We start from the raw sequence: 70,746 nt of genomic DNA on the forward strand, positions 1-70,746 counted from the left end.
ATCTGAGTGATTCTTGGGGATAATGACTTTGGTCTCCTGTTGCAGGATACGTAGTGCAAGGGACTTCTTGTGAGGGAAAAAGTTCTTGAGAAACCTGTGACACACCTTAATGCTCCCTGCAATAGTCACAGTGGGGTGCTAAAGACTTGTTTTCCTGTCTAGAAAAGCTCGTATAAGTTCTTGTGATGAACACAGATCAATGAATGGTGTGCTGTGATACAAGTGATTTCCCTATGAATAGGAGTAAATAAATTTCTGTGCCTAATTCCTCCTTGCTATAAATGAAGGATACCTATCCGTCCAGAGGCCCCTGAGGGAGTGCTGTATGCATGTCGGTATGAGCAGCCCCTCCAGGTACTTGGGCACTTCCTTCAAAACACCTGGGATATTTTGGCAAGATCACGATACTGAGCTTTTCATTACAAAGAGTCTTAATCTGTTCTTGCCTCTTCTCCAAAGTACTGTTTCTTAGGAAAGAAAAATCTCCATTTGAAAAACATTTCCAAGTCTGTACTGCTTTGAGCATGAAACTATACACAATAACATGTGAATAACAGTTCTTGAAGTCTTAAAATCCTGTTCAAAAGAAGCACTTGTGGTGGTACTTCACTTGCACTAGGTGAAAAAGTATTATTGATCACCATTATTGTCTTGAATAAGTGGCCATAGTGTCCATACTGTGTAATAATTGAAGTGACATTCTGCTTAGATTACGCCTGCTTATAATGGTGTCTGTCCTGCCTTTATCATTTTATATCAATATTTAACTGTTCTTGTCTCGTTATACACACAAGCTAACAGCATCTGTAGTAACGCTAAAATAGTAATCCTGTTGAACAAAACTGGTGAATAACTTATTGTGTGTTTTAGGTATTGAGGGTGATTTATCTCTTGCATCATGCGTGAATACAAGCTAGTGGTTCTTGGTTCTGGAGGTGTTGGAAAGTCTGCTCTGGTAAGTACTGTGAAGCAGTTGAAGTTTTTCTTAGATTTCTGGTGTCTTGCTTTTTCTCTAATACTCTCTACTAACCCATTATTTTTGCACGCTCACGTTAAGAAATAAGATAAATGCAAGTAATGACTGCTGAGTGGCTAGAATAGCTACACCCTTTGCTGTGTATCTGTCAGCACTTTCTGGGTGTATCTGCATCTGGGTGTATCTGCATCCACTCTCCCATGCTGGTATTTTTGGATGTGGTTGGTTGCTGGTGCTTGGTCAGATCTTTGCTTGTCCCACACAGTGAAATGCATAACCAAAGCATTATGAAGGTCTCTGGCTTCCCTGGATAACCCAGGCATGCGTAGGTTTGTGGGAAGTCAAGCTGCTTTGGGAAACCAACATGATGAACTGTGCCAGGCACATGCCTGGCCTTGGTAACTTCTGTCTCTAGCTAGAAAGTTCTCTGGTGTGCTGTTTGCCTCATGTTTGTTAGTGTCCAAAACACTAACTTTTTCAAATGCAAGTAACTTTTATCCATCTGCATATTTGTGGGAAGTTTGTCATGTTTTCTACATCTTTGTCTGCAAGTAGGTGAGTAACTGCAGCAGGTAGATGACCGTACACCAAAGAGCTTGTGAGCTTCAGCTAAATGGGTACAGAAAAGTTGCAGTCAGACTGACAGACTAGCACTAAAAAAGTTCACAGAATATGAAGTTTTCAGCTCAACTGAGAACTTATATCTTTCAGTTTAATTGCACACCTTATCATAAAGTAAGATCTAGAGGCCCATTTTATCAGGTAGAAGCTATTCTTTTACAAAGCAATTCCTAAAGGAAGACATGTGACAAATCATCATAGGTCATAAAAGAACTTTTTCCTTCACCTCTCCATTCTTACCTTACTGCAGCATGTCTGGATTTGAAACTGTCTGCTCTGACTTGGCCAGTGAGTCTTAAAGTTCCACTTATGCTAAAAAAAAAAAAAAACTCCTACGTGCTAAGTATACAGGAATATCTTAATGAGTTTAGTTAAGAGTAGTAAATGCTGGCAGTGATTTTTTGACTAATTCCTGTGCTGGCAGATCAGTAGTAAAAGATGCAGTAGTTCTAAATACAAATGTAAAAGCCATGCAGCTGTACGGTATCCTATTCAACTAAAAACTAATAATGATTCCGACAGTTAGACAAACCGTAAATCAATGCATGCTTTAGTCTTATGTGCCAAGTGAGAGTGCCTAAAAGAAAGTGTAGTATTACTTTATCTAACAGTACGTAGCCAAATAGACATATGCCTCTAACTTCCTGTAATTTCATTTAGTTTATAGTCATCGGCCACTTAGTTTGCCTTCAAAACTGTGATGGATAACTGAATATACACCTAGAACAGTAATGTGTGTCATCTTGTAAATTTTGTACAGTATACAAGAAGGATCTTACAAGAACTTTTGTGTTGCAGACTGTACAGTTTGTTCAAGGAATATTTGTTGAAAAATACGATCCTACGATAGAAGATTCCTACAGAAAGGTAAGTGCAAAGATGTTCTTGTGTTACAGGAATTTAAATACTTGCTTCAGGCTGCAGTAGATGTTGTCAAATATTTGAGGTTTTTGCTTCAAAAAGGGTATGCCTGGTAATGTCACGTAATATCTAGTAACTTAAGTTTGAAATGTAAAGATGTTCTTGAGAAGTCTGTGTAAAAGGAGTAATGCAAGATCTGCTTTTTAATAGTTAGGCATAGTACTTTACTGGCTTGTCAGTTTAAAAAAATAACTTGTCAGAAATGAACACAAATATATTTATTATATAAATATATATAAATAAATATTATTTTATATTTACATGTAAATATAGTAATGTATTTATGGTTTTGTATACAAATGCACATAGGTACATACAGCTGTATATCGAGTTAGTATCTGCAGGCAGATTTGGACCTGTGTTCCAGAGGCTCTAAATGTCTTTGCTACTACAAAAATGTACTAAAACCTAATTCAGGCTCACCTTCAGAATACAAGAGGAAACGTACTGATAGCTTGATATGCTTCCATTAGATGGACTGCTGTTTTATTAATATGTTGACACAAACATAGGATTGTTCATAAATATGTTTGTTCATAAATGAACAAACACTCTGGCCTGTTGGTTCCTCTCTTCTCATCTTCAGCATGACAGGCTGCAAGGCCTGACTCTGCTTGCATTATCTTGAAATCTCCATATTGCTCACTTCTCAGTTTCAGCTGAGGCCATGATTAATATTCCAGGCTAAGATGGCTTAACTGGACTAACACCAAAAGAGTTAACCGTTTGGTGAAGCAGATCAGTGTCCGTTTCTTAAACTCTTTCATTTTGTTAGCTGAATTACTTCCCAATCACACTGATACTCTGATGGAACTCACGACGGGGCCACAGAAATACTAGTTTCTATATAGAGGAGGCAAGGTGAACAAACCTAGCTAGGGATGGGGCTGAGACTGCAGGACGTCCTGTTTCAGCAGGGGGACTGTATTTCTGCTGGAATAAAGAGGTTCATTAACAGCCTTTGCAGCTATAGTTATCAGGAGCTCTTCTGAACAGAAGAGGAATTAAAGCAAAACAATTTCATGTTTGTTTTCTTTGACCTCATAGAAATCTGTATGCTGGAAAAACCCTAGTCTTACTTGAGCATGTAGGCTTTCAAACAGGACCAGAACTCTTATTAAAGACACGATGGCAGGAAAAAAAATATGTAGCAACTTTTTTTGTTATATTAGAGGAGCAGGAATTCTGAAACTGTGATATTCAGTGGTTCTGACACAGCAAAGGTCTTGCAATAAACAACTCCAAAGATACTCGCAACCTGTTGTGAAGTAAAATGTTTCCCTTGCTATATATTTGCATTCTTCAGGTCACATTAGATTTCTGGTGTTTATTGGATTTTTTTTTTTTTTTTTTTCAAAGAATGTTTCTGTGGAGCCTGAAAAAGTATAGCCATCTCAATAAATTTGCCTTTTGCTAATGATGTTTTTTTAGCAGAGATCTTACAGTGTTCCTTTCAGTTTTGGTCATGAAACAACTAGGAATATCTCTTTGTACACTTCTTTTCAAATCAGCCAGGTTAAGTTTTTTGCTTAAGTCAGGATGACACTTTATGCTGTTGTTTTCTTCATTCTGGGTAATATTCTAACTTGCTTCTTGACTCAGGTGGCTTTTTTATTTGTTTGGTAGTTGCAATTCTATATTCTTAATGTTAAATCTAATTTTAGAGTATGTGAAGTTGAGAGAACGTGGCTTGAAAAATTGTGTTTGTCTGGAACTAAATTTTAAAACAGAGTAAAATAATGGAGCTTGAAGTCTTGAAACTCAGCCTTGATTTACTCATCAAACATTTCTCCATGAAGGAATGGGTGCTGCTTAGTTAGCTTGAATTCTTTTGTCAGCAATACATGCTAAAATACTGACTATTAAAGGAATTTCCATTCCTGGGGGGCATGAGGGAGGTATGAGGGGAGTGGAAGTAACTTCTTCCCCCAAAGCTCTAATCTAATTACAGAAGAAAAACTTGGAAGTTAAACTAGTGATAAGGGGTGTATCAGGAATGGGGGACACAGTTCCTTTTGAGTGTTCATCTGCCAATTAGGAATTTTACATGAAGTACAACTAAGGGAAGTGTACCAACAGGTTGAAAGAAAAAAAAAAAAAACGGTCAACCTGCTTGAAACAGCTTGAGGGCACTTCCATGTCCTTTGTTGCCCTCGAAAACATTTTCTGATTTAGGGGATGCAGGGAGATGTAGAAACTAGATAGGGGAACTCAAAAATAGATGCAGAAATTGATCTGGTTTCTTAAACTTTCTATTTTTAATCTGAATCAGTATCCTAATTAGTGTCACTAAAGGCTTAATTTTGGGAAATCAGTCTCAGTGGCTTGCTTGGTGTATTGTATGCTGTGTACCACTTATTGATTTAAATGACTATTAAATGAGTATTAGTGTGCCAATTCAATTTTGTAGGTTTCACCTGTACTTTCCTGTGAATGATCCCTGGAACAAGTAGAAATGACTTGTGTTAGTTGCTGGTAACTGTTACTACAAATTTAGCAACCTTCATTTTTCATAATCAAAAATTCCTAATCACTTAGCAAAGTGGTACTTGGCTGCTGAAGCTGCTTTTGAAAATGTCTCAGGGGCTCTTTGAAAACCTTTCTCCTGCTGTTTTCAAAGTGTATCCATATAAACTTCTTAAGCCATTATGTTGCTTTATGCATTATGAATTTGCTTATAAAAATCACACAACTTGGGGTGTTTTTGGAGGGCAGTTACAAAAGGAAACAGTCTAACTCCATTTCTTTCTCTTAACAGCAAGTTGAAGTAGATGCACAACAGTGTATGCTTGAAATCTTAGATACTGCAGGAACGGTATGTAAAACCAATTTTCCCTAATGCTGATGTACTGTGTTAAAGCCATCAAAAACTGTTAGGGATGTGAATGATGACAAGTTTCCTTCCTCGCTTGCTAAAGAGTAACTGTGGTCAGTGCATTGAATAAAAGTTTTTTTTCAACAAAAGTTGAGTATTGCAACAGAAAATGAATTGCAAGTTTCCTGTGATCCGATGTTCTGTAATAGAGGAAACATCAGACTGAGCATTTTAAAAGTGATTCTGATGCTGTTTTAAGTTCACATTGCCCAGAGGCAAATTTAGACCCAATGGTTACTTGGTTTTGATTTCTGTTGCTAAAGAAAGTGTGCTTTCTTGTTCTCTCCTTTTTCTATTGTCTGTGAGATGGACTCTTACACAGGGATAAAAATAGTATCACTTTAGTCAGCTTATGTGGACTCATACAAAGGGTCAGCATAAACCATATGCTTTACTGGTCAGGTTTTTTTTCCTGTTTAGTTCCAAAATATACTGAAACCAGTCATTTCACTCGTTGAGACCAGTGAATCAAGACTCTTAGAGTATAGTATGTGTTTTCTGAACTATAATAGCAATCTGGTCCCATAATCACTTATTTAAACTCCATATTAGAGTAAGGTTGTATTAAACTACAGAAAGATCTAGTGGCTGCACTCTTGGAGTATATTCGTCTTTTAATCTGACGTAAAGTATTTGGTACAGCTGTACAGCTGTAGAAAAAAACTTATGAAAATAGAGAGCTTTTGGGTACAAACATGCAAAATCTGTGTGTGGATACTTAGTATCTAGTATAAATCTTGAACTAAAAATTCCACTCCAGCTGCAGATGTGCCACTGAAATGTCTCGTGTCATTCTGAAAATGTTTGCACTGCATTGTATTAGTTTGCCTCTAATCACAAAAGCTGAGGTATAATGAGGTCAAATTAACATGCTCAATGCACGTGACCACAGAGGAGATGGCCTTGCAAAAGAAACCATAAGTTTTAGGGGAAGTGTGTTTAAAATTAACATATATAAAACAAAGAAAAAGAAGAAAGGAACTGGATTTTACAGCTGAGGCCATATATACAAGCAGATAGAACTTTTAAACAATTCTGTTACTTAACCTCATAAATCCTGTATCCCGCTTGAGTTTCACCCCACTAGAAAGGGCTACATGACCTGGAACAGTTAAAGAGGAATGAAATTTTAGCTTGAGATCATGCACTTTTAGTTGATGAACTAGTTCCTGTAATACAATAAAGACAAGAGACCAGGTGAGCGATTGATCAGTCACAAGATAGCACAGCCACCAATGCCAGAAAGGCAGAATGCTAGCACAGTCATACTAGTGAGAGCTTTCAAACAGCAACAAGTCCTAATGCTGCTGCTGTGTGGCGCACCAGTGAATCTTCATATGCAATATCATAGTTGTCACCAAAGTCTAGGGAATGTGACAGGTCTGTTGAGGACCTCCATCCTCTATTCAATCTCCTTGAAAATGAAAGTAGGAGTTGACATAGGAAGTGCCTAGACTACAAAATGGAGACTGAAACGGATGCAATTACTTGCAGTGTGTTTTAAAGAATAAACAGGAGACAGGAAGGAGTTGGTATATAAGGAGGGATTCAGGAGGAATGTAACATCTGTGATCTACAGACTACTCTCTACCTTCTATACTCTGTTCCTGTTCTCTCTTTTGAAATTACTTCAATTTCTGTGATGACTTTTTCCAGTTTTGCAGACCTGGCAATATCTAGATGTTTATTTAGCTACCCTAGAAAATGTTCCAAGCTTGAGATTTATTTAAAAGTATCTTAATTTATGTTAATGCTTACCCTAAAACGTTAAAATATTGGTCAGTTCAAAAAAGTGGTGAGAGTACAAATGCATCATACTTGTAATCCATTGGTGACCTGAAGTATATGTCAGTTTGTGTTTTTGCAAATTGAATGCAAGATATGTATCTTTTTTTAAATTACAGGAACAGTTTACAGCAATGAGAGACCTATACATGAAAAATGGACAAGGTTTTGCATTAGTATATTCCATCACAGCACAGTCCACGTTTAATGATTTGCAGGATCTAAGAGAACAGATTCTTCGAGTCAAAGACACTGATGATGTAAGCATTGCTATAAATGCTCAAGACTTGTATTTAGAGTTCTCCTTGCGGATGTTGTGATGTATACACTTTGATCAGATAGGTTCCAAGCCTTAAATTAAGGGACAAATCAACCAGCAGGTGCATAGTACAGAAATGCAACTCTTAAGGCAAAGGAGGAAAATTGTAACTTGACATATGGTATATAAAGAGAATTGTGTATTTAATCTCTTCCTTTAAAATGTTCTGCTTTAAACTGTATATAACCTTATTCTGCAGTACTGCAGGAAACATTTCTAAAGCAACTCTATTTTTACCTCCATCACTATACAATGAAGTCTCAAACTTACAGTCATATCGTGATCCATAACTGTGCTAATAGCATATCTCATTCATAACTGTGCTCATGGAAACTTTGATCCCTTCCTCACTTCAAGTATCTTTATGTGCTTTAGCTCTTAGCAGACAGAAAATGTACTAAATCTTTCAATTTCAGTGAAGTTCACTATGACTCTTATAAAGCACCTTGCACTTTATTAAGCATATGTATCTGCAGGTCTTATCTATATTCAGTGTATTTCTTCTAGAAGTGATTTATGACCCATTACCACAAATGTATCTTGAAAGGGTAGTACTTAAGTTGCGTGTACCTTTCCCATCCAGAAGCTACCAACTTAGTCTTTTTTTAGTATCAGATTAATGTTGTACGGAGTTGAACTAAAATCAAGATAATTGTGAGCATATTTGAACCCTAATTTACATGCTTCTTTTATTCTAATTAGTATAAGCTTACTTTAGTTGTGTCTGTTGGAATTGTATTTTTTTGTAACAAGCACCCCTCAGTCTTGAAAGCTATTCCATAGTATCAAAAGAAAAATAGTGAGCTTGAAGGTGCCACTTCAGTTCTCTTCACCAAAACTGACATAAATTTTGCTGTCATAGTGGGGGAAAATTGAAGATCAAAATACTATAACTTTTTTGCAACATGTGAATTTGGGAGAAACTTTTGTATGTCCTTACGATTTTTTAAACTTTTCTTTTCTTGCTGTAAAGTCAATTTAACATTTTTTGTAGTTGGTGATTTTGATAAGCTATCGTGTTTCTTTCCTCTGTGTGCATCAGCTTAGTAATACGTACTGCGTGAGCAAACTGCTCTTGGAAGGAGTACAGATATGCTAGAAGTAGAGGAATAGTGGAAGGAGCTTTAGCATCACCTCCTTCATCACGCTGTTCAGTACAATGCACTTCTTCTAGGATTTCTGAACAAGTAGGAATCCTGTAGTAGATTTGTGAGTAGACTACTTGATGTCTTAAACTCACAGGTGGTAGCCATGCATGTAAAAATGAAATCTCATTAGGTCATTCAGAACATGAGAAACCTAATCAATTGGCAGTGTACTGAATCCTCCAACCATTCCCTCCCTCCCTCCACATCCTGCAAAATGGGAGGCAAAAAAAAAAAACGCAGACACTTCATTTGAAGCCTCTCAGAGGTCTAAACTTAAGTTTCAGTTATATGAGAACTCGAATATTCTGGAAGTCAGGATCCTCTAAGTAGTCAGATTGGGTTGTTTTATGTTGCGCTTTTCCAAAATTTTAATTTTTTTTTTTTTTTTTTTTTGCTGGTATTAAATTGCTTTTAGGTGCCTATGATTCTGGTTGGCAATAAATGTGACTTGGAAGATGAAAGAGTTGTGGGAAAGGAACAAGGTCAAAACCTAGCAAGGCAATGGAATAATTGTGCGTTCTTAGAGTCTTCTGCAAAATCAAAGATAAATGTTAATGAGGTAAGGCACAACACGTATGGGACAGGAGGGTGGCAAGGAAATGAGCACAGGACACAGTGTTTTGATAAACAAACATACCATTTGTCAAGAAAAAAATGTTATTCATAATTCTGTTTTTTATAATGGACAACTGTACAGTGAGAATCTGTGAGATATTTGTATTAGGGATGTACCAAGCTTTGACTTGAGACTTTTTCAAATTATGTTTAATTTTAGTATAATTAGTCTTTATATGAATTTGGTATAAATATTTCTGTTTGGTTCAGGCTTTTCATGCTACGTTCCCTAGTTGATACAAGCCCTATCCATTGACTTGACTATCAATTTCTCAGAAAGATCTGTAAGATCCAGGTCTTTATAAGATTTAAGCTATTTGTTATTGAATTATTTGAGATGATAGCGACAAAAACTCATGGGTTTTGTAAAAATTGGCAGCTGGTTGGAGAAGAGGCCTAAATAGGTGCTCTGCAAGAAGAAAGGAAAGCAAAGCCTCTCTAGTATCTAGCTACTTACTTATTTAGCAGGATCTAGGTGCCGTAATCAAACACACGCACTTTTAGGACTTGCCATAGTGAATGTTGTCTTATCCAGTGGGAGTGCAAGCATAAAGAAACAGATGCAAAAAATGCTTAGAAAAAGAGGCTGTGTTAATATTTACATTTCTGAAACAGCTTGAATTATTTTATGATAAACCCTGCAGTTCATTGTGTCTTCTGGAAAACGTTGGCAGTATCATTCAAGCTGAAAGGGCCTCTGTGTGAAATTTGTTTGTAATCAAATGAGTATGGTGTTTTTAAGCACAGCTGATTTTAAAAACAGGTAATGTTTGTTTAATTAGTTGAGATTTTTCTGGAAAATACTCAGCTTTTCTTAAAATTTTGTTTAACTGTATAGAAGTCATATAGTTAATAAACTGGAGTTTATTTCTATCAAACACTAAAAGCCTCTGTAGGAAAGTGTGCTGCTTTGCAACCAGTGCTCTAGGAATCCGCTCAGATGGCTTTAGTATGAGGACTTAATTTAAGAGACGCAGAAATAATTGGAACAATGTCAATTATGAACAAAACAGACGCTGTGTAATTGTACTGCTTATAAGTGTCTTAAATTAGCCTTTCCGCAAAACTATAGTCCAATTAAAATTCTAGGAGACTCCAAGTATGAGAGTCTTTATGCTTTATTTTTCTAGAAAACACTTTTTGCTTGTGTCGTTCTGTAGTCTTTTATAGAGGCTACTGACTACTTTTGTATTTATTCAAGTATCCGGAAAAGTACAATCTTACTCAAAGACCAGAGAGTATTACTGAATATACGCCTTACTTCAGTTACAATGAAAATGTGTAGTAGTTAAAACTTATCAGAACTTTCTTTAAAAGAGTGTCCTTACAGCAAGTGATTTGAGTTGAAAGAAAGCTATGTCCTGTTCCTTGACCTCAGTGTGAAAATCCAAATAGAATGTACTAGTTGATGGTGGTGCCGTATATCATGCATAAAATGCATGCAGATAAATTTGGCCTAGAGTTTAAATGTGTTCAGATTACAGCTGTCATTTCAGTTTGCTTTATTGAAACTAGAAAACCCTTGGCAGACAATTACCTTAAGAAGTGAAAAATAAACAGGTGTTAATTAAATATACAGTTTCACATTCCATCTTTGTGTTAACTAAATATTTGCAGAGGTTCATAGAGCTATAGAATGGCTCGGGTTGGAAGGGACCTTAAAGCCCACCCAGCTCCAGCCCCCTGCCACAGGCAGGGACACCTCCCACCAGACCAGGTTGCCCAAAGCCCCATCCAGCCTGGCCTTGAGCACCTCCAGGGATGGGGCATCCACAGCTGCTCTGGGCAGCCTGTGCCAGGGCCTCACCACACTTTGAGTGGAAAAAAAGGTTCTTGAGTGTCTGAAAACACTGTGAAGACTGAAGGGTTAAGGTTATGAGAGACGCTTCTGAATTCCAATAAGTAATTGACTTTTATATTCACAGATCTTTTATGACCTTGTGCGACAAATTAACAGAAAAACTCCAGTGCCTGGAAAAGCACGCAAAAAGTCGTCATGTCAGCTACTTTAATGCATAGCTGTACTGTAGCTCTGAGCCAGGTAAACCTTTTAAATGTGTGTTTTGGTTTTATTTTTTTTTAAAAAAAATGGTAACTTCTCTAGTGCGGAACTACGTTAAAAATTCCTGATTTATGTTGATATAAAAGTTCTTATCTTTATTTTGCCAATGTCAGAACTGCAAAATATATGGAAGATATCCTGTTCATACTGGTATCTATCCTTTTTCAAGCTTTAAGGTGTCAGTGAAGCTCATATTAATCATGTTTGTCCTGATGCTTCCAAAACTTAGCTTTTGGAAGCACAGGGTTTTAATTTTTTGAAGGCTGATAAATATACTGCAAGAGCTTAATTGCAGGAAAACACACTAAAATACTGTGTTTGCATACTAAAACGTCACTTCCTGCTTCAAACTGATCCTCATATTTGCATGATGTCATAAGAATTTATCTTTCTTTCTTTGGACCATATGGATATTTTATAGACTGTATTATGATTAGTACTTTTGGAAGAGAATGATGAAGTGATCATTGTAAAACTCCAAATATTTGACCTGGAGCTGTTGGTTATTAGATGAATTTCTTGTCCTGTAGCAGTTGGCTAATGATCTGCCTGACTAAAACCATGCTTTAAGAATGCTGTTGAAGACTCAAGCAAGCTCTGGCCTGCCTCTTCAGCAAGCTTTTTCAGAAGCTAAGCCACCAGGCATGAATCTATTTTCTGCAACTGTTCTTGGACAGGTTGTTTCCTTTTTTCCCCCCTCCAAACCGTAGCACAGGCAGATGTCTTTCTTGACCGACATTATGCAAGTTACCTGTTCATCTCAATTCCCTTCAATTTTAGAATTATTCAGTTGCTTCAGTGCAACAATCCATTATTTTATCATCCAATAGACATATTTCCTGCACTGGAGAATCCTGGTAGGAAATTTCACTGCTTGTGTCCTTGCAGGCTTGTATTAAAATTCAGGTAGTACAATGTTTAACTCTTTGGTATTGATTTAAAAAAAATATGAACAGCTGGGATCAATTCAAAGTAGAGCTGAGAGGGTTCCAAAAGCATTAGCTGAGGGTGGCAGAAATGATTGCTGCCTTTCCTTAACAGGGCTTTCAAAATAGGAGCTTTGATCCTCCAAATGTGTTTTTTTTAAGCCACTGGCACTGTCTTATTATAAACAAAACTAGTACCGCTCATCAAATATTGCTTCCACAGTACAACTTGGATTACCATATGTATCCCAGCTCAGTTTTACTTACTGAGATAATCTGTTATTGTTTGTGTTCACTAGAGATAACAGTAATAGAGGAGAAGTGATTAGGTGATTTTCTAAGCCTGTTTACTAAGAACTTGGTTAGTTCCTGCTCTAGTTGTAGTAACTAAAGAACAATGAGGAATAGTTGTTGTTGCTACTAACTTCTTGTTGTGTTGTTACAGGTCTGAAGAACTGTTGCCCAATTCAACAGTGCCAGCATTCCAACTTTATTAAACCTACCAACATCTTAAATGGACTTTCCTGTGGTGGTACCCTTTGAGAAATGGATGAAAGCTACTACATCAGTTTGCACATTCTAATCACTTTCCAGTGTCACGAGAGATTTTTACTTATAAATATTCTAAGTGTATGCAACTGGTAAAACCAGAGCCTACATCCAGTATTACTGATAAGAGACATTGTTCATCCACCAATGTTGTACATGTATGAAAACTGTGTACTGTATACTTCAACAATCCCCACTTTCTATTGGAGAGTACAATAATGTAAATCCTAAAAGCACCACTATTTTAGCATAATAAAAGAAAGTCCAAAGAGCTCCTATATAGACTACTCCAGATAACTTTGCTTCATCGGTATTTGTAGCTTATTGTAACTTTTTTAAAGAAATACAGGATCATCATCATTGTATTGTACAAAAGCGCTTTGATTAACACAACAGCTATATAGTTTTTTAATTTTAGGAAAAACCTGTGGAGACAGTGATCTAGTCTTTAAGAGTCCTTTCAGTATAACGTCTGACTAAAGACATGGCCTTTAATATCTGTTGGGAAGGAAATGTCCAGACTTTTCAACCTTTTATTGTATGTTTCCTTTTCCTTGTTTACATAGGGAACAATGTTTATAGTTGTGTGTACAGTGGGGGTCTACAACAAGAAGTGTATATTTTAAAACGATTTTTTAATGATTTAACAATTTTTTGTAAATCATTTTCGGGCTTCTGCAGCTGTAGATTCTCACTGTGAATTCCCTTGCTTGCTCATGCATAAGTGTATTTGCAATACCAAATATACAGGTTTAGTACTTTTGCCTGTTAGTGATTGTTTTACATGTGTAACGTTTTGGTTGAGATGTTAAATGGTGGAAGAGTACTGTGGATGTGAATGTGGGAAGTAATTTTTATCATGTGTAATTGGTCACAGGGCCTAAGTTGCAGTAATTAACTTTTGCTGATTTATTTAACAATGCCTTGTTGCTTTGTATGCATTAACGTTTGGGTGTAAAGATTGTGTGTATATCCAACAGGGAGCCACAGTATTTAAATTGACCAACCTAATGTTACAACTGCTTTGAGGTGGCCAAATGTAAACTAAAAGCCTTAATTAAAGTGGTGCAATTTTGTATGACTTAGCATCAGTAGTTCAATAAATTTGGATTGCCATGCAAGGGCTTGCATTACAGTTATATACTACTTGAATGTTTTGTGTTTTAGTAGTGCCAGTAAATACTGATTTAAATATCTTGCACAGTGCAGACTCATACATCGTAGGACCAAAAGGAACTGTTACGACTTTGTCTTCTGACAAATACATCCCATAGATACTTTTAATAGCATCATGTGATAGGGTGGATGAATTTCTGACTGAATTAAACTCCATTTACTGCTTTAGACATGGAATATTTGTTGTTCTAGTGTAGGGGATGAAGTCTTAGGTACGTCTTAAGAAAAGTATGTCTTTAAAAGTTAGTCCATCAGTGGCTGTTTTGGGAACCTGAGGATATGCTGCCCACTATTTTCCTTCTTTCCAGGAAGAATTAGTTGTTAAAAATGACTTAGAGTAGATTTAAGCAGAAAAGTGTCTTGGGAGAAAACATGATTTTTCTGGATGATTAAACTAAATTTGTTTGGTTTCAAGGAAATCTGCAGAAGAGCCTTCTTGGAGTATTAAGTGTAGTTGTGCAGACTTAACATCTGTTAACACTGTAGGACTGTGAAGTGGAATGCGTGGACTGTGGATGATCTCCTGATCCTTGGCTGTGCTTTCGAAGATTGTAATGCCCAAATACTTGGTACCTCTTATTTCTCTGGCACAGAAATATCAAAGCTTGTTCAAAGCCATTACTGCAAAATCAACCAGTAAGTTTTGAGATACTTTGTTACCCAAAGTGATTTAAGGAGCCCAGGTGATCCTTTCTACTCATAATTTTCAGTCACCACCATTGTTTAATGGAGATAATAGACTTTCACTGTGCAGAGTCACACTTAAGACTGAAATTTCTTTCCATTTATCATTGGAAAACAGAACATGTTGAGGTTCCCCCATAAAATTCGTTTGGTACACTTTAGCATCCAGTGCTCCAGCTTAGTCTACTCCAGGGACTGATCAGGATGCACAGTTCTTTTTGTTCTTTCTTCTTTTTTTTTTTTTTTTAGTGAACCTCCTTGATGATCTAATCAGGTTTTCCTCCATTCACTTTAAATCTTTGCTTATTCAGGTCTTTTTACACTTTTATGTCCCAGTTGTCAGTTTATCTGTGTTTTAGAACATATTTCTGTTCCAGGCAGCTGTACAGATGGCAGTGGGTGGGAGGCAGAGAAAAATCTTTAATAACATCAGAGGGGGCCCTGGTTTGGTCTCAGTGTCCAGCCACAGAGTACTGATCATAGGGAACATCAGGCTTTGTGCTGAAAGCTCTGTACAGAAGCATTCTTGGTTGCTCTGTGGAGCAGTAAATACACAATTTCTGAGCATTAGAGGGAGGTAGTTTTGGGAAGTACCTCAAGCTCCAGAAAGTAACATTCTTCATAAATTCTAGGCATAACCATCTAAAGATTCTGCTTTAAAAAAAAGAAAAATACACTTATTCTCCAATATTTAGAACTGAGGCCAGACCTGCAAAATTATTAAATCATAACTCAGATAACAACTAAAGAACAGTATTTCTCTCCTTGAAAACTTAATCAGGCTTTAAGGGAACGGACTCGCAGTTGTTAAAGGGAAGATGCCTAACAAAATGATGCTGAGAAGTGATGGACATGAAGTGTAAGGAAAAAAGCATGAAATAATCCTATCTGAGTAATTACAGCATAAGAAACTGTTCTCACTGAGGAAGTGAATATTCCTCACAGGAATTGAAACTATGTAAGCAGTTAATTTTAGAAAAGAATCCCGTCTGCTGAAATTTTTTTTGAAAACTTCTCCATGTCTTCAGAATAACCATTTTGTCTACCAACACTTAAGAAGATCACACTTGAACTACCTGTATAGAAACAGAACATTTCTCTTAAAGCTTTGGATGAAAACCTGCATAATTCATATTTTCAGAAAACTAATGATTTTCCAAATTCAGTGTTAATACATATGCATTCTGGCCTATAAACTTAGCTAATGCTTACAGTGCACAGAGAGGTTGACTGCTTTCTTTCCAGCCTGATCTGGAATTGTCAGTATTTAAATGTCTGAGTGTTCTACGGAAAAAGTAATGTTTATCTCCTGAAATATAAAAGTATTTAATGGAATTGCACTCTTCCTATTGGAACTTTTCAGTATAAATTTATTTCTTACAACTTGTTACTAATGCCCTTCTTCATTCTCAAATTATTCTGTGAAATGAATGTCTACTTGCCTAACTTAAGGGAATATTTTGAGACTGCAAGACGTTTTCAGATGCCCAGATGAATGCACTGTAAACTCAAACTACTGCTGTTCTTCTGCGTAAGGAAACTTAACTTCTGGAAGTGTTGTAGAGTTAGATGTTAAGTTCATTTCATAATATGTACCGATACTGCAATGCTAGAAAGGGAAAGCAGGAGGAGAATATTGATGCAGTTTTGATTAAAGCTGTGTGTTTTTCTCCTGTACTGTTGTAATTAGAATTGCTGTTTCCTCATGGGTAAACATGAGATGAGGATTTTCTTCTGTTTAAGAAAAAAAAAAGTATTGATGAATCGAGCTTTTCTTCCAAAATTTTCTAGTCTTTGCCAATGTGGGGGATAGCTTGAGGGGGGCAAACTCCCACGATAATGAACTAATTCTAGATAGGCTTCATTGTAGACTTGATAACAATATAAATTAAGTTTTAGACTTGAATTGTCAAAGACAGTAGTCTGTATACAGCTCTCTGAAGCTTTTTGAATTGTAATATCAAGATGCATCCAAACATCAGTGTAGAAAGAGAGCTTTTAATCCAAAGTTAAACTGCTATCCCAGCAGCGTTAAGCTATACTTCAATTTATAGCTATTGTTTCTTGTCTGTGTATGGGGAGAATAATGAAAGCAAGTAAACTGATCAAGCATGTAACAAAATGCAGTTGTATGTAGTTCTCAAAGGTTGCATTAGAAAAGCAGAGCTCTTAAGTTCTCATTTCTGAGTCTCAAGCACCTTCCACTTTGAAAGGTTTATGAACAACTTGAAGGTTCTTAAAACCTAATTCAATTTCTCTGTTCTATAAAGTAAAATTCGGGAATGATGCTTGTAGCAAACCTTGCATTCTGTTTTGAAGTATAAGCAAAGCTGTTCTGTTCTCAACGTTATAGTATCTGAGCTTCAAACATCAGATAAATGCAGAGTTTTTGTCTCTTTCAATACCCTCCAGAACCATTTATTTTCAGAATTTTGAATAATCAGGCAGAGGGTGGCTTCCTGTTTTCAATGAGATATTCTTTAGGGAGAGAAAAGAATGTCTTCATCGTTCCACTGCGCTCACTTCAGCCTCAAGAAATACTAGGTCTGTGTAACAAACCCCAGTTTCATTGTTTTAAGGAAGTTCATGGCCACCAGGATTTTTCTTTGAGACTGTGTTTGGTATGAACACTTTCATTTGACAAAGTGTAATTTTGAACTAATTCATACAATTTTTTTGTCTACTGTATCTTGTAGAGTGGCCAGGGGAAATGCTTCAGCAATCTTGGATTGATTGAAATTATAGTAGAAGTTATAGTTATTTCTTTGGTCAGTATATGTTACTTTTTCATGACACCTATGTGGCATCTTTACCTTCTAAATTCACCAGGGAGGATTCAATAACTTCACTGTCACACAGGACAAAAACGTAAATGTGAAATCACAATTTTCATAAAATTGTGAAATCACAATTTTACAAGCCTGCTGCTTGTAACAGGGCCAATACAGGACAGGCCTTTGGCACTAATGTCATGTTTTTCAGACACAAAATGACAGTTATGAAATTGTTAGCGTTTTCTTTTTAATAAAAATATTTAGTTCAGCTTCCTCGTAAGAGTAGGCCCAGGAATCAACATGGGTTTTGGGTGAAATACCACACCACCAAAAAAACTTAATTTGAGAGTCGTAATAGGTATTTTAATACTAAGCAAGCACACAAATACTTCATGTCATTGAGATTAATTTAAAGAAAAAGACTGCTTACATTCAAATTCTAAAAAGATGAAAAATTATACACTTCCAAGGATGCATTCTGACTAAGAAGAAAAATGAACTAAAGCATGAGACTTTTGGCTTTAAACTAGAAGAAGGGAGATTTAAATTAGATATATGGAAGAAATTCTTCATTGTGAGGGTGGTGAGGCACTGGCACAGGCTGCCCAGAGCAGCTGTGGATGCCCCATCCCTGGAGGTGCTCAAGGCCAGGCTGGATGGGGCTTTGGGCAACCTGGTCTGGGGGGAGGTGTCCCTGCCTAGGGCAGGGGGTTGGAGCTGGGTGGGCTTTAAGGTCCCTTCCAACCCAAACCACTCAACAATTCTATGACTACTTTCCTTCTCATAAAAAGAGGCGAAGTATGGTACAGGTTCCATGGTTTTCTTTGCACTGAAATCTCAACTAATAGTTGTGCTGTTGTCACACTTCATACGAGAACTTTCTCACGCTATTGCTTTTGATGGCTCTAAATTAAGACTACAGTTTTGTATATGCAGATGTCATGTTTGCAGCTTAGCAATGCATTAGGGTAATTTTTATGTTAAAACATTCTGTAAAGTGTAATTAGAGTTTTGAGTTTGTTATACAAGATTAAAATTACACAAGTAATCCTGAACCTTAATCTAATACATCCTGTAAACCCCCGTGAACTTTACTGAAAGTTAGACGGGAATTGAGGAACATCGGGCCTTAGTGACAAACCTGCAGTGTTTGTGTTGGTAGTGCTAGCTGATGAGGTCTTGGAGCACTACTGGAGCACTACTATCCTCTGATAAACTCAAGATTCTGACAATATGGTTGCAATTAGGATCAGTACTGGTGCAAATGTGAAACTTTATAAATTGTAATCGTAGTTTAAATTCAAAGTATATCATGCTAAAGATTTATTTGCATTCCATTCTGCTACTTGAAAGTGTAAGGTGCTTGCGTTAGACTTTTTTAGCTTTTTTTCCTCCTTTCTTCTTTTTCTCCTTGTCATATAAATGAAATGGGACAGTAGTCAAAAAAATGCTGCCTGAAAACACACCTCAAGATGTTTGTCCCATTCTCCTCTGTGCACACCCCTTACTTGGAGCCAGCTTGATGACTGTAAGGTGCTTCCCCAGCCTGCATTTAAATAGGTTGTATATATTCAGAAAACTTCTCCCAAGGTTCCTAAGTCTTCCATTTTCTTTTAAAGTGGTGGTGTTTTATTTATTTTTCAAAAAAGTGTGCTGCATGCTGCCCTCTTACTTTCTCTTCAGCCTTGTTTCTTTTGCCTTGTTTTCATGTTGCTGCTTTGAATAAACTTGAGTATATAAAGGAAGTATTTTCTCTCTTACTACACCTCTCACTTGCCTCCAGTTTTCTGCCCTAAGGTAGGACTAGCCCAAGAGTTTGAGCTGGCGGCAAAGAACTGAACCAGATATTCATTTGTGCATTACGCTGAACTTCTCACTACAGTACAGACAGTAATAATATGTCGTGAGGATGTGTAAGAAGTAAAATGCGTTAAGTATGTAGTATTGCATCAGGTTATAATAGTTCACTGGTATTAATGTCTGCTTTCCTGCTGTAATGAAGGTTGTTGCCTGATACACGCTCATGATAGGGCAACTTCAGGCTTACATTTTTTCATCAGAACTTCACTTCCTGAGTGAAATATCACCTAAGGGTCTTGATTGCTTGTGTGCCTGCACACCTGAGCTCCATCAGCATTCTCAGTGTCCCTCTTCACGTGAGGCCCTCCTAGGTTGGGCTCTCCAACAGCTCCAGTGAGGCGCTGTGGGTTGGTGCCACTGCTTTTCTTTAGTGTCTTAAGCAAGCTATGGCACTTGTGATAATATCTTGCAATTCTGCTTCTTGCAGCTGTTTTTTAGATGAATTCCTTTCCTGTCTATACTAAAAATGCCACGTGGACAGTTTTATGTACTGAAGCACAAGTAAATGGACTATTGGTAGCATCTGGCCCGATTATTTTCCTGTAGTTAACGAGTGTGCAAAACCTTTTCTTGAGGAGGAGGGGGAGAAGCAGCTTCATACCTTTGTTAGCTTGCCCTGAGTGCTGAGGACTGACTGACCCAGCACAGCTGCAGCTTCTCTTAACACGGGTGGCAGAAGCCCGAGGTGCTCTGGGGGAAGGCAGCGAGGCAGGTACTTGTCTGCAAGCTGCTGACCGCAGTCTTGTCCCGGATTGGCAAGGAGCAGGCGCTGGCCGGCTCTAGCTGAGGAAAAACATTCTGAGTGACAAATTAATCACGTTCACAGGATCATGGAATCACAGGATGGCTCAGGCTGGAAGGGGATGTCACCCACCAGACCAGGTTGCCCAAAGCCCCATCTAACCTGGCCTTGAACACCTCCAGGGATGGGGCATCCCCAGCTGCTCTGGGCAGCCTGTGCCAGGGCCTCACCGCGCTCTGAGGGAACAATTCCCTCCTAACCTCTAACCTCAACCTCCCCTCTTTCAGCCCCAAACCGCTCCCCCTTGTCCTGAAAAGCCGCAGGATGTCTCCCTGCAGCCTCCTCTTCTGCAGGCCGACCATCCCTAGCTCCCAGGATCAGAAACGTGTGTGCGTGCTTTATTTTTAACCTCTCTCACAAGGCTCCGCCGCCGGCGGACGACCGGAGGGACGCCCCCAGCCCGCCATGCCCGCAGCACGCAGGCGCGGGGCGGCCCCGACCCCGGCGGAAGGGCGGGCTCGGCTTCCGTGCCCAACGCCCGGGCGGGAAGGAGCCGGGACCGAGCCGGGCCATGGAGAGGTGCGGGACGGGGCCTGGGCCGCTGCTGGGGGCGTAGGGGGCTCGTGGCCGGGGGCTGCGGGTCTCCCCATCAGCTCTGTTCCCCTGAGACCCCACCTGGAGCCCTGCAGCCGGCCCTGGGGCCCCCACCATGGGAAGGAGTAACGTCGTAATCTCGTTGCATGCTTTGCTTGCCTTCGTTTGCTTACTCTGCTGCTGTGCCGCTGTTTTCTAGAAATGGTTTTGGAGACGTGCTGTCACCCCGCGACACGGAGATGGCCAGGCCTGGCCGAAAACAGAGCTCTCAGAAAAGAGTTTCTGGTATCCTTTTTCTGTGGAGGCTTTCTCTTCTGCTTAGCTGTTGCTTGCTGTGTTTGTGAAGTACCCGTGTTCCTACCGCTTCTTTCATTTTGAGCGTCTTGAGAAGGGTTTTCAAATAATGGAGCAACTTTTCTGCCGCTTAAGGTTATTATAAAAATGCTCCTTGCTTTATACCTATTTAAATTGAGTAATATTTAAAAATACTTTGAAATTACCTGATTTGTGAGGCACCCTGCAGTGTATTTTGCTATTGAGCGTTTTTTCTCCTTCCGTAGGCTGTTTTCTTTTCTACATGGTATTTTTATTCCATAAGAAGGAGGAAAGTTCAAAAACAAAATTACAGTTGCAGTATCTGAAAGCTAGAAGGGAGGGATATTAACGGCTGACAGAAATTGTGACTAGGGAAGCTGGGTGAGTTTCATCTAGAAAAACGTGTTTTCAGCCACACAACGCGTTACTTGACCCTTACAGGAAAACCTAGGAGTAAGCCAGAAGATGTGATTGCTTGCCTTTTCACTGAGTGGTGTTTCTTCTGAGTGGAAATTCTTTCTCCCTTCCTTTATCCTCCCTATTCTTTTCCTAAGTCTCAAACTGTGTCAAAGCTTCTGTAGTGATGTCTTGTATTTGCTAGACTCCAGGGAAGTACAAGGCTGTCAAAATGCTTGTGTAGTCAATTCTTAACTATATTTAGACTGATTATTTCGATTCTGGGCCAATATGATTGTTGAGATGTTTTATTACCTCCCTCCTTTCTGTAGCATGATGTTTTTGCAGTTTTTCATGGACTTACGTACTCAGGTTATTGTCAGCCTGGAGAATTATGTGAGCTGTAGCTGACTCCATACCTCAATTTTCTTCAACCTGTTATACCTTAATTTTGTGAGTATATGTTCTTTTGCATATATTTTTGTTATAATGGTATTGTTTTTATTCAGTATGTTGTAGTTTCACATCCACAGAAATAGCAAGAGATGTGCAGTACATAGAAAGTTTTTTCCCCCTCACTTATTTACAGTAAGGAGAAATACTTAATTCAGTAGCTAATATAAAGGTGCTTTTTCTTTTGATTGTGTCAGCAAAGGAATGCAGTACATGTACCCATCCTTCTGCAGTTAGTTTTTGTTTGTTTATTCTTGTAAGCTTCATAAAACTGGTGAGATAGTGGCCTTGTTTATGTTGTTGTTTAGAATTAATGTGCCTGGAGACTGATGTGAGAAAGGCTGCTGAAACTTTCACACCACTACTTCTTAAACCACACCTAGAGCACTGAAGTTGGCTGCTGACAGGAGGAGGCAAAGCAGAGTAACAGAGGCCTTTTTGCTGAAGCCATCAGCATCATGGAATGGAAAGATAGAAAACTTTCCTAAAGCATTCAGACTTGGGTTTTCTTGCTGAGGTTTATGCAGGATATAGCAGCTCCTCATAGGGCAAAAGTACTCTCTTTAATCCAGGCAGTTACAAGGACCAAGACATCCCAGACCTGTTATGCTTATGTTTCTGAATTTTGTTTTAGAGTGTCCCTTCCAGCTCTCCAGCCTTTAAGCTTTTGGTGAAACATTTTTATGACCTAATTCAGGATTATGAGTAGGGCTTTCTGCTTTAGTCTGAAAGACAGGATTTGTCATTTTTATTAGATTTCAGTCCCACCAAAACATTCTTCCTTTCCAAGCATTCACAACAGAACTGTTGTTGTTGTTGCATAGACCTGAAACTTTATGTCGAAGCGTGTTTCTTAACGTACTGGTTAATCAGTTTTTACATCCCTGGATGACAGTATTGGAAACATGACGCCCAGAAGCCATCTGATTTCCAGAACTCCCGGTTCGTTGCTTCGCCAGCCATGTAAGACTTATTTTCTTAAATATATAGTTAAAAGGAATAATGTGCTTGGACTTGATTATTAATAAGAATTCCTAATGATAAAGACACAGACGTACTGCAAGGGGTCCAGTGAAGAGCCATGAAGTTGATTAGGAGATTGAAGCATCTGATAGAAGAGGAGAGGCTGAAAAGAGCTGAGATGGTTTAGCCTGGAGACAAGAAGGCACGGGGAGATCTTGGCAATGCCATATAACCACCTGATGGGAATAAGAAAAGAGGAGTAAAAAGACAGTTGTACTCTTCTTGGTGGTGCCCAGTAAAATGAGGCAGTAGGCACAAAATGAAATACAGGGAATCTTGTTTGTACATAAGAAAAGACTTATTTACTATATGGGTGACTGGAAGCTACAACTGGTTGCCCAGACTGTGGAGAGTTACTTGGTGATTCTGAAGTTAAATACATTTATAAACAGGAGAGAAAACACGTAGTAATAGTCAACATATACCTTCGTATGTAATATGGATGCTATTGATGAATGCCAGTGGTTTTGCCTGTCAGTTTCGTTTTCTTTGTCACAAGAGTGTGTCCAGTACCCTTTCATCTTCTCTCAAGTATCGCATTGAAACTGAATGATTCTTGCCTGGCTAGTCAGTGGTCTAGTTTGTTTCCCTCTTCCTCACAACCTTCTTTTGTTTTTGCAGCAGCTTTAATTCTTCAAGATATTTTTGTCTTATAGTGTCTCTTCAGGCATTTCTTCATCCCTAAGTGGCAGGCTAGTTCTGTTGCTGACCTTTCTAACAGGTGTATTTATTGGTTGCATCTGAGTGACTTCCTTCTCCACTTCTCCAGAAGAGATGAGACAGCACACTTCACGGGAAGGGCTGTGATGCTTGTGGTGGCTGGGGTCAGGTTGCTCTGACATCTCCCAATCTCAGCCCTGTGTTCTGCATCAGTTTGCACATACTGGGAGTGTGTTGGAAGTTGTTCCCAATCTGGCACTGATACAAGACAGCAGGTTCCAGAGGGAGACTGATTCTTTGTGATTTCTCAGGTTTCCTGTCAAGTTCCGTGTGGCCCCTGTTTGTTCTTATTTAGTGTAATAGCTGGTGGCTAAGCTAGAAAATCTTAAGCAGCACCAAAGATATATGCTCTTAGCATCAGCCTTCTTCTCAAGCTACTTGTGTGTCAGCATTGACAGCTCTCACAATGAAACCGCAAGTCGTTCTTAGCGTTGCCTTGACACTAAACATACTGTGAAAAGATCTATAATCCTCTTAGAGCCTCCCTCGCTAGTTGTCACTGAAATGAAGAAACATGCCCATTCGTCCCATTCCCATGTCGTCACCAGGGCTTACCTTACTTCTTATTGTCAGTCTCTTCCTGTAGCCTTTATTTTGTCACCATTCAAGTGCTCATATAAGGGGTTCCTGGTTTTCATCGTCATGTAGCTAGGGTTTTCCAGCAATCTCTGAGGGGAGGCTTGCTTTCCTTCTCCACATCCTTCTTCCAGGACTGCTTGGACACAAGTCATATATTCCTTTTTTAGAGGTGAGCGTTGTGTGTCATGCTGTGAACATTTCACTCAGGTGGCTCTTTTTCAACTTTTCAAAACAAATTAGAACTTACATATACCATCTTGAGGATTGTTTGGTTTCAGTGAAGATCTTGACTTCACCTAACATGTTGATCTAACAACTTGCCTGGATTCTGTCACTATGAAATTTCTGCTTTGGTCGTCTTCAGAAAAGTTCAGCAATAAAGAATTTCAGTAAAAGGCAGCATACGGTTTGTGTGTGCAGCAGCTGCCCCCCAGAATACAAGCACTTGATGGCAAGTACTTGATGGCCTCTGCTCTGCTCTTGTGAGACCCCACCTGGAGCCCTGCGTTCAGCTCTGGGGCCTCCAGCACAAGAAGGATGTGGACCTGTTAGGAAGAGTTCAGAGGAGGCCACAAAGATGATCGGAGGGCTGGAGCACCTCTCCTGTGGGGACAGGCTGAGGGAGTTGGAGTTGTTCAGCGTGGAGAAGGGAAGGCTCCAGGGAGACCTTACAGCGGCCTGCCAGTGCCTAAAGGGGGCCTGCAGGAAAGCTGGGGAGGGACTCCGTCAGGGAGTGTAGTGATAGGACAAGGGGTAATGGCTTTAAAGTAAAAAAGGGTAGTTTTAGATTAGATATTAGGAAGAAATTATTGAGAGGGTGGTGAGGCACTGGCACAGGCTGCCCAGAGCAGCTGTGGATGCCCCGTCCCTGGAGGTGCTCAAGGCCAGGCTGGATGGGGCTTTGGGCAACCTGGTCTGGTGGGAGGTGTCCCTGCCCATGGTGGGGGGATGGAAAGAGGTGTTTTTTAGAGGTCGCTGCTGACCCAAGCCATTTGATGTATTTGCACTTCATCATTACAGCGTGGCACTTCTCCTTGGCATCCTTTCTTTCTTCCCTTTTACCCCTGCTGCTGCATTGTACAGATTTCTGAGAGTCACAAGTGTTGTCTGATGCCTAGGCTAGAGCTGCTTCTTTTTCAAGCAGTCTGAAGATACTGCAACAAAGCAAACATTGGCATTTTTACTCCTGTTTCTGTTCCCATTGTACAGTCTCATTCCTACAATGGAACATTTGAAGTGTTCTTGTGAACTGCATTCATTACCTCCTCTCCTGGGAACAAGATTTTTTTGTTTCCTTTGATATCAGCTGCTCACAGTCGTGCATTTGGGGGTATTGCAAGCTGTGTTTGAGAATTATTCAGTGTAGTTCTTCTCTGCCACCCTATAAATTCCTGAGCCTTGAGTGTATTGTGTCATATGGGTAGGGGAGATTTTAGCAGATACTTTCTGGAACCACGAAGGAGAGGAGAATGATGACCTGCTGACAGCTTGAATGCTTTGACCTACAAGTTCAGAGTCAGATTGGTAATGTTAGTAGCTGCAATTCTAGTTCTAAAAACTGAGAATTGATTTGCCTCTTTGATCTTCAGTATGCCTGACTTTCACATCTCAAGAGTTTAGGGAAAACTTTTTTGTGGTGATTCAAGGTATGTGCTAATACAAAGACAGAAACCTTTGGTTCTTCAGCTGACTAGGTCTGTACAAAACTGATGCGTGGAGAACCAGACATACCTATTGGTGTGAAGCCTTCTAGCCTCTGTCTGCCTGTTTCCAATGGCTTTGTCCCCTTATAATTTGAGGGTGTCAGAAAAAGTGACCAGATACATTCTTGGCCATCTTCAGGACTGGGGACGTTGTAAGAAAGTTTGTTTATCTGAGACACTAAAAAAAAAAAGCCCTACAGGCATTGGATCTTCTGCTTCCAAACTGGAGGTTAGTGCTTGAGAATGCTTCAGACTTGGCTAATGCTGCTTGTATAAGCCTAGCATAACTAGGGAGGTAGACTATTAAGTTCCATTACTGATAACTAACATCCTTACTTCCAAGTGTTCTCAGGCCTAAGACTTCCTTCTTTTCTAATTGGTATTTGTGGGTTTCATACAAGCCATCTGATGGCATGAAAATATTAATGGGCAGGAGCAAGTCACTTCTCTACCAGGTTGGTTTGTCTATTTCTTCTGTGACCAAGCAGGATTTCATAAATATTTGAGTCTGCACTGCAAGATTACTGTCCTTGGTAGAGCACGGTGGTCTTAACCAGCTTTTGTTTTTAGAAAAGGCTCTCTGTCTTTCAGTTACTTCGCTGTCTCGAAGCTCCATGAAGCAGGCAGATATGTCTGCCATCCTGGGAACAGGAGGGAGATCTCCTCTGATTCTCCAGACTTCTGGACTGCTTGGCAATATGTCAATGGTAAGATGGTTAGAGCACGTTTTTCTGTTTAGCTCCTGCGAAGCTTACAGAAAGCTTCCATGTTTGCTACTAGTATTATTTAGTAATGTGGTGTTCGAGATGATGCAGTAAGGAATGAAGAGGGTTTTATGGACTTCTTAACTACACCATATATGTTAAGCTAGTCCTTGTAACATCTGTTTGTGACTACAGAAAATTTGACGTTGCTTGTTTACAGATTCTTCAAAGATGATTGTTCTGTCAGCAAATTAAACCTTCAGAGTTTCCTTATTTTAGCACTCTCCAGCATTAAGCTTCGTTTGGATCTTAATGTTTGGACTTCAAAGAGCAAGTTGTTCTGATTACTTTTCAGGTGACGTTAATTATCTTCTACTGTAACATCTTTGGAAAAACAATGATTAGAAAAGTCATAAGTAGGGGCATCTAAAATAAATTATCTCAGTTTATTTTTAAATTGACTCAAAAAAAAAGATGCGTTTCTGCATGTGCATTTGAAGTCATTCTTCCTTTTGGTTCTTTCTATAGTTTGTAATGGCCCGCTTGTTTCTTTAAATCGTAAGGTTCTGGGGCCTACGGGCTCTTGATCAGCATTGATAAAACTCTTAGCAGTAGCACTATTGTCCTGATTCAGAGCCTCTTGATATTCTGTAAATAGCTAAAATGAACTTCACTCACAAAATGTGTAGCATTTAGTGCTCTGACTTGAATCCAGTTTAGATTAGCAAGGGGAATCTTGAGACTAAACCAAAGCTTTCACAGGAGGGTGATGGAAAAAGGACTTAAAACTATGTCTCATGGAAACTTATGTGCTGGTAGATTAGAACACTCATCAGACCCTTTTGTATTTCCCACAGAGACCTGATAAAATTTTAGTGGAGTGAGTTTCTTGTTATTTTTACTGAGTTGTCTGAATATTGCTGAGTGCAATAGCATTCTGTTCTGCCTGGCTAGAGGGCAATAAAGGCAGCGAGAAATCAGGCAAGAGAAATACAGCAGGTAGAAACTGGAGCATAAAAGGAAGAACAACAGTTATGTCCACAGTTTTTGGATACACTTAAGAGGCTTATGACAATGTCATCTGGTTTGGGTGTGACCATTTTAACAGTCAGGAAAAAGAATCAACCATTGTCATATCACGGGATCTTCATATGGCATTAATTGCTGCTGAGAAAGCAATTGCTGTCATGGAAACAGCTATGGGAAGCTGTCCTGTCAGTGCAGTGTATGTACGGTCTGTCTTCTGGTTTGGCCATTTTGCTGCCTTATCTCAGATACGTTATCAAATACCTCCCCTGAAATGCTCCCAAGAAAGTATAGCTACGTCTTTATTTCCCACTTCAATGCTCTTGTATTTTTTCTTTAAAGATGTATTGCTTCATTCAATCAGGGATTTTGAGCAATTCTCCAAGAAGGCTGGAAGATGGAATTAAATGGTTCTGATCAAATTTTAACTATTTTGTTTAATTTTTCACAGCTGCTTTACAACCTAGTCAACAAAATACTTGGTAAACATTTAACAGAATACAAAAGGATGGACTGATGCATTTGTTTTAAGGGGAAATGTGATACGCAGTGATGTAAAATGCAAGGTCTGATTACGTTATACATTTTTTATTTCCTGGTGGGGAAAAAAGAAAAACGTGAAGAATTTCCTTTTACGAGATTAAAAGTTATCTTTTCAGGGTTATTTGTTAAAGTTGTAGTTGTGCTTTATCTAAAAGCAGTTATTTCATTGTTAATTTTTTCAATTGCTCTGTACCATTCAGATAGAATGGAAAAAAAAACTTGAAGCTAAGTTTTCAGTAGTCTGAGATTGCTGTTTATTTTCTCTTATGCATTTAGTTGGATGAAAGTAACTGGACAGCAGTGCTCTCACCTCAGCAGACAGGACTGTTCACAAATCTGGACATGACAGAAGATGTCACTATGAGCGCTGTGCTGTTGCGTGAGGATGATCCTGGGGAAGCTGGTGAGGCAATCTGAAGTTTTCATCATAATTGACCACACGTATAGGTTCTTGGTTTTCTGTATCGTTTTGTTCAGATATTTCTATGCCAAGAAGAGTCTAGTTTTACAAGTTCAGAAAGTTAACTTTTCCAGTTATTGCAGTTTTGTCGATTTCTGTTTTCTGCGGAAATAGATGACACAAATGGGGCGCTGTGGTGATGCAAAACACAAACTGGATTAGCTTTGTGGAGACAGACAAACAAGTTTGTCTTTAAAACTCTCTCAGATGACAGATTTACAGGAAAAGTTTTATAATTATTTGACTTGCCTCACAGCTTTTGCATATCTTACTGTCTTGACTGGTAAATTCTTCTGACTTTATGGGATATAAATAGTTCGTATCATTGCTGCCTTTGCTTAGCTTTATTAATGATGAGATGCCTTGTCATCAGGATTTTTTTGTGTTGTTGGATTTTTTAACCACATTGTGTCTAATGTGACTTTTCTTCTTACACGTATTCTAGCTACTATGAGCATGTACTCAGATTTTCTACGTTCCTTCCTGAAGCATACATCAACTACCATTTTTGATCTAGTGGATGAATATGAAAGTATATGTAACAGTCAGGTACAGAGTTTGCTGGTTTTTTTCTTACTATTTATTTTAATTTGCAGTCCCTTCCTTAAGTTCTGTTGTTCTTTTTCTTTAAGCTGAGAAGTCACAGTGCTTAACATAGATACTTTTAAATCTTCCAGCTGGTTGCAGTCTTGAGTCACTGAACGCTAGCACTGGTTAGCATACCTCTTTGCTTTGCCACAGGAATGCCCACTGTGTAGCTTGCTAAATACTAAAAACGTCATCCAGCTGCCATTCCCCTGCAAGTGTCAAGTGACAATAAACAGGAGCAGATAAATAGATTTTTTTTGTTAGTTATAGTGAGCTGGATTAACAAGTACTTATTTGTCTCAGGTATAAATAAATATGATCATTTTACTATGATAGTATTAAGAGCTTTCTAGTGCATTTGTAACAAACTGGCAGTAGAGTTCTCAACATAAAATCTAACAGGTCTGCTTTTAGACACAATTTTTGAATTGATTGTTGATTGATAGTTTATAATCAGCAGGGATTGGCAAAACGAAAGGAAGAAGTTATGAGGCTTCCAGTAATAACCGTGTTGATCACAAAAGCAAGAAGATGGCAGAGTTTATATAGCACCTTGCAAAAGAGAGCTACATTCTTGTTTTATGGTCTCTAGGCCATGTAACATTTTTTAAACATTCTTATGGGAACTTACAGTATGGAGTACCATCTACCTATTTAGAAGAGATGGTAATTAAATTTGGTTTTTGACGGAGTATTCAGGATACTTAAAAGATTATTGTAATGGCTTAGAAAAAAATAGTGTTGGGCATTATTAACTATGTATATATTTATTTACCTCAGGTGAATATACTAGGCAAAATAGTTTACAGAGCAACTCCTGGACAGCAAAAGTTCTCAAAAACCGCCAGTGTCTTGTGGCTTCTCAAGCAGGAGATGGTAACATGGAGACTGTTGTCTGCACTTTATAGGTAATTTACTTGAAAAGTACATTACTTCTTTGCAGTGAGCTGGCTTTCTTAGATATATTATGCATAAGATTATTTATATGGAATAAGGTAATTAAGTAGCTACTTATTATCTGTTTATGGAACTACCTGCTGATAATTATACCTATTTCCTATCTGTTTATGGAAATTGAAAGTTGTTAACAGACCTATTATTACTTAGAGTATTTTTATAGAAGAACACTTTTGTAAAGGCATTTTTAAACACTTTCACTTATATGACACATTTTGCTGAATTTTTTTGTCTTTATTTTAGTTGTTAAGGTTTTGCACTTTTATTTCTAGAGACAGAATACAATCGGCACTGGAAGATGAAACTGCATTTGAAATCACAGTAAGCTGGAGGGGGAAAATTATTATTACTGTTTGTAAGGGATATGTATTAAAGCTAAATGCTTATATCTTATTCTTTACAATCCCTGTGTTGCAGCTACCTCAAAATTCAGTGATAAAAGAACATAAACAAAGATGAGACCAATTTGAACTCTAGCAAGATAAATATTAAATTTTTCCGCATTTTGGAAAATGTGAATTTAAATACTCAGTTCTAAATAGAAAAATACTATTGTAAGAATTTGTATTAACTATACTTGGTTTTGTTTCATTAAGTATTCCCCACATACTTGGAAAATCCACTGGAAGCAACTATATATTTATTTTTAAAAGTTGCATTGGTAGTGATAATGTTTCCCTGGGGCAGAGATAATTTTGCTTTGCCTAGAAGTGCATGTGGTCTCAAGCTGTGTAGTACTTTGCAGTCCTGATTCTAATTTATCTCAAAAGAAATACAAATTTTTGTATCATTCTTACTTCAGCTCTAGTCGTCTTGTCTACGTCAATACAGTCTTCCCAGCCTTTGCTGCCAGAATATGCTTAGGAAGACAAAACAATAAGCAAAGTGACTCTGCCTTTGTAAAATTTATGATTGTTGCTGTTTTTTTCTCAGTCATGAGTTAGCTTCATCTACAATTCCCACTGCAAAGTTGTCAGAACTTTTAAATTAAACACTGCTGTGCCAAAATAAAGTCTCTTCCTATCTGTATTTTTTAGGAAGATGCATATTCTGTTCTCTTTTGTTGCAAGAAAGCTAAATTAATGCAGGAGAGCAGGAAGAAGTATCAGGAGGTTGGGGTGTATTTTTTGTGTGTTTTGGCTGGGTTTGGTTTTGTTTTCTTTTTTCTCCTTGTTCATGTTTACAGTTTATGTGATCTGGGAAAATGTCCACTTTTTTGACATATACAGTAATAAGCAAAATTTGTGATAATATGAATGCAGGCAGTGGAAGTGGTGGATCTACTACGTAGAATCTTTCTGTGGCCATACATTTGAACTATGTTCAGTCTTAGTTGTACAGATTTTAGTATAACGGAATGTACACGATCATCCAAATAAAACAAATGTGTGCTGTTGTCTGTTTGCAAAGGGACAGGGGAGAGGTAGTGTGCTGAACTTGTTGAAAATCTGTAAGTTAATGTGTTCAGTTTGGTATTCGTGTTTTTGTGTCAAGTTTTCTTTTCCAGGAAGTACTAATCAACATTTTCTTACATAGCCTATAAATGTGAGTGAGAAGACGAATATAGAAAACTTGTTTCAGAAAGATTCATTTGTTCGACAAAGCCAGGTATGACAAAATTTTTACAGTGAGAATGGAAATAGACCAATAGACACTTAAATGTTTGTAACACAAATATTACAAAAGCTTCAGAAAATGAGTTATGCGCACTTAATTAAGCAGTTTCTAACACTTCTTTGTATTCATTCAGGCATGTTATTTGTATGTGTGGAAATATCGCTCTTTAGTTTCTAAAGATCAGCAACGTTTTTCAAGCTAGGCTGGAGAGGATGGAAGGCTGAGAGCTATTCTTATGTGGAGCATCTGTTACTGTGATAATGATTAATAAACTAGTAGCACTCTAGTAACTGCAGTATCTAGTGAGAAATAGATTAAGTGCCAAAACAACCCTCAAACTGGCTACTTGTAATGGTATAGTCTCAGGATGTACACAGCTTTTGATTACTCTGTAGATAACAAGTAGATTTAGAGATGAGGGGAAGACAGTTAAAATATTACTTGTTAAATGTTTGTCTTAAAAATGCAAATTCCTATCATTCCAGATGGTGGTAGATTGGCTAGAGAGCATTGCCAAGGATGAAATCGGGGACTTCTCTGATAATATAGAGTTTTATGCAAAATCTGTATATTGGTGAGTTCAGACTTTCTGTTTTGTGTACAGGCTTCCTTCAAGTGTAAAATTCACATACCTGGATACAGAATTGATCCAAAATCACTCTGAAGAACTGTTTTTTTTAAAAGTTGGTCAGTTTGTTCACTTCTTTTCCTTCAATTCTTAGGTGTAAAATTTAGCTTCCTCCCCAACTTAAAGGTTGTCTTCTCAAAAGTCAAGTACTGCTTTTGGGAGGAGGAGGTGAAAGGAAAGCCATCAAAGCAATTTAATTTACTCTTTACCCAGATGAAGGTTTCATTTTTTCATAATAAGGAACAATAAGAGATGGTCACCTGCTGATCAACCTGTTAATTACGCTAGATAAAACCTTTCTTATTTGTTTCTCAGGTGGTCATTTCTTTGTCTGGCTTTACTTTTTGCCTGTTCAAGTTCTTGTCACTTTTTGCCTGTTCAAGTTCTTGTCAAGTCTTGTCAACTTGCCTGTTCAAGTTTGTGTCATTGATCCTTCACCAGAAGTCATTATTGTAATCTTTTTTTTTTATCAGTGGTGGATTTTATGGCAGAAAAGACCAAAGCCTGCTTTTGGTTCTAGTTGCCTAGGGTAAACTTGATCCCAGTAGATGGCTGAACACAGGCTTTTGGAATCGTGTTCAACGGAATTTGAGTTTCTGCCCTAGACTGACTACAGTGAATGCTATTGAGAAATTCTGCTTATGGAGAAATCAGTTCATAGTTTAAATATATGAATGATTGGAATAATGGATGCTTTTGAAAGAAATCAAAACTATGTGAATTGATTCTATTATTGTACTTATACTGAAAATTTACGTTTTCACTAACACAGTCCATTGATAGACAAACCAAACCAGGTATGTCTTTTCTGTAATCCTATTCCACTTATCCACAAGTATTAAGTATTTTTTAATATTTGTCTTATTAAAATGTGGTTGCTCTAAAACCTTTTTTTCTGAAGAGCATTTCATTGCTTTCAGGGAGAATACACTACATATCCTGAAGCAGCGACAGCTATGTACGTTCATCGGAAGTTCTCGAGCTCTTGTAACAGAGTTGGTAGGTTTTATTTAAATATACGACTTGGTTTTGAAATGGGTATAAATTGGATTAGAGAGAGTATATATGCTATTTTCACAGCATTCCACCAATTTTTAGAAAGTTATGCTATCTAAAAATTGTTGTGCTGTCTAAAAATTGCAGAATGCTAAGTTTGGAAAGGTGAAAATCAGTAGAGAATTGTGAAGCAGTAAGGAACTAGCTGAGGAGAAGATGTTAGTGTTGAAGTTGGACGTTGTAGAACAATTAAGAAAACAAATTATTAGATCTGACAGGTGAATGAGATTTTAGAAAAGCTTTTTATGATGATGAAGTAAACTTCATTGATTTTAATTGGAAGTTTGAACATGTTGTAAAGTCAGTAGCAATGGACGAGACTCAATGAGCCAGGATCCTTCATTTCCGGAGTTCTTTTGAGATATGTAAACATCTGTTTTATTTCAGCCATCACTTTTTCTAGCACAAGTACCTGTGGTCTATGTAGTGAAATAAATGGTTTTGTTAGTAGCTTTTGTCTGAAACAAACTCAGATTCATAAGTAGGAAAGTTTACAGAACTGATTGGAAGCTCTTACAAGTAAGCGCATGCTGTCTTTATGCAGTAACTAGTGCAATGAAACTAAATCCCATAAATGATGGGATTTCTTGAGGGCTACTGTACTAAAAGCTGACAGGAGGGAAGTCAAGGGAAGGAAAGACTGTCCAGCTGAAGGAGAGAATGAAGTCTCTGACAGCAAGGCAGTCGTGGAAGATGAACACAACTGGGGAGCGATCAATGCATTGATTGAAAAGTGGCTTGAGAAAATCTGTTTGGATTAAATAGAAGCAAATATAGCTCTAGAAAAGGCTTCTGAGAAGGTGGAGAAGGACAAACTAGTAGGTGGAGAGGCAGAATGGTAAAGGATGTTTAAGGATGAAAAGAGCTGGAAGACGAGACATCTGAGGCAAAGACAAGGTGGTGGAGTAAATAAAGAGACTGCAGTGGCTCCCTCTGATAGGAACAGTAACAGAAAAGGAATAAAGAAAGAAGAAGGGAGAGACAGGAGAGTATTACTCTAGATATGTTGGCTGTATAGCATATTGTCCCAACGTGAAGATGTGACTCAAAGTTATAAAACGGGACAGGAAATCATTGGAAGAGGCAGAGATGTATTGTGTGAATGGATGGTGCCTTTCTTCCTTGCAGGATCCAGATGCTCCTATAAGACAGAAACTGCCACTTGATGATTTGGATCGAGAAGATGATGCAAGGTTATTGAAGTATCTCTTTACTCTCATCAGAGCAGGCATGACAGATGAGGTAAGCCATGGAAAGTGGAAGAATCTTCTTGGTTAACTAGTTTAACTTATTTAAAATCTTACTGTTAAAGCTAATGACAAGCTGTGTACTAAAATGTCTGTTTAATTCTGTCTTGTAGGGATTTAAGTTTCAATTAAGTATCAATAAGACAGTGATAGATTGCTAAAATTGTAGTTAAAAAGTCTCGCATTTAGTTAAGTAATTTCAGGTGTAGAATAGATGCTATGGAATAAAGTTGCACCTTTATATTTTGGTTGTTTGACAGTGTAATTTTTTTTTTTTACTGTAGTGGCTTGATAAATACTTCCAGGAAAACATTGGATTTTTCAGATAACTTCCTAATTGCACGTATGATAATCGGTGGATTATCATACAGGCTTCCTTTTGAGTATGTTGAATGGAACATGCTTATAATTTTAACTAGAGAGAGAGAAAAAGATTTGATGTATGCTTTCCTTAGAAAAAAATATTAAATTAAGCAGCTTTTACTTGCTCTGCTCCTCTGAGGTCCCCTTGATTATATGATCTGAATGGAGTTGAGGGAGAGTCATGGCTAGGATTCTGCTTTTTGTTTTGTTACATTTATTGTTTGGTAGGGTCTTCAGCAGCAAAAGCTATGAAAGCCTATCTGAATATTGTAGAAAGCACATAATTCTCCTCCATTAACTCTTTTACTACAATTCTGCTTGTTGCCCTATCTTACTGAATATATGTTGCATATACTTTGCATTATTCCTTATCTGAGTAACATCCAGGCAGTCCTGAAGCTGTTCTCAGTAAAGATTTCCAGTTGCAAAGCAGCTTGTGTGATTGAATCGTGTAAATAGTTGTGTTGTCAAAGGCCTCAGCTGGAAACTCAGTCCCTTGTACTTGGCCCTACATACCTGTAATAATATTTGGTTAATAGGAAGGAAAAGGAACATGAGATTTCTTGTGTCCAACACGTTAGACTTAGGAAAATGGTTACTTGCTAGTGTTTTGTTCCCCTATGGTACATATCCATTCATTTTCTGATAGTATGGGCACAAGACCATGTTGCTGCAGAGTATTAATATAAATCTGCAATTTTGGTTGTTCTTCAATAGCTGCTAGATGTTGCTACTGTCTGATAAGCATGGAGTAGCTTACTCTCTACTGAAATAATAAGTTTATTTAGAGTTTACTCTGAATTAACAGTGAATCTTGGTTCATTTCCATTACCACATATAATGTACAGCTCCTAAGCTAGACCAGCGTGTTGGCTTGTTTGTCTTTTCTTTTCTTTGTTATCATTCCCAAAATGGTGGAACGTGTGCAGCATGAAGCAAATGGAGGTTGGCTGAACAAACCAAGGCCACGTATTGCAGTTTCTCTTGCTGTTCACGGTGTTTTGTTGGTGTTGGAATGATACCAGTCAGACTAATCAGATAATCTTTAGCTGATTATTTTTTTCCAGAGGTGTAGGATTAGAATTCTAAACAAGCTTTGTTGCTTTTTTTTCTCACAATTTCTGTTTTACATTCCATGCTATTCAAAATAGCTTTGAATTAAACCTTTTTGTGCTAGTGAGTAGACTGTTGAGTATCATGGGAAAACTAGGATAGCTGGCTTCAGAAGTGCTTGAGGGGTTTGGAAAGCTCAGTCGTTTAGAGAAGCAGGTGAAGAGATGGATTATACCATCTAAGCAACAAGGTGATACCTTAACGTGAGCTTATCAGAAGGATGTGTAACAGCTGTCTAAGCTACTAGGGTGGGACTGTAGTGTATTTCTCGTATTGCACTATGTACTGACAGAAAAAACGAAATATTTAGTGAAAAACAAACTGATGTGTTTTTATTGACTTTCAGCTCTCAGTTCTTTTGAGTTTAAGGTTCTTTGTGTAGTTATTTTTTGTATTACAATCTCTCTGCAAGTTAACTATTTTAATAATGTTTACATTTTTAATGGAGAAACTGTTGGGTTTCCTACCTTGAAGTCCATTGCTGAGAAAATGCATTATTTTTCAGGCACAACGCTTATGCAAACGATGTGGTCAGGCCTGGAGAGCAGCAACTTTGGAAGGATGGAAATTGTATCACGATCCTAACAGAAATGGAGGTATCTGCTTCCCAATGCACTTGATGTATAAGAATAGGGCAGAGGGCTTTCTCTTAATGTCTGTCTATAGCAAAAAGAAATTGTGGTGTTTTTTTTGTTTGTTTGTTTTTACATTTTCAGGGCCTTTCTTATATCTAAAATGTCTGTTGAACCTTCATAAATACTAATGTGCAATGGTTTTAGTTGAAGGTTTGAGAACACTGAATTCACTTAACACACTAAAGTCATTTTCTTTTTGAAAAGCAAGCATAATGTCTAGGAAACGGATGTCTAGGAATTCCGTACAGATCTTTTCCACTACCATATAATGTTTCATTATGTATTTTCTCAACATCTGACTTCTGCCATCTAGCAAAGGTCTCGTTGCTTACAGACTAAAAAAAAAAAAAAAAAAAAAAACCTCTATCTAGCATCAGAAAGGCACAGTAGGACTTGAGTTCAGCAAATGTTAATGAAGGAAAAAGATATGCTTTTATAATATTTTGATCCCAAAGGATTTAAGAACATGTCGTATATGCTAGGCACAGCCGGGACTGGAAGGCATACTATTTTCCTACTTCTGGGGTCCTGATACTCCACTATATTTTTATCTGCACAATTCACTGGTGTCCTAGCCTTGTTTTGAGTGTTATCCACCTTGTCCGCAGTTATGTATTGTTTTTTTTTCCGTAATGCACGCTCTCATGCAGAGTCCTGCAGAATAGCAGCATTATAAAAATTAATTTAATCCCTAACTCTGTGTTTTCTAAATGCAAATAGATACGTTGCACTCAAAACCATGATTTTTTGCAAGGCAAAATAGCAGGTAAAGACTTAAAATACTGTAATTTGTAGTTGTGTATTTACTAGACTTCCTAGAAAAGCTGCCCCGCAGCCCAGTCAAAAGCATTGAGAAGCTTTGGGAAGAGTTTCAAAGGGATTGGGATAGGATTAATAACAGAAAATAGGTTCTACCTTGTCACTGTTTTCTCCTTATTTTTTAATAGTATGTTTGTTTAATTATCCCTTGCATATAGGAAAAGAGCTGGAGCCTGTTGAAGGGAATCCATACAGGTGCATTTGGAAAATAAGTTGTTGGCGTATGGCTGAAGAGGTAAGATGATGTTAATTTGCTTGATATTAACATATAAAGATGAATTTCTTTGAGCTCGATAACGTGATTTTAAGTAAACCTACCCTTCGTGTTTGCTGCTCCTAGGATTTGTTGGTAACGTTTCTAAGAGGACTCCTGAAATAATATAGTTACGTCTTACAGTGAGAAATCTACATAATTTTCACCAGTTTTTAAGGCTTAGGAAATGCCTTTTTTATTTGGTTGAAAGTGAAAATGCTCACACTGGCTTTGATTTTCATCTTGACTCGGTTGAGTGGGAAAGGAAAAAACATTGCTGTCTTTCCAGATCTATGCAAATTTTTCAGATAAGTTACAATGTTTTGCTAAGGAAGGGGAAGTCACTTGATATTTTTTATTTTGGCTCCTGATATATCCTGGGATTTTCCAGTTTCTTGGTTTTTTGTTGGTGGTTTTTTTTTTTTTTTTTTTGGAAACAAGTGGAACATTTTGTAATGGATTAACGTCTAGTAAAATTTAAAGTGATCAGAAAACATACATGCTTTTAACTCAGTTATATTTTCAACTGCTTATTTTAGGAGCAGTTTAATAGATATGAGAGAGCAATCTATGCAGCACTCAGTGGAAACCTCAAACAGGTACGTCAAGCCTCCTAGTGAATGGTGTTTGATAGTTGTACATTTGGTTTCTTATGTGTGACAATTCCATCATCAGACATGCTGCAATTACTGCTTAATGTGCTTTCAAAAATCTAGTAGACATGACAATGGCAAACAGTTCTGCTTTACTCAGTGTGATCTCTAGGATTTTCATGCCTTAGCTAAATATACTTGATAAACCTCTGCTAGTATTATTCATGCTAGCTGTCAGTACAATCCATCCTAATTCCATTCTGTTATTTATTTTTCATTTTAATATTACTTAGGAGTGTATATAGTCATTTTTCTGCTCATGCACAGTATTGTGATTTGTCAGTGCTTTAAGTTGCAAGCGTTAGACAAGTTGGCATATCCAAGTGTTACTTTGTAACCAAACTTCACTATCAGTAGTTTTCATTTTTCTGTGCGATACTTTTTATCTCTATGTAATTCTCCCTTTTCTTAGTTTTAGTTCTCCAGGTACTGTTGTGCTCTCCTAAGTAGGGATTTTTCTTTTAAAGAACAAGGAGGGAAGTAGCAGTCAATATCATAAAGGTTTACTTGCTGTTGTATTAATCAGTGATAATCTCCTACTTGAGGAGGTTGACATCACCCCATCTTAGAGTGATGTATCAAAAAAAAAAAAAAAACTCAGAAAATAAAGGGAGGGGTCATAGTGAATGTTTTCTGGTTTTAGTCATTGAAGTTTAAAAATCAGTTATTTGACAGAAGAAGGCATCATAAAACTGTGCAGATGTATGGAGCAAAGCGTTCACCTTCTTGTTGCAGAAGAAAGAGACAGTTAATGAAATGTTTTCAGTAATGAAACTGTTTTCAGTAATTTCAGTAATCTTAAAATCTCTGCAAGAGAAAAGTGCTTCATGAAGTGTGTTGTCTCTGGAACTTGTCCCAGGGTTTCTCTGCTGAAAGAGCCTAATAAGATTCAGAGAAGAGCTGGATATAAAGCTTTAGATTCTCCAAAGGGAGTTATTAGTCTATATATAATAGTATTATCTGAGCTGTCTTGCTCATTTATCTCTCAACTTGAGATTTTTCAAACGTCCTGTTACCAACTGTAGAGGTGCAGTGAGAATTAATATATATACATATTACTTCATATAGCTACATCATTATGCGTATATATTTTTTTGTGTCTACATCCTCTTAGTTTCTGAATAAAGTGACTCAGTTCAAAGACTTCCAAGGTGTCATTGACGCAGATGCCTTCCTCCTGCCCTTCACCTTTCATTATTCCACAGTGACTCGTGCAACCATAACATAAACCAGTACGGGAAAGTGATCCCGCTGACAAATGACCCAGTAGACAAGGGGAGTACAGTTTTCGTCTGTACTGGTTATCTGAGCTGTTACACAAGAGAGGGAATGGTATCAGAGCGGTGTCACCCGTGAAAGGAGGAAATAGGAGGACTTATTTTGACAACCTTTAATTTAAAATAGTCAAGGAAGTAGAGCGTTATTTAGTGAAGGGATTTTTTGCATCCTACACTAATGAAGGAAAGGTTGCTGTTCGAGATGGTCTGTGTTGGAGCAGGAAGTCTGATCCTAAATTACAGTTGTTGTGTTTGGATCTGATGGTTCTCAATCTCTCATAACATTTGCTCTTTTGTTTTGTTTAAATGCATAGCTTCTTCCAGTTTGTGATACCTGGGAAGATACTGTTTGGGCATATTTCAGGGTCATGGTAGATACTCTCGTGGAGCAAGAAATCCGAACGTCAGTCGTAACTACAGAGGAGACAGAAGAGCTCCCTAGAGAGTATTTAGAAACCAAGTAAGTTTTAAGTAACAAATATGTTCCTACACTCAACAAAAGATCCTTTGTGATCCTTTTGCAATACTCAAGCTAATGTTTTTTTGCCCTTTTTCTCCTACTTTGAAGTTGGACTTCAGAAAAAGTTTTTGAAGAACTTCAGGCAACAGACAAAAAGGTATGTATTGATTACAGTTTCTGCTCGCTGTTTGCTGTTTTTAATTATTCACTAGGTTGTACTCCACTATTTAATGAACCATTCAGATATGTGCAGTGGCTGGTTTGCTATAGGTTTATATCTTTGTAATGTGTACTTTTTCAATTCAGATAATGTTGGATTTTTTGCCACCTTTTAATGATGAAAAAGATGCAGGTTTTGTCTTGTCCTGTATCTGCCAAACTAACTAGATTTGCTAAAGAAACAGTGGACTACCAAGTGCTGTAAGGCATGCAAAGCAGACAAAGTAAATCACCTATTTAACACTTTGATAGAATGTGCAAGGATTGATTTCATGCAGTTTTCTTTGTAGGAGGCTTGTGTGCATATTTCAGAACAGGTCTTTGAAAATTAAGAAGCATATTTGCTTAAGCAGGCTGTTTCTTCTTTACACCCTGGGTATTTATTTAATTTAAGATGGAATATATAACTTCCCTGTTAATTTTGAAAATATTAAATTGAATTGATTCCATCAAATCTAGTTTCAAGGGAATCAAATCCTTTCTGTTGTTGGAACAGACATGGCATTCATCGTATTGCTAAGACAAAGACATACTGAAGGACAGCTTACAGATCGATGGGGTTAGCCAGATACACCCAGCTGCCGTTGCCTTTTAGTGCTATTCTCACCACACGGCCATTTCACAGGTGCCTTTGAATTGTATGGCATACATCGGTTCCTCTACAGAAAAAAGTCTTTTCCTTAAAGTTTCACAAGCCTTTTCTTTACAGCTTTACACAAAATGTTGCTTTTTCTGGGACTTTGTAGAATACTCTCTGTAACGTTGTTGTTTATTCTCCTCTTCAAAGCAAAAAGCCTTTGGTCTTGAATTTTTTCCATTACATGAAAGTATTAACTTCACAGATCGATATTCTGGCTCTGTGTCTTTCAGTTTGTCAATATTCTTGTAATTTGACATGGAGATAACGGGTATATTTTCTTTTGCTTTTTATGCAGAATACCCTTTGAAATAGGATAGGTTTTTTCCCCTAAGGAACCGTTGCTTTATTTATAACTTTGCTTTCTTTATATATTGTGCTATAAGATTTTATTCACAGTTTGAACTTTCCTTTTTCCTCCCTAGAGGGTTATAGAGGAGAACCAAGAACACTACCATGTGATTCAGAAATTCATTATACTGGGAGATGTGGATGGTGAGCTTTTCTCTAAGTGATTTTTAAATGTCAACTGACTACATTATTTCTAGTGACCTTTCCAGAATCTTTATATGTGAATGGATTTTAGAAACACACAGTAGGCAAACTCCACCTAAAAGCTAAGCTGCTTCTTTAATCGAGAACTATGGGGACTTTCTGCAGTTTGACATACAAAAGAGTTTTGAAAGAAGTCGTGAAATCGTGTCAATGTGTCAGAATGTTTGTGCGAATGGTGCTGCAACTTTTTCTGAGAAATGACAAAATGCATGCAGCAGATATTTAAGCCAAACAGATGAATATTTCCCAAACTGTTGCTATTTTGTTTTATTGTGCTTGTAAGGCTAAATTATATTTGTTGGATAGATGCAGAGTTTTTGAAATACTTCTTAGGTGTTTTTCCCAGGATATGACTAATATAGACATTTCCTGGGTGGCTACAGGTTTAATGGAAGAATTCAACAAATGGCTTTCTAAAGAGAGAAGTGTGCTGCCAGGGCACCTCCTTCGTTTCATGACACATCTTATTCTGTTTTTCCGCACTTTGGGCCTGCAAACTAAGGTAAGTGATCTGTTCTCGTAGCAATATCTCCTCTTTGAATTAAAAATGTGTGTGTGTTAATACATAAACTTAGTGCAACAGTGGTAAACTACAACCAGGCTGAGGAGGAGCTGCATGCTTGTAGTATATTATTTGATCTTGGAACCAAAGCACGACAATCAAAATTTAAGAAGAGCATTCTGTTCACCTGCAATTCAGCTTGAAAATATTTTTGAGGATGATGGATTCTATTTACAAGCCTTTTGTTGAGAAGGACCTGACTCAAAATTCAAGGTTAGGCTTATTAAGAACAGCCAAGATGCTCTGAATATAACCCAATCTTAAGCACTGGTCTTGGAATTGTACATATTGCTGGGAGTTTGTATATGCTCTTGCTTGAGGTAATTGGCCCCTTTTGCTTCTAGCCAAAACAGTTCTGTATTTTCTATAAATAGTAAGTTTCTATAAATAGTAAGTATAGCTTACTAGCTACCTAATCACTTTATGCTAAAAATGCAGATGCAGCTATGTGATCCAATTACGCTTTTCTGAGGCAATCACAAATAATTAGAAGTTCTCCTTTTCTACTACTTTAAAATTTAGAAGCACTTATATATCCTATGAGTTTCTGAGTGTAACATATTTTGGCAAAATAGGTATCTGTGTTTTCGTTAGCTGATTTAAACTGAGCTTTGTGGTTGCTGTTTTTTTTTTTCACATCTCTAATCACTGCTTCACTCCCCTGTTGAACTTGATTTTGAAGTTAGTTATCATTTAGCTAAATAAGGAGAACAGGTGCTATTTATATCTATAGTTTTTAGCCAGAATCAAAACTTGATAAGACTAGGTCTTTAAGCTACAATGCAGTAGAACTAATTCTTAGCATGTTTAATAGAGGGAACAAATAGATGCCATTTCCTACGTGAATTCCACTGTGGGATGATGACCAATTGTCGATTACTGCCAGTAAATTCACCTCCTCCAAAATTTTGGAGGAAGGGTACTCAATCAACTCAGTAGACCTCAGAAGTAAGAGAAGGTTGTGCAGGCTTTTATGAAGTTCCTTGTTTGGTGTTCTGAGTACAATTTCTATAGGTATGTGCTTATGAACGTTTAGTTTTCTTGCTGGTAGAGAAAAGCTTAGTAAAATCTCCTCAGGTACTGCTTGTATCAAAGTGCAGAGGCAAAAAATAAAGCAAGCTTGTTTTTATTGAGTGTTGCAGTGCTTTATGTTACTTAGGGATGATAATGTGAATTTGACAAAAGCCCGTTTGCATGCTTCTAGCATTTTCCAGCGTATAGACCGAATATGGCTGATTACAGAAGATGTTACTGCCAGTAATTTCTTCAAGGAACATGAAAGTGATTTATAAACTAATAGCACTGGAGTCGGCAGTAGTAAGATACATACCAATTAAACATCTTAAGATGAGCTGGCACCTTGCTTTATTTGGGCAATTATGACTTCTATATTGTAGCATCTGACAGTCCCATGACTTTAGATTTTTCAGTTGACTGTTAGCTGCAAAAGAGCTAACGCATCTTGTGGGCTGAGCAGGAATTCTAAATACACTTCAGCAGATGTTTCCTTTAATTTTTAAAACCTCTGAGGGTCATCACTAACTGCTTTTTCCTGTGTACACATAATTCTGCATAGACACAAGATAACCATATCAAACTAAAATGGTAGCTCTTCAGTAACAAACATTTGGTTCTTAGCTAAAGCAGTCTCGGTTGTTCAGGCTGTATTTGGAATTGCTATTTAGTATAGGCTATAACAAATGAGCCAGGTGATAAGTAGTCTCTCTTCATCGCCCCCATGTATAGAAACATCAGAATTTTCTGTCATGTAGCAGAGCCTATGGCACATTCCAATAGTCACCTGTTTTCGTGGCACTGGATTTATTAAGTAATAAAAACTATATGGTAAACTGGGAAGATTAGAAAAAAAACAAAAAGTAACTTTCCAATTAGACCCCAAACTATATTAACTAGCTGCTGAGAAATAAATTATTTGAAGCTAAACCTTTGAATCAGGAGATACATCATGTATTTTTAATCACACTGTTAGAGAAACAGTTCTTCCAGCTGAGCTTGTTGGAATGTGTAAGTTACTGAAGCATGGGTGAGCAAATAACCCTGCCTCTGTGTTACAGTAGTTGTCTGTAATGTAGCCAAAAAGATAAGATACTTTATCTCATTCAATTTAATACAAATTGAATTTATATTTTTTTGCAATAAGGAGGAAGTTTCTGTTGAAGTCCTGAAGACCTACATTCAGGTAAGCTTTCAAAAATATATTTTGTTTTCTCTGACAGTTTAGAGAAAAAGGAAGAAAAAAGACTTAAGGTTACAGGATGGAAGCAGCTATGAGTCAGTTCATACTCTCTTAAAAGATACAAGACGTTTGCTGAGTATGCAGCATTACTGTCAGCAATGCTTGACTAAGATGTAATTTGCTGACCTTTGTTTAAAAGCTGAGAAATAAATTGAATTTTCCTATGAAAATAAACAATCAGCCATCTGTGTTACACATTATTTAATGTTCATAACTTAAGTGTTTACACAGAGGAATATAACATTTTTTTAATACATACTTCTTATTCCGCAGCGGTTGGTATCTGAGAAGCACACAGATTTAATAGCATTTTATGTTAGCTACTTGCCGCCAGAGCTAGCAGTTGCTCAGTATGCTCTGTTTCTAGAAGATGTTACTGAAAGTGATCAACGCCACCACTGTCTTGAATTAGCAAGAGAAGCAGGTGAGATATGCTGATATTCTAATTATAGTTTTATGTAATGGGTTATGCTGTCTCTCTGCAGTTCTTAATGCAAGACCTAGCTATGAAGATGATGTTTTCTTCTTATCTCTTTGTTTTTCAACTAAATAAAATTAGCGTACCGATCACTTCGTCGAGTACCTACATTATGTCTTCTAACTGTAACCTGGCATTGCAATTCTTTTTGTAAAGTAAACTAAATATCACTTTTGCTTGTGGATCATGTCCAAACACAACAGGAAGTGTGTGCCCACTTCCTGTCTCAATGCATGCTCTGAAGTTTGACAAATAAATAGATCTATATGCAGATCCCCAGGACGGATTGATGTTTGGGGTTTTCTGTTACCTCAGATATCACTCATCTAAAATACCTATAATAAATTTTCTATTAAGAAATTTTCTATATCAAAAGCCTGTAATTTAGCATGGCAATGTGAGTGTGACTAGACTGATCACTAGTAGTGAGAAGTAAGATGTACAGACAAGAGTTTGAGATTCATTCAGTGGCAAGTTTGAATTTCTGATCATTGTTGCACAATTCTCTTTTAACCTAGGTCTGGACGTTGCAGCGATAACAAAAACTGTCGTTGAAAACATACGCAAGAAGGATGCTGGTGAATTCAGTCACCATGATCATATGTTAGACACAGGCACGACAGAGGTGAGTAAATGTTTGGGGCAGATACTCCAGTTTGCAGAAAAGTACAGAGTCCTTTACCATATGTAACCTATATTTCTCTTTAAACAATGGTGGAAATTGTCTTGAAAAAGGCTGTGAGGAAAACAAGCTTTCCCTATGGCCAAGTGAGGAGGTGAATTGGATGAATTCTTCTGTTTGTGTGTCACTCAGCAGCATGCTTGTGTGAGAGCAGTAATTGAAGATAAAGCCAGTGAAATAATTGTGACAAAATATGTTGTAGCTGAGAGTAGGGTATTATCCTAGCTTCTAAGAATGATGAGGATTGACACTGGGGCTCAGGTGCACCTCATTACAAGTAATATATTCTAGCTACTACACACATAGCCTTACTGACAGGTTTTTCGTCATTATTGATTCAGCTGCATCCAATTCAGTGCTTCAGAGCCAATGAGGCAGTTACTAGCTAGCATTCTTTCTGCAGAGTATCCTTTAGAAAGCAACTGATAGGTTGCAAACTTGTAGCAATGTTTTGCCCTTTAGTAAAAAGTTTACTCTTGCACCCTGTCTGAGCTAAAATCAGTAGCTTACCCAAGGCAACAGTTGGAAAACGCTGGTTGCTGGCCGATTGAACCCCTCAGGTTTATTGCAAGGGTTCCAGAAACCGTGTTTATGCAGTGTGATCATATTAAAGTTTGAGGAAGGTGCAAGGTAATCCATAAAAACTCTTGAGAGTTGATGTTCATCCGTTGGTCTGAAAGACTTGGCAATACTTGGAAATGGATTTTGGCTGAATCTAGACTGCGGAGCTTGGTTTGTAAGCTTTTGATACAAAACATATGAATGAAGTGATTCTTACTAGTATGTTAAAACGCTGTCCAAAGATCTCTAGAAACTTACATGTTTGGTTGACCTGATTTCTTGTATTTAACACCAGCTGTATGCTTGAAATGTTAGTGAATCTAACTAATGTGTTGGCTTTTACAGGCGGATCGGCTGAAAATAGATGTAATTGACTGGCTCGTGTTTGATCCTGCACAGAGGGCAGAAGCACTTAAGCAAAGCAATGCAATCATGAGGAAGTTCTTGGGTACTATACTTCAAAAATACTCTAGACTTTTTAAATGTTTTTGTTCTCTTTGACTATTGGCATTACATTTTAGGTAACTCTGAATCTAGTCTGCTAAAAAGCATGGGCAGTATAGTAGAAAGAGCACAGTCTGATCCATCTTTTTTACTTTTAATGAATAATTGTGCTACAATTTGTCTTTTTATATAAATAAAGCATGGAAAGTACAAAGCTGTTGACACTCAGTTTGCATTCCTGTAGCATCCAAGAAACATGAAGCTGCAAAAGATGTGTTTGTGAAGATTCCCCAGGACTCTATAGCAGAAATATATAACCAATGGGAAGAACAGGGAATGGAAAGTTCACTTCCAGCTGAAGATGACAATGCTATAAGAGAACATTTATGTATTCGAGCATATTTGGTGAGTTTCAAATATAGTTTCAACCATATTCAAGTTATTACTTAAAAATAAGGGTGGCTTTGCCTCAGTGGTGAGATTCTAAACTTTGTCCATTTGATTTGATTTTTGATTCCGGGATGCACTGTAGCTGAAAGTGCACAAAATAATGAGGTCCTTTCTATACTTGTTACAAAGTAACTTCTGGCTTTTGTGCATTTAATGACATTCTTAGAAATGAGTGAAAAATGTCAATTGTTTCTAATGCAACCCAGGAAGCACATGAAACCTTCAATGAATGGTTTAAACACATGAACTCAGCTCCACAGAAGCCTTCTTTGGTGCCGCAAGCAAGTTTTACTGAAAAAGTGGCCCATGAACATAAAGAAAAAAAGTACGAGGTAGGTAAAATTTCAAGTTATTTACTGCAAATATTTATATTCTTGCATAGGAGGCAGTCTTAGTTTAATAAAACAGAAGTCTGCTAACTCATTTTGCATAAGAACTCTTATAAAATATCTTGTTTCTGTGCTGAAAAGGGGAAGTATAAAACAGTAGAATAGTAAGGCAGCTGCACAATACATTCTCAGGCTTCTTTCTTATGTGACAGCTGTACTTGTAATACCGTACGGTAAATATTCATTATATGTGTCAGCATTATAAATAAATCTGACTACTTGATTTTGCTATTAACCGTTCCCTAGAAATGGAGGATGAAGGCCGTTTTCTGATTTATTTGCAACATTGTCGTTTCTGAAAGATGCTGCTGTGTGTGTGTTTTTTTTTCCAGAACTTCTTTTTGGATATCTGTCCAGTATGAATATGCTACAGTCAGTTTATACAAGTATTGTTTTTATAAGCATGACGGAATAAATTATTTCAAGTTAGCTTCTCCTAGTGACTTTGACTGTTCCTGAACAACCTTTGTGATATTCTATACAGGGAATAAAGTGATGATGGCAGTAGCTGTTAGAAGCAGGCTAAGTTTTAGCCATTGGCTGAAGTTTGTAATTTGCATTAGAGCTACGCTAGCGGCTATATGCAAGGTGAAGGTTCTGTGTTAAAATAGCCTTGGAAATTATCCTGTCTTGCAGCAGATATTTTTTTTCTTTGCCAGGTGGACTACGGTATTTGGAAAGGTCTCTTGGATGCTCTTACAGCTGATGTGAAAGAGAAAATGTACAACGTGTTGCTGTTTGTTGATGGAGGATGGATGGTTGATGTTAGAGAGGTAAAATGCATTTTTATATCATAGCATAGACCACAAACACTGGATTGTACCCAGCTGTACCTTTGTCATCTCTAGCTTGACATCCTGTTTACTCAGCAATAATTCCCTCTGGCCTTGCTGTGACTGGTTACAGATTGCTTCCTCTTCAGTTACTTTATAGATCAGATCTGGCAGTCCAGTCTAGGCTGGTTAGCCCAGTTTTTTGCCTCTGACACTACTAATTGCATGATTGTGTTGAGTTGCCTTTTAAAGGTAAATATTCATAATACTCATACATGTTTTGCTATACTAAGGATGCTGAGGACGACCCTGAACGAACACATCAGATGATTTTGCTGCGCAAGCTGTGTCTGCCAATGATGTGCTTTTTACTGCACACAGTGCTACACAGTACTGGACAATATCAGGAGTGCCTGAGATTAGCTGACATGGTCGCTTCTGAGCGACACAAGCTTTATACGGTGAGTTACTGAGAGCTCTAGACAGCTTGGCTTCCAATTAAAACTTCTGTGGGTTGACTGTGGGAAAAGCTTCTATACAGAAAGGAAGATACCATATGTTACTGAACATCCTAAGTTCCTGCATCTCTTCCCATTCGCTGCAGTAGTAAAGGGTTTCTTTGTGTGCTGACTGAAAGCAATCTAGGAATTAAATTTGAAATTCATCATTGCTGAAGATGATAACTTAGTTTTTCTGAGTAGTGCAGTTACTAATTTTTGGATGAGGACTATTGATATAAGTTGAGCTGTAAAATTGTAACTGATTTTTTTTTTCCATTACATTTCAGAACATTTTATAAATACATTTTATTTTGGAGTACTTGGTTTACCTAACCTCTCCCTCCAAGACCCTGAAAAACAATCCCCCCAAAATACATTACCAAAAAAGGCACAATGTCCCCTGCTTCCCCCCCCAAAAAAAAAAAAATAATAATAAAAAATAAAAAAAGGAATCTAAACCAGATGAGAACCATCAATGCTAAGAAAAATACTGTGGTGTACTTGCATAGATTGACTTAATAAGATGTGCAGCAATAACAGGAAAACTTAAACTGGGCTGCTTTCCAATAATTTTTGTAGTAGTTTTAAGACAATTGTCTTGACATTATTTGCAGGTTTTGAATACTGCCACCAGCTTCCACTCCCTTAATAAATGTCATTCTGAAATGTCTGTTTTGGACACTGTCCTAACTGAAAAATAGATGAAAACATTGTGTGACTCAATTAATTACCATTTACTTTGATATCCATGCAGTTTGTTGTAAACAAATATAACTCAGTTATGTATTTTTTTATTCCTAGGTCTTTTCAAAAGAAGAACTCAGAAAACTTCTACAGAAACTGAGGGAATCTTCTCTGATGCTTCTGGACCAGGACCTCGATCCACTGGGATATGAAATTCAGTCATAGATTTTTGTGTAGATACTTGCAAAGACTTTTGAACATAAAGTTTAGACACATCGATTACAACAAGATCAAAAACATGCATCAGTTAAGCTGTTCTGATCTTTGGTTAAAGAAAAACAACAGCTCAGCTTTAAGTTACGAACTTGAAAGATTCTGACCAACTTGAGAGGATATTGGTTATATGCCCTCTTTTGTATTTTTTTCTAATAAAAGTGGTTTTCAAACAAACAGTGTGTTCATTCTAATCTAAATTCTCTGTATGTATGTGTGAACCTCCTTAACGTGCTTGCTGCATGCTGAAGCACTGCCTCTAGAGCAGAAGCATTATTCAGCAGTAGGAGAATGTGCAAAGGTTTGGTAAAAAAGGGGTGAGGATGCAAAGAATCATTAAAGTTGAAAAAGCCCTCCAGGATCATCTGGTCTAACCATCCCCCTCCACCAGTATCTCCCACCAAACCATGTCCCTAAGCACCATGTCCAACCTTTCCTTGAACACCCCCAGGGACAGTGCCTCCACCACCTCCCTGGGCAACCCATTCCAGTGCCTGACTGCTCTTCTGAGAAGAAATGTCTCCTCATTTCCTACCTGAACCTCCCCTGGAACAACTTGAGGCCGTTCCCTTTTGCCCTGTTACTGTGAGAAGAAGCCGACCCCCAGCTCCCCGCACCTTCCTCTCAGGTAGCTGCAGAGAGCAATGAAGTCTCCCCTGAGCCTCCTCCTCCCCAGCCCAAACACCGCCAGCTCCCTCAGCCGCTCCTCCTAGGGCTGGGGAAGGCGGCCGGGACGCAGGCCGCCGGCTGCCGGGGCCCGTCCCCGTCTCCCCGGTGCGGGCGGTGCCGCCGGAAGGCGCGGGGCCACGTGGCGCGGGGGCGGGGAAGGCGGCGGCGGCCGGGGCTGGGCTGGGCTCGGCCCATCGGGGCGCTGCTGCCGGTCCCTGCGGCCGGTCCCTGCTGCCGCTGCCGCTGCTGCCGGTGCCGGTGCCGGCCCCGCCGTGCGCCATGGGCTGGGTGCCGGCGCAGGGCCGGCTGGCGGCGGGGCTGCTGGTGAACCTGGCCGCCTCCATCTGCATCGTGTTCCTGAACAAGTGGCTGTACGTGCGGCTGGGCTTCCCCAACCTCAGCCTCACCCTGGTGCACTTCGCCATCACCTGGCTCGGCCTCTACCTCTGCCAGGCGCTCGGCGCCTTCGCCCCCAAGAGCCTGCGGCCCGCCCAGGTGCTGCCCCTGGCCCTCAGCTTCTGCGGCTTCGTCGTCTTCACCAACCTCTCCCTGCAGAGCAACACCATCGGCACCTACCAGCTGGCCAAGGCCATGACCACGCCGGTCATCGTGGCCATCCAGAGCCTGGCCTACGGCAAGACCTTCCCCCTGCGCATCAAGCTCACGCTGGTGAGGGGGCTGCGGGGGGTTGGGGGGTTTGGGGGGGCTTTGGGGGCAGCCCTGTCACGAGGTGCCTTCGCTGAGGCGCCCGGCGCTGCCTCTCGCCCACAGGTGCCCATCACGCTGGGCGTCTTCCTCAACTCCTACTACGACGTCAAGTTCAGTGCCCTCGGCATGGTGTTCGCCACGCTGGGCGTCCTGGTCACCTCACTCTACCAAGTGGTCGGTAACGGCGGCCGGGGGGCTTGGGGTGGGGATGGGGGGCCACGGGGGCCGCCCGCCGCTGGTCAGGGCAGGCAGGGGTCTGAGGGTGGAGGTCATCTCCAAAATGCCTTTGGTCTTGCGAGTACCTCGCATCTGGGCCTTTCCCAGATGGGGAAGATTTTTATGGGGAGAAAAATTGGTGTGCCCGAGGATTGCCTTAGCCCTTTCTGCTGTAGTGCTGGACTAAAAGCCCGTGATCAGCACCTTGTCTGCCGTGACCCTAAATGCTTCCCAAGCTGGAGTCACCTGTCATGTCGACACGAAAGCCATCGTCACATTAAACTCTAATTTGTTCAGGGCAGATACACGGTGCCCCCCAAAGAAGCAAGGCTCTGCAACCTGTAGCACACAGGATGAGAAATAATGGTCTTTTGTCCTGTATGAGGGGCAGAAGGAGAGAGACAGTGCACACTAACGTCAGGTGGTTGTGTGCTGGAGAGATGATAGTAGCACCTGAGTGAAATTATTCTGTAATTTTTTCAAAAAACTGAGCCAAGTTATATCTTGTGCACTGGAATCCATGTTACCAGTGAACAAGACATGAAAGGAGCAAAAGTCACTACGTTTGGTAGTCTTTTTTTAACTAAAGCTCTGGAAATGTTCCTGACAATAAACTACAGAATTTTTGTCTGTGGAAGTAAATCGATGGCATTGAAAAACAGCATAAGCTACGCTGCAGTCAGTGAGGATTAGCAAGTGATGTACACAATATTACGAGCATGCTCTCCACTTTAGAGTGTAGCATATAAAGAAAGGGGGGTGAAAGGCGGTCCCTGCAGCAGCTTGCTCAAGTATAATACCTTGCCGCCAGGCAGGAAGGAAGGAAAAGGAAGGCTTAGGTGCTAGGCATTTAGCTGAGAGGGGTTTCACTGTCTTCTCTTTCTTCCTCCCATGGCTGCGTTCCGCTGCTTGCGTGCTTACCAAAGGCCAGCACCTGGCCCTCTGGTTAGGGAACAGTAGACAATACTGCTCACCAGTTCAGTCACCCAGTATTGTCTGCATGGCACGCCCTCTGTATTAGTAAATGGTCTGGGGTTGTCCCCCTCATGTTTAACAGCTTTCTCTTTTGGTTTTAGTGGGTAGGAGCGAAGCAGCACGAGTTGCAGGTAAACTCTATGCAGTTGCTGTACTATCAGGCACCAATGTCCTCAGCTATGTTGTTGTTCATCATACCCTTCTTCGAGCCAGTCTTTGGAGAAGGGGGGATATTTGGGCCCTGGACACTTTCTGCTGTGGTAAGATTTCATTGACTCTCTTTTATTCTTAAATAAGCCGTCATTGCTGATGTATTTAAATTTGATATTTGATGCTAAGGTCTGTTTCTTTGTGAAACAGATTTTTGTACAGTCATTAACTATGGTGAGATGAGAGGGGCATGTGGAAAGAAGAAAAAAAAGGCAAAAGAACTTGTGTCTGCCCCGCTTCCTCATAGAGGAGTTTGTCTGTCAGTTGATTTACCTCCTTATTCTTGTTTCTGTTTAGAAGGCACCTGAACAACAGGAAAATCTGACAAAATCCAGAAGCTTCCCCTAGTGTATTAAATTAGAAATATGTAAGTGCCCTGGTTCCAGCTCTTACTGTCCACTCAGAAAAGAGATAAGCATGCTCACTTCTGCCACTCTCAACTCCTCTTCTGTGGAAGGTTGCCAGCATTGGTTCCTCTCTAGAATGGCCAGTTTATTTGCACCAAGAAGGCTGTAATTTCTCTTTAGCTGCTGTCCTTGGTATCACCGAAAGAAAGCCAGTGGTGTTTTCTCACCACTGCTGATCACGCCACTCCATCACGGGTGGAAGGTAACTTCTAGTAGCGCTGGAGGTTATGAATGGAATAGCAAGGATTCCGAATAGTAAAATTGGGTAATTTTTCTTTTTTCTTCTTTGTTGACCATCTCTCGAAGGTGAAGAATGTAACTTCTGTGTGTATGAGTAGCCAGGCCTTCCAAATCACTCATAACTGTTCATTGAGAGTAAAGAAGACAAGGCGTGCGGTTATATCAGTGTGTATTTATGGACATCATACCCTGAGCCACTCATACACATCGCCGGTGTCTGTACTGACTTGAAGTTGTTTCTGGTTTTGTTCTCAATATGTCTTTCCTGCCTGATATTTTGCATTTGAAAGTAAAGGAACCTAACTAAATAACCTGGAATGTCTACGGATGGTCAAAAGTGTGCTGGGTTGCTGACTGTGTCCGTTAATCCGCAGATAATGGTACTGCTGTCTGGTATAATAGCCTTCATGGTAAACTTGTCCATTTACTGGATCATTGGAAATACGTCACCTGTCACGTATCCTTTGTAACGTCTAGTTCTTTCTCCTCTTCCTAGACAAATTATATTAGTATTTATTTGGATGGATCTGCTGTGGGAAAACTGGGTTGTAACCCACCTGTTTTCTCGTACATGATGAAGCTGGAGAAGCACGTTCATGTTTTAGTGTCTTTTATTTCTTTGGTCGTGGTTTGTACAGATAACCGCAGTTAGCTCACTGACGTGACCTTCACGCCTACAAAGAATATTTAGCCTGAGTTTGGCTGCCTCAGGGAAGAATTGGTGTGTCAATGGGCTGAGCAGGACGGGTGGAAGGCTGTACGTGGAGGCTGACTCTTCTCGTGGGTGCAGAGATGCTAGAAGGTTGTGCGAGATAAAGTCCACGTGACACACCTTTACGTGCCTTGGATGTAATTAATGACGTTCCTGAGTGTTTCTGTTAACAGCAAATGTCAATATTACTTTTTGCAGTCCTTAACAGCCGTCCAGATATAACATGTTCGGGCATTTCAAGTTCTGCATCACCCTCCTGGGAGGGTGCCTCCTGTTTAAGGATCCGCTGTCTGTTAACCAAGGCCTTGGCATTCTCTGCACGCTGCTGGGCATTTTAGCCTACACGCACTTCAAGCTGAGCGAGCAGGAAAGCAATAAGAGTAAATTGGCTCAGCGTCCATAAAGCCAGGTTTCCTGGAGATTGGGAGTCCTGGGAAGGAAAACAAGCATTTCAATATGCATTGGTTCTAGAATGCACAAAATTGCCTCATTCGTTTTGAACTATGGTTTGAGTTTAGGATGGTTGTTCTGTAACTGTGCCCAGCTCGGTCTGGCCTATCATTTTCTGCAAATTCAAATGGTCACTTAAAAAAAAAAAAAAAAAAAGCAGCGCACTTCAAATTGCTGTGGAAATTTTACTAAAGGAATGATATTTTTTGCATACCAAACGAAATCGTGCTGGCTACTGTTTTGAGAGAGGAAGAGAGAAGTAATCTTGCCTTTGTGGCCATGCCAGTATTTATGGTTGTGAAGAAACTCGGAGGCACTTTAATGCAGATGTTCTGGTATGGAATGATGCTTCCTCCTTTTTCTCTGGTGGATGATGAAGAGGAAAAGCACCTTGTTTTGTTGTCTTAAACAGGGCTGCCAAACTCATTGCTGTTTCTTATATGCTTCCTTATGTATGCTTGACTTCAATACACTGATGAGTTTCAGCTAAAGAAACGAGATAAAATTACTGGAGGAGGGAGACGTTGGAAAACGTGAAGCCTTGGGCCAAGCTGTAGAACAGCAGGAAAATGGCTTTGAACTGTCAGCCGTAAGTTTTCCTTCTGATCTGTCGGGACGTTAACGAATTCATCGGTGATTTCAGAAAACGTGTTGCTGCTTCATGATTTTCTCTGTGCCAAAACCGAGGCTGGACACGAGATCTTGTACGTACTCGCGAGCCTAATCAAATCTCCGACTTTGTGGTAATAATCGCCAAATATTTTGCAGCCGGTGCACACAGGCACCCATGCCAAAAACATTCCTGGAGGAATTTTTGGGAAGGTCACAGCCTGCGGTGGGGGTGACGGCTGCGCGGCTCCCTGCTGCCAGCAGCCCACCTCCTGCCCCAGGTGCGTTGGGCAGGATCCGGGCATCGCCCTCGTTTCAGGGATCACTGCCAGGTGCCTGGGCAGCGCCAACGAGGCAGCGGTCACTCACCAGAAAGGCCCCAAAAACGTGTCCAAGCGACTGAGGAGCGCGAGGTGGGACCTGCTTCTGCTCTAATTCGGGAGCGCTTTGAAAATTACTTCATGCCGGTAGCGAGCACTGATTTTGACAGCATGGGAGGAAGGAGAAGCTGAGCACTGTTCTATTTTAAAAAGGAAAGGAGAAATAAATGCTCTCAGTAAATCTGGTGAAAGCATATGTTCGCTAGATTTGCGAGGTTCAAATCGATTTGCGGCATCTTACTCCTTACGCTTTGGAGTTTATTTTGTCTTCATCTACCTCTAGCAGATTTAAAGAGGGGAATTACGTGAACATAAACAGGTGTTAAAGTTGTGCAGCCATCAAGAGAAATATTTAGTTCCTCTGAGCTAAGTCTTCATGTAAGAAGCAACGTAGATCTTCTGACGCTCATAAATTATTTATTCTGTTACAGCATTCATGGCTTAAGAAACAGTTACTTCTCTGTGTAACCTCCGCTTACGCTGTAATACTCCATAACATTTCAGAGCCAGAAGTACCCCAGTAATTTCACATCTTTACTGACTGTATCCTAGCCGTTGTACCGGTCCAAGGATAGTTTTTAATACATTTTTGTAATTCTATAATTAGTTTAAAAATCCAGCCTGGACTGCTGAAAGATGTGTTCAGACAAGACAATCTCTGGGTGCACATCCTTCAGTAGATACACTACAAAAGCCATTTGCATTAATTTGTGCTGTGCACAAGTTCTTCTAAAATATAGTTAACCACAAAGACTTACGCTTAGCCAACAGTGACTGGATTAGAAGCCTCCATGACGACAATATTAGGGCTGGGACTGGAGTGTGGCAAAATGAACACAACAAATGTCTGAAAATACAAAAGACGCTGTAGGGAGAGGAGCAGATCTGCAGGAGAAAGGTAATGGTATGGTGTAAAACAAAACGCTGTAAATACAGTCTGTTTCTGGAACGTCCAAGTCTCAAAGGTCACTTAGGAGACGTGATTTTTTTTTTCATATGTTCAAGCTCTCCTTTGAGATTCACCTGTTGTACCTAACAAATAAAGTATCTTGAACTTTTTCTTTGTCGTATGGTTCAAAGCATTAAAACTGGGAAGGGTGCGTGTAAGACCAAGTGGTGCCACTCGGGTTTCTGTCTGTAATTTTCAGAGCTGGCACGTTTTAGGGCTGAACTCGTGATGAATGCGGGAGGCTGCGTGCCTGGCCTGTGTACCTGTGCATGTACACAGACCCACCTGGAGATGCACACATGCCTGCACGTTTAGAAGCTGCCTGGCTGCTTTTCTTCACCTCCTTCTCAGCCTCCCCCCAAAGCTCCTTTCTGAATGCTCCAGGCTCCGTGCACTCCCTCCCCCTGTCCTGCACAGCGGTCCCTGGTGCAGAGAGTCTCATTTTCCCCTGTGCCAGGGGTTGCCACGCGTGCTTCCCTGCCTGCTCACCGCTCCAGCTGCTGCCCCAGCCCTGAGCAGGGAAGTCCCAGCGCTCTCCGAATGGCGCCGGGAGCAGGGCAGGAGCAAAATGGAGTGAGCAGGTACGGTGCTGCAGTAGGGGAACTTGGGCACCAGCCAACTCCTTCCCTTACAGACAAGCCTGTGGAGAGGCTGTGGGAATTAATCCTGTGGTTGGTTGTAAAGCAGTGAAAAGGAAGGAGGGGATGAAAGGGACTTTGAGGCTGAACCATTTTACTGCAAGCACTGTGATAATATACTTAGCCAAACTTTCAAATCCTGAGGTAAGTGCAGAGTTTGAGAAAAATCACTGATACTTACCCAGGCGCAGAGTCGCTTGCTCTGCTTTTTGCTGCATCGCTTTAATATGTTTTCATGCCATTTGTATGTATTCAGTTCAGTCTGGGCTTCCGTGAAAGAGAAATCAGAGTCTCGACATCTTTAACAATGCGTACGAACCATGGTATTTACTGTCTGCTTCTGTTCTGACTTCATGTTTTATACATGACTGAGCTGTAGTAACAAGTTGGACTTTGGTCCTTTTCTGCTACCAAGTGCTTTGCTGCCTATGTTCGCTTTTTTTTTTTTTTTTTTTTTTCACCCCCCATAAAAAAAAATTATTTGTTTTTTTGGTGTAAGAGGAAACATAGCTTAGAGGGTGGGATTTAAAAATCAGAGCAGATCCAGATGGTTCTGAGAAAAACATGAGTCACTGATGGCAGAGTTATCTTTGCTAACCCCGTCCCTGCAAGTACTCTGTAATGCATCCACCAGTTTTTCTCATTTTCCCCGAAGGGCAGGAAGCTGCCTGCACTCACACAGATTCTCGGTTCAAAGCTCTGTGATTCCCCCAGCTTTGGTAACTCGGCCCTTGTTGGACAGATTTTGCGTCTGGTTTTGTGTGAGTTCTTGCAGGCTCTGGGAGGCACCGCACCAGAGGAGTTTTCCTGTTGATGGGCGAGCGGCTGCGCTCTCGGGCGCGAGGTGCCGCTCAATGTATGAAAAGGGGATTTGTCCTCCAGGAAGCCTACCTTCGAGACAGAGCTTCAATTCAGCAGCAGCATATCCTCCCTCTGTCTTGTTTCAGGAAATGAATGCCCAGCGACAGCTGAAGCAACTTTTAAGCCTAGCGTGGGCTGCCCATGGATCTTATTAAACTTTTTGAAAATACTAGTGGTGGTCAGTGCAGGCTAAGTACTAAGGTAAACGTTCATTTTGATAGTGTCCTACATAATAGGAATTTCAGAAGAGCGTTTCATGACATTGTGAAGTATAGCTAATGCCTGACTCCTGGCCACTTTGTCACATCTGCAAGATCTATCAAAAGGCAATGACGGATTTCTTAACTGGCTGTGTGTGCTTGTCCAGCTGGGCTGTTGAGAAGAGACAATACTGTGCTACTAAACACTGGCATGCTGTTAGTGGTGATTTAGAAACATCCAGTGGTATATTCCTGCAATTCAGGAAGGGAGAGAGGCTCACTCTGACAGGTGAGAGAGCTTTTTGTCTTCTTGGGTCTTGACAGCAACCAAGAGACTTGAAGTTTAAGGGAATTCAGCGAGCAGGCCTGACCGTCCCTCAATTTACCTTTCCTATTAAGATTTTTCTCCCAAGATGTTTGTTCTGCTCCCAGTTACACGGTTGGTATCTTACCTAGCTTTTAAAAAAGCATATTTGGGGTTACAGACCTGCAATGTTTATTTAGGTTGTGGGTTGGGGTTTTTGTTTTGGGTTGTTTTTTTTTTTTTCCTCCTAAAATTTTGTGGAAGCCATTCGTAACCCAGCTTCCCTGTTTGATGAGAAACAAAGGAGAGGAATGCTGAATCCATGAAAGGTGGACTGGATAGGTGGCGAAGACGTGCCTTGCTTTGCAGAACTTCACTCTCCTAACTGTGGAGGTGCATCTCTTTCTTTTTGTTCCCCTAGCATTGTCATGTGGATGCCCAGAAGCACCGCGACCTGTAGCATACAAATTCTCTTCCTGCTGGTGCTCTCTCTGATAGCTGCTCAGCCTCCCATTTGCAGCACAGTTGCTGCAGAGATGATTCGGATGTCAGCTGCCGAAGGTTAAGAGCATGAAGTAGAAAACCACCATCGTGAGCTGATACAATCTTGGCTAACGAGAAATTTGACTAAGACACAGAAACATCTTACCAAAAAGACCCCTGGGGAGAGGTGTGGGTTTATCTCCGGACAAATGTTGTAACAAAGTGCAGGAGTTTAATCGTATCAGTTCTTGCTGTGCTGTGGTAGTTGACAAATTTAGTTTAAAGCATTCTTTAGTAATACTCGAGCATGTAAATGCCAGGCAAAAAAAAAAAAAATGAATAGCTGGATTCAGTCAGTATCAGATCTTTGCCAGACTCATCCCACAGCGATGGTTAGCCTCCCCGAGAGAAGGGGGCTGTTGTTCCTCCTCCTGTTCGCTCGGTGATGCCCGAAAGCCGCCCTGTGCATTTTCAACCGTATCAGCTGGTGGAGTGGAAACGCCTCACCTCTCCCTAAGCAGCTTATCACGCAAAAGTTTCTGCCTCTGCTGAAACTTCTCTCGGGCAGAAGAATCTGGCTGACTTGGGTCGTGCTGGGATCTTCCTCCAACAGCTGAGAGGCCCGGAGGGCAGCGGGAAGTCACACAAACTCCGACAGCTTGTGCTGCAGCGTCCGGGCAGCCCTGCTGCAGGGATCCAGCCCAGCCCAAAGCAGCCTGTGCTACAACAGGAACTGATGAAAGGGGAAAGGCCGTCCCTTCTCATTGTTTTGGCTGAAAAACAATTACTCATCTCTTCAAAATTTAGTCTTTGTTACTTCCCTTTAGGAGGTCCGTAAGAAGGCTCCCTTTCCTGTTTCACTCTGCCCTTTCTGTATCATTTTGAAGATGCCAAGTTTCAGGGAATTTGGCAGTCGAGACAGAAATTGTATTCATCGCTCCCATAAATGTATTGACCTCACATGCAGCGTGTCAGAAAAGCCCAGGATTATTTTTAGACCTGTACATGGCTGTGTCACATCCAGGAAGTACGGGGAGGAGGAGATCTCTGCTTGAAGCACAGCACGAGAATGTAATTTTTAATGACCTTTTTTGTGTGTGCTTACATCCTTGTGAAGCGCAGGCTGAGCAGCAATCTTGTTTAAAGGAGCTCTCTTCTGCCCGAGAGAAGCACATGGAGCAGTCCTGGCTACCGGGACTCCCAAAGCAGGGGGGGCTGTGTATTTTTTCTAAAAAAAAAAAAAAGAGATGGGATTAAGAGAAAACTGGGAGGAGTTTTCAGCACATACACATCTAGGCAGGTTTTTAAATATAGGGTCTAAGTTTAGACACCTAGCTCCACAATTAGGCATCCGAATAGCAGGGCTGGATTTGTCAGCGTGAACTCGTTCCCTTTCGGTTGTACTTCTTGGAGAATGGCATGTGCTCAGCATTTCCAGAAATGGAGCTGCATCGTTGACAAGTTTGACATTTTTTTGGTCTCCAAGTAAATTAAGTATGCCGCTTAACAGTGAACCAGAGCCCTTGTTCTGCTTCCTTACCGTCTGTAATGTTCTTATCTTTCTTACAGAACATTTGCATTCCTTTTTGTTTTCATTTTTTTTTCCTGTTGTTGTGCAACGAAACGCAGCGACTGAATAGGTTTTGTTTTACAATACACTGGAGTTGCACAGCAAAAACTTTTGTTAAGATCCTGTAATTTATTTACAAGTCTGCGTGTTGCATCCATTCAGGTTTCTGTCTCTGAGCTGAGCGGAAAAAAAAACCCTCATACAATGAACATCAGCTGTTGTAAAATAAAATGCTCCTCTCCAGGGAGTGGAAAGGCAAGATTAAGGTGTTCTGGGATCCAGGCTGGTTGGCTTGTTAAACACACTTCTTGTGGTGATTAGTCAAAGGTTGGTTTCCTACTTCTTAGCCCAGCTGAAAGGAGAAACTGATAGCAGGGGTCACACCTTCTTCAGGAAATTGTGATAGGTTTCTGAAAATGCATGATCTCATTTTTCTAAGTGCAGGATGACTGCTGGTCAGGATAAAAAACATCCCAACGCTTTGCCGACCCTGACACCCCCACAGCCCCAAGGTGGCGCAGATGGCAGTGCAGGGGATGGACACACGGGAGGCTGAAGCCCACCCAACTCTGTATTTGTAGACCTAAGTGTGAGGTTACAGAGCTGGCTGCCTTTGGTTGTCATTCAAACCTCATCTTGGATGCTGAAGGGAGAAATTCACACGTAAATGAAGCAGCAAATGGACTGGCACATCTCTGTTCTCCCTGTCCCCTGTATGGAGGGAAAGTCTTTGGGAAGTTTGTGTGTTGGTCCCGTTTTTCAGCCTGCTCCATTGAGCTGAACGAGTCTGTGCTACATCAGCTGTTTCTGCTTCCCTGAAGACAGATTTACTCATTTGAGAGCCTATAATAATTCACAGCGTGTCACACAAGCTGGAAATCATTGAGATATTACTTTTAAAGGCTGGTTAACTTTCTAATCACTGTCACACGTCCCTCAGAAAGCCAGGATTTAAATATCTTGTAGTTAAATATTCTCAGCAGTTTTGGAACTGTGTAAAGGTGAGATAAGCTGTCCCGTGCTCTCAGGCGTTTCCTTTTAAAAATACACATGGGTCAATATGAACAAAGATATCTAAAGAAATTATTTTAGGATGTGGCATCCTTATTTACTAGGAGAATTTAACATATTGGGGTTATGAATGAATGAAATTAAACTTCTGGAAACACTCATCTGCAAAAGCGGTTTGCCAGGATTGGGTTGTAGCAGAGGAAGAAGCACTGCTTGCATTGAAGACTGGAAAGAAAAACTAGTAAAAATGGACAGCTGATACACAGAGATAGCGTAGATAAAACCATGCCGTGTTCTTCGTTTTACTACAGTTACCTTTTCGGTCTTGCATAAAGTAGCTGTATGGCTGCGTGGACCAAGAGGACAGTGATGAGAGACAGCGCTGCCCCCCAGCTCCTTGTGGCTTCTCCTCTTCCACAGACTATTGTCCTTTCCCGTCTGTGTCAGCAAAGAGGAATGTGTGCCTGTGCTATGGTCTCCCATGGGTGCAACCCCTTGGGCTACAGCTTCACACGAATTGTGAAGCGACCCCACTGCGATGTGGCAGTGATCCCCCCTGCTCGGTGTGTTGCAGGGGCAGTGACGTTGGCTAAGAAAGCGCAGTCATCAGGAGAAGGAAGCGATGGCTTGGACTGGAGCGAGTTTATTTGCTAGATCTGTTTGCTCAAAGCTGCAATAACAACAGCAAATCATGCCTGCTACTAGGCAAGGAATTATCAAGGTCAGGGTTTTGGCATTGTATGGGGAGAAAGCTTCAGGAGCGTTGCAAAGATTAGCTGCATGACGAGAGAAGATTCCCTTAAGCAGCTGCACAAGTGGAATGCAAAATCCACAACTGAGACATGCTCTCTGGGTGTCAAGATGTGCATTCCCAAAGAAGCTCTCACCGAAGAGAACAGGTTCATCTTGAAGTGCAAAGTAAATGAGCTGTAAAACAGAACAGTCTGCAAATTACCATCAGAAGTGTCTTTGTGGACACAAACAACCCAAGATACCTTGCAAAGAGAGCTTTCGGCTCCCTTGCAACACAGGAATAGCTGGATAGAGCCAGTTGAAGTAATTATCAGTGGCAGTATGCGCTCTGCCTCTCCCTGAGTAGCACCTGAGGGAAACTTCTGGGAATTTGGACCCAGTTCTATCACATGAGATGCAGCAAGGACAATCAGCCCAGGTGACTGATAGCACAGGTAGTGGTGGGACACCCAGGGTGTGGTTAGAAGATAAGGGAAAGACCACTGAATGGCTCCTTGCCTTCAGAAGGGGTATTTCTGGGCCCCGTTTCCATCTCCAGGTCTTTGCTCCCAGCTACACGTTCCTGCTGCTTTCCTTGCATCGCCTTATGTGCCCATCTGACTGCATGATGAAGCAAGCAGACGCACTAGCAGCAAATAAAAGTCAATACCCTAACACCCTGCTTACCCTGCTGTTGATTCAGCTCGCTCTGTGGTCAAATGAACCAAAGCCAGCTCTGAGAAGCACTTGGCTGGCAATGCCCAGCCCCTGGCAGGAGCGTTGTTTCAGCGCTGCGTTCGCTGAGCGCGGGATGTGCTTGCACTGAGCCCTCCGATGGGCTCACCTGCGCCGCCCCACTGTGCAAGGGGGCTGAGTCAATCCGACACCACACCGCTGCCCAGGAAGGTCTTACAGTCAGAGCTCATAGCCAGCAGTGAGGAGAGGGAGAGAGCAGTGGGACCTCTCTCTTTTGCGGAATCAGGAACAGTCAGACGTGCCCAAGTCGATGGTTCTCTGCAGGTTTACCTATGCCCCATCTGGTAAGAAAGAGATGAGATATTGTGGCACCTCCTGCTCTGAGAGTTAAAAAGTTAGAGTTCCAGACCACGATAGACAAAGTATTTGCCCAAAGGGATGGTCTGTGTTTTACCAATCCTCCTTCAGTAGAAGTCAGAGAAAACAAATGTTCTCATGACTCTTCTTGAAACTATGTTGTGGTGCTGAGAGCCAGGAGACCTGTGCTCCCCAGTGCCTCCCTGCACTGCGTTTCTGGGTATGCCTGCAGAAGGCGTCTTCTGCTCGTGCAAGGAAGCTGCAGCCTGTCTTCTGACAGCCAGGTCAGTCATGCTGCAGCGCTATCTGACAGACAGTAAAGGTGGATTTAGGATCCCCTCCAAATGGATTTGCATTCCTCTCAAAATGTTCTGCCGTGCTGTTTCCTCTCTGGCCCTGGCTCATATCAGAACAACATGGTTTTAAGATAAGTAAGGTGGGTCAAAAGTCAAAACGCAGTGCCTGCGTATCTCAGCAGGTAGACAGGAAAGGCAAAAGAAACTGCCAAGAAAAGCTCACGGAATCAAAGCTACCACAGCTAAAAGAATGATGTGGGTGATCTGCTTGGGTGTTATCATGGATGTCGTGAAACCAGCTGAATGAAAGGATGCCCCAAAGTCCATGGACTTGCTTTCTCTGGGAGCAAGAGATAATTGAGATATTAAATCTTTAACAGAGTAAAGCAGAGCACAGAGCAAGCACGTGGCATGACTTTTTCATCTGCTGAGTTTATTTTGTGTCCTGCCTTTCCAGTGGCATCAATGGGTTTGTGATTTTTTTCTCGTTTCTTTCAAAGAGCCTTTCTTTGCATATTTAAGATGAAAAAATAATAATAATAATAATGATAATAAAAAAAATCTCCACCAGATGGCAGAATCACTGACAAAACCGTCACTGACAAACCTTACAAAGCCAGCATAGTCTAAAGCTGAGTGAGGCAAGGTTTGTAAGCCGAGTAATGTCTGTCAGACCAACTAATGTAGCCAGGGGAGGTGGCAGAAAACCAAGCTTAATGACCTACACATCCTTGAAAAATTTATATACCAGTTGGATTGGCACAACCTCTCCTCTGCAAACCTCGCCTTGCTGATAAAGACGGGTGATGTTATCCTCCTCTGTATTGCCCACTGTTACTTAGAAAGAGGTTTCAGTTTGTAGGGCAGCAGGGGTAAGGGATTCCCCTTCATTTTCCTGTTCCATATTTAGTCAGGAAAAAAAAAAAAAGTCACCAGCAAGAGCCACCGATCTTGTTCAAGTTTCTGTAGTGCAGCTGGGCCCATCAGAGTCCTCCTCGGGCTAAAACATGCCCCGTACTGGAAACTGGTACCAGGTGACTTTCAGGTGGAGCTATGAAAAACAAACTCTACAGTAAAGCAAGAAAGGCAGGGTGTCAAATATATGGATATAATATATGGATATAAAATGCTATTAAAGAAGTAAACCTTCCAACTATATGTTTCTATACTGATTCAGTTCTAGGAACCTTTTTTACACAATAACTACAGAAAAATAAAGACACAGAAGAGTATTTGCAGAACGCTTTCCAAGATCCTTATATGAAACTTTTTTTCATATGTTTAGGGACTGTACATTTTAAATAGACTGTGGAAATGCTAACAAATTCTGAAAAGCAGCAATGACAAGGAGGGGAAAAGGAGACAAAGAATACGCAGGTATGAGAACAAGACACCAAAGGAAGCAAGTGGAGAAATTAAGAGGTATATGTAAAAGAGCACATGGTCATGAATGCCAAAATTCCACTTTGTTAGTTTCTCACTGCGGCTTTGAGAGTGGCAAATGTATGTAAGAGCCTTCCCCGTGATTCAGAAGTCTGTGACTGTCATGTTCCAGGGCTTCATCACCCAAGTTGGCACAAGCAGATTAATCATCAAGGCTGTTGTAACTGATGCAGAACTGCCTGCTTCATCCCTTTGGGTCACAAAATCCCTCCCAGGAACACCCAGCTATCTTCTCAGCCAGCTCAAGTACCTGTGCTTAGCTCCTTGCAAGTCTTGTAAGTCTTCCCCAGAAAGTCTTTTTTTTTTTTTTTTTCCTGTGGTTACTTGCAATTAAAAGAGAAATAATTTTTGCAGAGAACCCCAAGATCTTTAGAGACATTTGCCTGTTCTGTTAAAGCAGAGAAGTGTTTCCTGCTTTGTTCTCCCTTTACAGTCATGGTCTGTTAATTCTGGGAGGTGACGTTTAGTCTCTACTTCACAGGCCCTTTTTTACCAGGCATTTGAATAGGAAAAAGGATCTGTGAGATGTACTGTGAGTAGCTGTAGAGTGGGAAATTGCTACAGCTGATACACAGGTAGAGCCTAAATAGGTGCCTTCTGTGTTGGTTTTTTGTTTGTTTGTGTTTGTTTGTTTGTTTGTTTGGTGTGTGTGTGTTTTGTTGGTTGGTTGGTTGTTTTAGGCAAGTAGCCTTTGTGAGAACAAGGGACAAACCGTCAGGACCAATGGACGGAAGAGGTCCCAACCAGGGACATTAAGAACATCAGTGAATAAACATTTTTCATCACACCCTTAACATTCATTACCATGAATCCATCACACTGATAAGGTACTTACTTAGACAATCCTGGCCAGTGGAGAGCAAGATGACTAGTTATGTCCTTTGTGGACACCTAAGTACAGAAAAGCCATGCGTGTGGACTGCAGGAAATAAACCACAGGATCACCCATAAGCAAAAACGAAGGACACAAGTTCAAAGAGATTTCAAAAATATAAATCTTCTTTGCTAGAGCAAGAAATCTGAGAAAGGGTCACTCAGGATGGAATTATACTGTGTGGCCTACTTCAACTGTACGGTAATTAGGCTGTTTGAATGTTAGGCCGGTTGCAGAAGATTCTCTGTATAAATCATATGTAATTCCCCTTCAGATCTCTTTTAATCAGAACAGTGACACACCCCTGGAAACATAATAAATAAATAAACAAAACTTTACTGCATATTCATTACGCTATGCAAACTTAAAGATTAGAAGACTTCAGGAAGACTGCCTCTCCAGTACTGCCTGTTTTCTGTGTAAAGCTCAACATGCTTGAGGTACAAAGCCCTGTCTCACGGACTACTTTGCCAGCTAGGTAAAGGAAAACCTTGGTACCAGGTTTTCAGTAGCTGTCTGGGATTCATTGGTGAATGTATTTCATATTCTCCCAGCTGGTCATTCTTGTGTTTATACACACTGGCCCTTGATCTACAAAGCCTGCCTTTTTCTTCTTCTGTGTCTTTCCTATAAGATAGCTTCTCAAACAGACCAAATACAGCCACCATTTTGAAGTGAAAAGGGCAAGAGCATGGAATAATCACTGTCTGGAGAATGAGTTGCACAGTGATTTATGTTTGCATGTTGACAAAGAGCAGTGCTGTATGTGCAAACTTACACTAGAAGTCCATGGATTGCCATCTTCTTGGTTTTGGGGTCTCTGCTGGAGTTCAGGTTGATTTTCTGACTGTGATTCAGGATGCTTCAGGCCGTCTGTGAAAGTCAGAGTTTCCTAATTTCTCCAGATGGACAAAACATCATTCAGTGAAGTCCGTAACACTATAGTCACCAAAAGATGATAGAACTAACATGGATATAGCTCCCCTCCTCCTAAAACCGCACCACTTCTCTCTCATACATTATGCTGATGTTACTACTCCAGTCCAGAGAGAACCTCTAGGTTCCTGTGGTGTGAACGTGTTCCTTACTTAGCTGTGTTTGTTTCATGTTTGTGGTACAGCGTTAATTCCATGGCAGACAACTGGACACTATAAAAAACTTCTCGTCTTGCATGCCAGCAACTAGATGGTGAGGTGACATTTTATCAAGGTCCACCTGAATCAAGGGAGGGCATACAGATAAAGAAAAACGCAGATCTGATAGCCAGGAAAGCAGCGCAGCTCTTCAGAAGGATGACTTAGCCAGGTACAACTGTTTATTTCAGGAGCTATATGCATCCATGCCTGGTTTGGAGAAGACCTAATCTCAAGGCAACTCTGAGGAAACTCATCTTCTCAACAATCCCGTTTCCAAAGTGGGCTTTGGAATACACATTCAGGGTTTCTAATTTGGCCTGTTTGTGATGGCAGGGGACTCTTGGTGTGAAATTACTCAAATAACCTTCAAGATTTCAAGCTGAGGCTACCCCAAATACTGGTAAAGCCTCTAGTAAGCTCTCCAAACTACTTGCCTAACTACTAGGATTGTTGTTTTACTCTATGTTAAAAGCTGTATTGGCAAAGTTATGCTTTCAAAAGTAGAGATCGATTTGATTCCAGTAGAAAGGTGACTTGGTAATTCACAAGCCACATCAATCATGACAGCAAAAGGAGAATGCTGAGGCTTTTTCAGGAATAGGCAGTTCTTTCTGTGTAAAGTAAAAGCATATACCAGTCAATAAAGCTGCATCAACCAAACATTAAACTGTGGAGCTGACCACAATAAAGTCATCAAGTCTGCAAGGGAGGGTATTTATAGTAACTTTATGGTGGAAAAAAAGTAAAAGAAAGGAAGAAAAAAAAAAAAAAGACATTTCTTATATAACAGGCAGTTAGAAAGCAAGAATGGGAGCATGAAGGAGAGATGCGGAGAAATGGGTTGGCAAGGCTGTGATTTAAAGAACGAAGTCAAAATTTCTTCTTAGTGACGAAGTATTCTGTATTGACAGCGCTGGATGCACGGGGGATCCTTCCACCTAACGTGCATACCCGAAGTGACAAACTATCTCACATTTATACAGCAGAACAATGAATATTTAATTAACGCCTATACATATTCATTACCTAAACCCGCCTGCTCACGCTTCTTATGCTAATTAGCTTATCAGTCCTTTGTGCTTGCGCAGATTCTTCCAAGAACTGTGGGCAGGGGTCTTCGGGACGTGGGCAGTGGTCTTTGGGAGGAAGGCCGTATGTCTTCCTCATAGTATACTTCTCACCCTTTATCTAGAATGTAGTGATTTTGCAAGTTTGCAATGTCCTTATCAGTCTGAGCTAATTTGTGTCCTTGTTGTCCATCTGTTTCCTGCCCAAGACAGATGTCTGGCAAGTTTTTGTTACTTAGTTTTCACATATTCTTCACCTCTTGGCTCCTGATATTATATCTTACAGACTCAGACTACTTCTTCCCTGACTAACAGATAATATTGAGTAACTAATCTATTCTATTCTTGGTACCTAGATAATGACTCATCCTACTGCCTAGCTAGCTAATCATCCTTTTATATTTACTAATTGCTTGCTTGTTTCAGCTGGGACAATTCTAGGAGCTACATGACCACACACAGAATGGGTCCGAGTTAGGAAGCTGCTTGTGCGATGTAAGACCCTGCTGGGTGTTGGCGTTAGTAACAAACAGTTCAAATCACAGCCAGGCAGTTAGAATCCGTTTTTATCATCCCCTCCCCTAACCCAAACTGCAGCCTGACTCCAGCAGGCCTGACCTCATCACCAGCTGCAGTTCTGCCCCTCTCTGTCCTTCTGTCCGTATAAGGCATCCCGAGCAGGCAGCGCTTGGACTGCTTGCACACAGCTTCTAATAGAGCTAGGCTCTCCCTGAACACATTTCAGATTGTGAATCCATTTCAGGCTCTCCTCGGGAGCTTCTGAAAGACATCTATCTTTCACTTGAGTCCATGTGGATGCCACACACCCTTCTGGGCGACTCCCTTGAACAGAGTGTTTTGTGCTAAAGCCAGTGGTACATTTGAATGACAATTTAACACTGAATTAAAGAAACAGTTCTAAACTGAACTGGTGTCTCCCTGATTTGCTTAAACGAGGCAGATGACCATTGTTAAACCCAGTCTTTCTTTGATCCAATTGCATGCCATCAAGTACTCCTCCAGGAGGAGAGATCACAGGATTGTTCAATCTTCACAGCTATAGATTAGTAGAGCAGGAAATGGTCGCAACCTAGCCACATACTTCACCCCTGCTTAACAGCAGTAGGAGAAAAACAGAGTTTCTTCACTCAGTGATATTCGTCACCAAAGCTTCCTGGAATCAGAAGAACCTTTTTCCTGAGTTTTTTTTCCTTTTCTGTTCTTTAGAATCACTCCACAAGCTTCTTTCAAGAGTGAGGACTAAACAGAAATCTAGAGGGGAAAATAAATAAATAAATAATAGCAACAACAGAACTGTCATTCTATGTTAGATTTTGAGCACTTCTAAGCAGTAATTTGAGGTAACAGTCTTGTATTTTTGCCACTGTTGTTTCATTTAATTTTGCTTCTGGCTGACTGAGCTGCTACCAAATAGGAATCAGATTTGGGCAGACAGACAGACATTAGTGTCTCCCAGATGCATGAAGGAACGTGTATGTCAAGTAAACAAAAGCAGAAGAAAGTCTGTCTTCTGATGTGGGATTGGTCCAGCTCCAGGTGTTTTTGAAGCTGCTTGCCCTTAACACTTCAGAAGAGCAGTGCTTACCTGAACAAGCTCGTGAACAGCTGTTAGAAAAACATTTTGTTTGAGACCATCTTTGGCAGCCCACCTGAAGTAATTTTGCATTTTTCAAAATAAAGAAGTTGAATGTGGCACAACTCCGGTGCAGCAGCAAACAGAAGTTGAACAGCAAAGCAGAGCCCAGCGTTCCCTGTTAAACAGCTGCAAGAGCACTGAATGCCGTCTTTGGGTTCTCACCGCTGCCGAGCCCTGCTCTTTATTTCCACTTGGCATCAGTTTGATCGAAATTGCCCCAAGGAAGGCTTCATCCCCTTTCTGTTTAATAGAATTTGGTTTACAGTACAAGGTTTCTGGCGATACTGAGAGACCTCTCTGTTGGGATAGGTCTTAGCTTATGAAGAATTCAGGTAAGTTCTCTGAAGCAGACTTTCTATCAGTGTGTTCTTTCTTACAGAAGAGAACAGGAAGGTGGAGAAAGAAAATAAAACTCTCTTCCTGATCCTTACACAGAAGTGTGCTGACCCACTGCGGGGCACGTGGGGTCGTGGCTGGAGCAGACGGGCCTGGCCGCAGGCCTCATTAAGCCACCCCGGCCCCAGCTGCACCTCAGCCCGCTTTTCCCTCTGTCCTGTTACCTCGCTGTGCCTATTAGTCACACTAATAGAGATACAGCCTGAGGCCTAAGGAAGAGTCCACCAGCACAGCCTCTGGCCCCGGAGGCTGTTTTGGTTTGGGCTTGGGAGCAGTGGATAGACAGCACATGAGGTTAACCTGCCTGATAGCCAAGCATCACAAGGCAGACTGGAAATCAGAACTGAAAACCCTGGCCACCTATGCCTTAGATCATCTTATGGGAACTTTGGACCATTTCATGCACACTAGGAAAGAGTAAGAGGGACACATTGGGAAAAAAAAAAATATATAAAAAATGGTGGTGACAAAAATCTGAAACTGAAGCTTTTTTATGACCCATCTGTTCATTTGAGTTGGGCATCCCTGCAGCACAGCAACCCATCTTTCTTCTGGGATATGTGCCTATAAGTAGGACAGATCCAGCTTAGAAATAATTTAAATCAAAAGCATTAAACAATGAAATGTCTACAGTTAGAACGTGATTTTATATTAATATGGATCTCGTACTACGTAAGTTGGTGGATACACAATGGTGTATCTCCAGTGAAGGTAGACGAGCTATGTCTGCTCCAGATATTTTCTGTACATTAGAAATAATTGCACGGAGGTTGAAAAATTACTAAGGTATAGCGATGTCTCCTTTTCTTTTTAGCACCTTG

At 40.1% G+C, this 70,746-nt stretch overlaps 3 protein-coding genes and 1 long non-coding RNA gene across 4 annotated transcripts in view; 3 read left to right on the plus strand and 1 right to left on the minus strand.

The window, feature by feature from the left end:
* The window catches only part of RAP1B (RAP1B, member of RAS oncogene family), a 31,710-nt gene extending 17,774 nt beyond the window's left edge, over nt 1–13,936 (plus strand). Inside the window, exons 2-8 of the mRNA XM_035333836.1 lie at nt 870–955; nt 2,396–2,464; nt 5,277–5,333; nt 7,298–7,438; nt 9,061–9,204; nt 11,186–11,301; nt 12,694–13,936. Coding sequence (XP_035189727.1) covers nt 899–955; nt 2,396–2,464; nt 5,277–5,333; nt 7,298–7,438; nt 9,061–9,204; nt 11,186–11,272 — 555 coding nt within the window. The 5' untranslated portion in view covers nt 870–898 and the 3' untranslated portion in view covers nt 11,273–11,301; nt 12,694–13,936. The remainder of the gene's footprint in view (nt 1–869; nt 956–2,395; nt 2,465–5,276; nt 5,334–7,297; nt 7,439–9,060; nt 9,205–11,185; nt 11,302–12,693) is intronic.
* A 6,641-nt stretch (nt 13,937–20,577) lies between these two features.
* On the plus strand, nt 20,578–49,856 carry NUP107 (nucleoporin 107). Its single transcript, XM_035333816.1, has 28 exons — nt 20,578–20,612; nt 20,827–20,912; nt 22,665–22,754; nt 26,408–26,523; nt 28,366–28,492; nt 28,995–29,098; nt 29,918–30,045; nt 30,367–30,415; nt 31,631–31,702; nt 32,197–32,285; nt 33,260–33,338; nt 34,524–34,637; nt 36,624–36,714; nt 37,731–37,807; nt 38,365–38,424; nt 40,070–40,215; nt 40,324–40,372; nt 41,497–41,566; nt 42,010–42,128; nt 44,350–44,388; nt 44,719–44,869; nt 45,442–45,548; nt 46,512–46,614; nt 46,855–47,015; nt 47,267–47,392; nt 48,109–48,222; nt 48,516–48,683; nt 49,524–49,856. Exons 1-28 carry the CDS (start codon nt 20,605–20,607, stop codon nt 49,629–49,631), a joined length of 2,751 nt encoding a protein of 916 aa, XP_035189707.1. The 5' UTR covers nt 20,578–20,604; the 3' UTR covers nt 49,632–49,856.
* On the minus strand, nt 31,610–42,423 carry LOC118171078. Its single transcript, XR_004753030.1, has 3 exons — nt 42,285–42,423; nt 31,776–31,780; nt 31,610–31,621 (listed from the first exon to the last, which is right to left on the minus strand). It is a non-coding gene; the product is annotated as an uncharacterized LOC118171078 (long non-coding RNA).
* A 552-nt stretch (nt 49,857–50,408) lies between the features above and the next one.
* SLC35E3 (solute carrier family 35 member E3) lies at nt 50,409–56,314 on the plus strand. Its single transcript, XM_035333826.1, has 6 exons — nt 50,409–50,463; nt 50,611–51,017; nt 51,120–51,230; nt 52,349–52,507; nt 53,479–53,561; nt 54,033–56,314. The coding sequence occupies exons 2-6, from the start codon at nt 50,628–50,630 to the stop codon at nt 54,217–54,219; spliced, it is 930 nt and encodes a 309-aa protein (XP_035189717.1). The 5' UTR covers nt 50,409–50,463; nt 50,611–50,627; the 3' UTR covers nt 54,220–56,314.
* Nucleotides 56,315–70,746: the final 14,432 nt, after the last annotated feature.

This window comes from Oxyura jamaicensis, chromosome 1 (genome assembly GCF_011077185.1).
Source record: "Oxyura jamaicensis isolate SHBP4307 breed ruddy duck chromosome 1, BPBGC_Ojam_1.0, whole genome shotgun sequence".
NCBI lineage: Eukaryota > Metazoa > Chordata > Aves > Anseriformes > Anatidae > Oxyura > Oxyura jamaicensis.

Excerpts from the sequence above, each read along its gene's own strand:
- NUP107 (XM_035333816.1), top strand. Across the intron at positions 26,524-28,365 it reads TGCTTGGCAATATGTCAATG|TTGGATGAAAGTAACTGGAC; the intron begins GTAAGATGGTTA and ends TTATGCATTTAG. Across the intron at positions 36,715-37,730 it reads CGATCCTAACAGAAATGGAG|GAAAAGAGCTGGAGCCTGTT; the intron begins GTATCTGCTTCC and ends CCTTGCATATAG.
- SLC35E3 (XM_035333826.1), top strand. The coding sequence starts at position 50,628 with ATGGGCTGGGTGCCGGCGCAGGGCCGGCTGGCGGCGGGGCTGCTGGTG. Across the intron at positions 51,018-51,119 it reads TGCGCATCAAGCTCACGCTG|GTGCCCATCACGCTGGGCGT; the intron begins GTGAGGGGGCTG and ends TCTCGCCCACAG. Across the intron at positions 52,508-53,478 it reads CCTGGACACTTTCTGCTGTG|ATAATGGTACTGCTGTCTGG; the intron begins GTAAGATTTCAT and ends GTTAATCCGCAG.